The 71,664-nt window shown below is 41.4% G+C and overlaps 3 protein-coding genes across 6 annotated transcripts; 2 read left to right on the forward strand and 1 right to left on the reverse strand.

The window, feature by feature from the left end:
* Nucleotides 1–12,682: 12,682 nt before the first annotated feature.
* LOC143890126 (protein NPGR2-like) lies at nt 12,683–23,174 on the forward strand. 4 transcript variants are annotated; one of them, XR_013255127.1, is made up of 8 exons: nt 12,683–12,923; nt 13,621–14,047; nt 17,103–17,364; nt 18,158–19,374; nt 20,293–20,443; nt 20,727–21,074; nt 22,159–22,596; nt 22,676–23,174. XR_013255127.1 is itself a non-coding variant. In XM_077394685.1 (7 exons), exons 2-6 carry the CDS (start codon nt 13,787–13,789, stop codon nt 21,041–21,043), a joined length of 2,208 nt encoding a protein of 735 aa, XP_077250800.1. In that variant the 5' UTR covers nt 12,683–12,923; nt 13,621–13,786; the 3' UTR covers nt 21,044–21,074; nt 22,159–23,174. The 4 variants fall into 4 exon arrangements, 3 of the variants coding, with proteins under 3 accessions (XP_077250800.1, XP_077250801.1, XP_077250802.1); XM_077394685.1 differs by having other exon boundaries at nt 22,159–23,174; XM_077394686.1 differs by having other exon boundaries at nt 12,917–13,034; nt 22,159–23,174.
* Nucleotides 23,175–28,463: 5,289 nt separating this feature from the next.
* On the forward strand, nt 28,464–47,093 carry LOC143889179 (rho GDP-dissociation inhibitor 1-like). Its single transcript, XM_077393379.1, has 5 exons — nt 28,464–28,791; nt 29,815–29,878; nt 29,961–30,179; nt 46,417–46,541; nt 46,894–47,093. Exons 1-5 carry the CDS (start codon nt 28,630–28,632, stop codon nt 46,960–46,962), a joined length of 639 nt encoding a protein of 212 aa, XP_077249494.1. The 5' UTR covers nt 28,464–28,629; the 3' UTR covers nt 46,963–47,093.
* Nucleotides 47,094–48,242: 1,149 nt separating this feature from the next.
* Nucleotides 48,243–56,571, reverse strand: CYN (cyanase). Its single transcript, XM_077394688.1, has 4 exons — nt 56,230–56,571; nt 56,059–56,130; nt 49,425–49,533; nt 48,243–48,522 (listed from the first exon to the last, which is right to left on the reverse strand). Exons 1-4 carry the CDS (start codon nt 56,502–56,504, stop codon nt 48,478–48,480), a joined length of 501 nt encoding a protein of 166 aa, XP_077250803.1. The 5' UTR covers nt 56,505–56,571; the 3' UTR covers nt 48,243–48,477.
* Between the last annotated feature and the right edge of the window lie 15,093 nt (nt 56,572–71,664).

Below are 71,664 nucleotides of genomic sequence, written 5' to 3' on the forward strand. Positions count from 1 at the left end.
TTACCAAATCTTGTTTTGTTGGCACCCGCATGTGTGATGAGTAAAACGTTTCCTACATCCATCTCAACTCAACAAAGCCTTTGTCCCAAACTAGTTGCGGTCGGCTAAATGAATCTGTTAGCCCAAGGGTTCAACAAGTACTCCTATTGAATTGTTTTGATGATTAACAAACTAAATTTGTTTTAAAGGTTTTATACACTAATGATTTCCATTGACAAAGTTATAATGTTCACAGTGTACCATCCTCAAGAGTGCATGACAAGGTTGAACTCAAGGTTGAACTCGAGGTTGAACTCAAGCACAAGAATGGCAAATCAACTCAAGCATCAATGGAGTTGAGTGAAGACATGTCAAAGCCTCTACAAGGTGCCAACAAGATTGAAGACCAAGTAAATTTAGAATGTAAATGGTCCTCAATGTTTAGTCTAGGTCTATGGCACAAAGGAGAGTTAAAATCAACCTAGATAGAATTTAATGGGTTTGTGAATGTTCATAGTGGTGTCTCAACATTGTTGGACCCTCATGACACTCCATTTATCTTGAAAAATCAAAGTTCCAAAAGCCCAAACAAAATCAGCAAAAGATAAGGAAAATCTGCTGGCCGTAGGCTTCTCGGAACTCAGAGAATATTCTCGGAGCTCCGAGAAAATTCTCGGAGCTCCGAGAATTGTTCCAGGTTCAAAAAATAGCCGCTCGGAGCTCCGAGCCCGGAGTCCGAGACGACCGTTGGGGTGCGAATATTTTGTGTTTTTTTATCCCCTCTATTTATATGAACCTAGGGACTCTTGGATTTTTTACCTAAGGACATTACAAAGATTTCAAGAGCACAAAAAGCCATTTGTTCTCCTTCTCTTGAAGATCTTCACTCTCCATCTCTCACTTGTGCCATTTACCTTAGATTATTCTTGAGAGACCTTAGGACCTTCACTTGTTCAATCTTGTTCTTGTGAGAGTGAGTGAGCTTTACCTTAAATTAGCCTATCTAGAGGCAAGCAAGCCTTTTCATTTCATCTACTTTGTATTTGGCACAAAGGGCGCCGTAGAAGACCCTTGGAGCGTGGAGCTCGATTTGTACAAGGCGGAAGGAACGCCGTATTTAAGTTCCTTGGAGAAGATAGTGGAATCCTCAAGGAAAATAACTTGAGAAGAGTGGAGTAGGTCTTGAGCTAAGATCGAACCACTATAAAAATCTTTGTGTCAAAGCTTCTTTGCCTCTTCTCCTCTTCTTGTGTGGTAAGTTTTCACTATTGCTTTGAATACTATTTTGGATTTCCTATTCAATCTAAAACTAGTGCAATCTAAGTTTTCAAAAATCTTAAAATTAGAAAAGAAACCCAATTCACCCCCTCTTGGGTTGCTAAGTGGAATTTCACTTGGTATCAGAGCATAGGCTCTTACATAGGAATTCTCTTTGAAAACCTACAAGGGAAAGATTCAAATGGCAACCTTTTCTCATAGCAATGAGGGGCAATCCACCACTAGACCTCCCTTCTTCAATGGCTCAAACTATCCATATTGGAAAGCTAGAATGAGAGTGTTTTTAAAATCTTTGGATTTTGATGTTTAGAGAAGTATCCAAAATGGATATAATGAACCTAGTGTTGATATGGAACTATGGGATGAAAATGAAAGAAGAGAATCCACTATCAATGCAAAAGCAATGAATGCCTTGATTTGTGCCTTATCTCCCGAGAAGTTCAATCGAGTTTCTACTCTTGAAACCGCTAAGGAGATTTGGGATATGCTAGAGGTAGCTCATGAAGGGACAAATCAAGTGAAAGAGTCCAAGATGAATCTTCTCTTTAGAGATTATGAGCTATTCATGATGGACCCAAATGAAACCATTGCCGAAATGCATACTAGGTTCACAAACATAACAAATGGGTTGAGATCCTTAGGTAAACAATTGTCTAGCAAGGACTTAGTTACCAAAATACTTAGGTCTTTACCTAAAGATTGGGATCCCAAGGTCACCGCCATTGAAGAAGCAAAAGACGTATCAAAAATGGGCTTAGAAGACTTAATAGGTTCCTTAATAACTTATGAAATGATTTTAAAAGGAAGAGAAACCTTAAACAAACAAAAGGAAGATACAAAAAGGAAATGAATAGCTTTCAAAGCAAGAGTTGAGAGTGAAGAGGAAGAGAGTGAAGAAGACACACAAGATGATCTTGCTCTCTTCACCAAGAGATTCAAGAAATTTCTCAAATTCAAGAAAGGAGGCAACTCTAGCCAAGGAAGAAATAGACCCTCAAACAAAGAGGAGATGAGATGCTATAAGTGCAACAAGGTTGGTCATATACGGCCAAATTGCCCACTCATCAACAACAATGACAAGGATAGGAAGAATAGAAGACATGGCAAAAAGGCTTTGTGTGCGGCGGCTTGGGATGAAGGGAGTGCTTCATCCGGAAATGAATCCAACGGAAAGGATGAAGATGACCTTTGCTTCATGGGACTCGCCGATGTAACACAAGACATCTCCTTATCCGAGGTAAATGATGTTGATGATATATCTCATGAATTCTCTAATGATGAACTAATTTTTGCTTGTGAAAAACTTCATGAAAATTTGGATTTACAACTCGCCAAAAACAAAACAATGAAAAAGTCCTTACAAAATGTCACTAGGGATTTTGGGTTCATGAAAAAGGAATTCGATTTGCAAACCAATACAAGTGAAAAATTGTTTTTGGAAAACAAAGCTTTGAATGAAGAAGTAGACAAATTAATCTTTGAAAACAAAAGCTTAAAAGAAGAAAATGAGAAACTTATTTTGAAATGCAAAGAACTTGATTTGACATTTAAAAAATTCTCATGTGGCCAAAATAAACTAGATGAAATTCTTGAAAATAAGCTTGTCTCTCTAGAAAAAAATGGTCTTGGTTACCAACCCTTTTCTAAAGGAAAAGCCTCATTCAAAAATAAAGCTATAGGAAATTTCTCCTACATCCATGCTAACACTAGTGCCTTTATTCCCACTTGTCACTATTGTGGTAGAATAGGACACTTAAGGTTTGCATGCAATGTTAAGAAATCAAAAGCAACAAAATTTATGTGGGTTAAAAAGAATGAGCTTTATGATGTTGCTAACCTTGAAGGACCCAAGAAAAAGTGGGTACCTAAAACTTCAACATGAGCTTTGATTCTTGTAGGTGTGCTTGAAAGGAAAACCCTCAAAGGACAAATGGTTTTTGGATAGCGGTTGCTCAAGGCACATGACGGGAGATGTAAGCAAGTTCGCCTTTGTCACCATGAGTCATCAAGGAAATGTCACCTTTGGGGATGATACAAGAAGCAAAATCCTCGGTGAAGGTACCATTAAAATTAAGGACATTAAGGTTGAACATGTTTTGCTCGTTGACGGTCTTTCATTTAATTTGATAAGCATTAGTCAACTATGTGATCTTGGTCACAAAGTTCTTTTTGAAAAAGATAGATGTAAAATTTTGAATTCCAAGAATAATGAAGTTGAATTTGTTGCATATAGAGATGACAATATGTATTCATTAGCATTAGAAGACCTTGAAAATCAAAACATCCAATGTCTCTCCGCCATGGATGATAACCCTTGGTTATGGCATAGGAGACTTGGTCATGCTCATATGGATTTAATTTCAAGATTATCTTCTAAGAATCTTGTGAGAGAGTTACCTAAACTCAAATACATTAGAGATAAAGTTTGTAGTGCTTGCATTCATGGAAAACATGCTAAAAACTCTTTTAAACCCATAAGTGTATTATCTACCTCTTGTCCACTCCAACTCCTTCATATGGACCTATTTGGTCCCATGAAGACTAGTAGTAGAGGAGGAAGTAGATATGTATATGTGATTGTTGATGACTACTCTCGATTCACTTGGGTGTTATTCTTAACTAGTAAAGATGAAACCTTCAAGAAATTTGTCAACTTGTGCAAGCGAATTCAAAATGAACAAGGGGTTTTCATAAATGAAATTAGAAGTGATCATGGAACCGAGTTTGAGAACTTTGAGTTTGATACCTTTTGCAATGAAAATGGAATCAAGCACAATTTCTCGGCTCCAAGAACTCCCCAACAAAATGGGGTAGTTGAAAGGAAAAATAGATCTATTATTGAAATGGCTAGAACCATGTTAAATGAGCACAATGTTCCAAGAAACTTTTGGGCGGAAGCCGTTCACTCGGCTTGCTATATTTTAAATAGAGTGCTCATTAGACCTCACCTTAACAAAACACCTTATGAACTATGGAGTGGAACACCCCCCAAAGTTAGCTATTTCAAAGTCTTTGGTTGTAAATGTTTTATATTAAACATGAAAGACACCTTGCATAAGTTTGATTCAAAATCCGATGAAGGTATCTTCTTAGGCTATTCAACCCATAGTAAAGCTTATATAGTCTATAACAAAAGAACTCAAATTGTGGAAGAATCCGTGCATGTCAAATTTGACGAGTCATTTGAACCTCCTAATGTCATTAATGAAGATGATGATGGTGTCAATCTTCTAGAGCCTCTTAGTCAAGTAGAGTCCATTGTCCAACCCTTAGAAAATCTTAATTTAGAAGGTCAACCTATAGAAGAACTTGAAGTAGAAAGTCTTCCTAAACATAGTAGAATCATGTCTAGTCACCCCTCTACTCAAATCATAGGTGAGACCTCACAAGGAGTTAAGACAAGATCTCACTATAAGAATGTTTGTGCCAACATGGCCTTTATCTCCCAAATAGAACCCAAGTCCATAAAAGAAGCTGAAAAGGATGAATTTTGGATGATTGCTATGAATGAGGAACTAAACCAATTTGAGAGAAACCAAGTATGGAGGTTAGTTCCTAGGCCTAGTGATCACCCGGTTATTGGGACTAAATGGGTGTTTAGAAACAAACTCGATGAGCATGGAGATATTCAAAGGAATAAAGCTAGATTGGTAGCCCAAGGTTACAACCAAGAGGAAGGTATCGATTATGATGAGACCTTTGCTCCGGTTGCTAGATTGGAAGCCATAAGGATGCTACTTGCATTTGCATCCCATAAAAACTTTAAGTTGTATCAAATGGATGTGAAGAGTGCATTCCTAAATGGGTATATTATGGAGGAAGTTTATGTTGAACAACCTCCCGGTTTTGAGGATTTCAAATACCCTAATCACGTATATAGGTTGGACAAAGCCTTGTATGGTCTAAAGCAAGCTCCTAGAGCTTGGTATGAGAGGCTTAGCTCCTTCCTATTAGAGAGTGGCTTTCAAATGGGCACGGTTGACAAAACCTTGTTTATTAAAAGAAAAGGAAAAGATATGCTTATTGTTCAAGTCTATGTAGATGATACAATATTTGGTGCTACCAATGATAAGATGTGTGAAGAATTCGCACAATCCATGCAAAAAGAGTTTGAGATGAGTATGATGGGAGAGCTTACCTATTTCCTAGGACTTCAAATCAAACAATGTAAAAATGGAATTTTCATCAACCAAGAGAAGTATACTAAGGAACTCCTTAAGAAATTTGGCATGGATAGCTCTCAAATCAAGCTAACTCCTATGAGCACTTCTACCAAATTAGAAAAGGATGAAAGTGGGAAACCGGTTGATGAGAAAAAGTTTAGAGGAATGATAGGAAGTCTATTATATTTGACCGCTAGTCGGCCGGATATAATGTTTAGCGTGTGCATTTGTGCTAGGTTTCAATCGGATCCTAAAGAGTCTCATTTGAGTGCCATTAAGAGGATATTCAAATATCTCAAAGGAACTCCTTCTTTAGGATTATGGTATGAACGATCGAATGAATTCAATCTAGTAGGATTTTCGGATGCCGACTTTGCCGGTTGTATAATTGATAGAAAAAGCACAAGTGGCACTTGTCAATTTCTAGGAAGGTCTCTAGTGTCCTGGTTTAGCAAAAAACAAAACTCGGTAGCCTTGTCTACAACCGAAGCAGAATACATTGCGGCCGGCGCTTGTTGTGCACAAATCCTATGGATGAAGAACACTCTCATGGACTATAATCTTGCATTTAGTAATGTTCCAATCCATTGTGATAATACAAGCGCCATCAACTTGACAAAAAATCCAATTCAACATTCTAGGACTAAGCACATAGAGGTAAGACATCATTTCTTAAGAGATCATTCTCAAAAAGGGGATATTGAAATTAAGTACATCCACACCAATGAACAATTGGCGGATATCTTCACAAAACCCCTTAATGAGGATCGATTTTGTGACCTTAGGAGTGGACTCAACATTTGGAGTCTAGATCAAATGAAAGAGTTTGCACATGAAGCATGAATAGAAGACATAATTATCTTTGTATATATATATATATCTCATATTTTGATTGTGACTACATGGTTTTTGATGATCCAACCCTAACTCTAAAAATCACTCAATTGGTACCCATAGCCCACTTCATTTCAAGGGGGAGTCGGTACCATCACCCTAAATTAAGATACTTAAAACTTTGGCCTTGCGCCATCATCAAAACCCTCGGAAAGTCATCTATGTTCATGCATTGGATCATGGTTGGTTAAGTTGCAATTCAAAATATCACATGTAACTCTGTTCTCCTCCCATTCAAAAATAAAAAAATAAAAAATAAATCTCGGAACTCCGAGGAAATGAACACAGGGCTCTAGAGTGTTTCTCGGAACTCCGAGAAAATTTCTTGGAACTCCGAGATTTCTTCCAGGCTTCTCGGAACTCCGAGAAAATTTCTCGGAACTCCGAGAATCGGACAGTAGAAAAATAAAAAAATTGCGTGTGTTCTCGGAACTCCGAGAATCGGACAGTAGAAAAATCAAAAAACACGTGTGTTCTCGGAACTCCGAGACTATTTCTCGGAGCTCCGAGAATCGGTCCAGGAGCGTTAAAACCCCTGGATCCGGTTCATTTTTTCATTTTCTCATCTCCCCTTTCCCTCTTCCTTCCCTTTCTTCTAAAATACTACCTCCATTTTCGTTCTTTTTCTTCCTTTTTCTCCTTCCACAACCCCTTTTCCTCCTTCAAACCATTTCCTTTAACTCTCTTCTTCCTACCAACCCATTTTTCTTCTTCAAACCCTAAAATTTCTCCCTTTTTTTTCGTTTTTTTCTGCTTCCTTTCTCACCTTCTTCTATTTTCTTCCATTCTAGGGCTATTTCCTTGTTTTTAAACCATTATCCTTCTCTATTTCTCTATTTTTCACTATTTCTCTCTATTTCTCTTATTCTCCTTCATTTTAGGGCTATCTCTCCACTCACATTTCTTCTCACAATGCCTCCCAAAACTAAAAATCTCAACATTGGAGGCTCCTCCCAAGCTGCAGACCCTGAATACTTTCCTGAAGAAGTTCCCGAGGAAGAAGGGCCTTCTCGGAAGAAGGCAAAGGCAAAGGCTGTAGCGGCTGAGGTTGTGCCTAACTCATTTTTTACTGGGGATAAAGCCAAGAAACTCTGGGCCGACATCGGCACTAGGGGCATCCTCACCGGCAGGTACATTGATCCTCCTGTCCTTCAAAATTTCGACTTACAGGCCAAATTTAATGCCCTTCACTGGACATCCATCCTACACCTCAATGAACCAGTATACCCTCGATTGGTGCGTCTCTTCTACGCCAATCTCACAATTTCTCCTTCCTTCTTCAAAATTGAATCCAAAATCAAGAAAACAGTGATCAAACTCAACTATCACACCTTTGCCACTCTTCTTGGAATCAGCTTTGATGGCCTCACCCACTATTTCTGGCCGGAAGATGGGACCCATTCACTTGATGATATCGATCATGACACGGTCTATGGTAGGATTACGCGGCACTACCACTCTGGTATGCCCGTCCAATCTGCCGACCTCATTCCGGTAGCGCGTATGCTTCACAACTTTATGTACCACATCTTCATCCCTCGTGGTGGGATGCGTGAAGCCCTCAGACCATTAGAGGCCTATCTTATCTACAGCATTCTCGAGGGCCGCCAGCTTTGTCTGCCGTACATCATGTTTCGCTACATGTTTCAGACCCCTGGCCGCTACCGCTCTTCGTTGCCCTATGGCATGGTCCTCACCCGTGTCTTCCGTCACTTTGGCATCACTTTGGATGGTGAACTGACCATGACTCCGACTGCCCCGTTTGATGAGCAGACCTTTAACCGCATGGCTTTGAATCAAGTAGCGGTTGAAGATGCTCCTGCCGCTGGAGGCGGCTACGAAGCCGATGCTCAGGCTGCACCGGCCCCGCAGCCATCACAGGATACATCTTCATACTGCACTCGCCAGGATTTGGCTCAGATGCAGGAGGCTCTTGAACGATCCATGGCCTCACAATTTGCGCAGCTATCTACCCATGTTGACTCTGAGATCTCTGCTCGCTTCCAGACCATGACTACCCACGTTGATGAGCAGTGGGCCGCTTATTATCGCTACCTCTCCGGTGACCAGTGGGGCCAGGCGCCGGGCAGCTCTTCTCATCAGCCACCGCCTCCTCCGCCTCAGTAGATGGCTCGAGTTCTCTGATGCTCAGATTTCTATTTCTATTCGGTGTATCTATCTGTTTCTGTTTTGTATCGATAGTCTTTGGACTATACGCTGGTTGTATGGATCTTTTTTTTGGGATGTATTAGGTTTATCTACATCTGTCGCCATTATGCTGTGTCATGAATGCTATGTACACTGACTGATTGTATGCACTTTTCTGTATGCCATTTCACATCCTCTATATATATCTCTATGTTTCATTCTTTTTGCTTGCATACCATGTATTATGCCTACTCTCTTTATCGCATTTCACGTTACTTGTTCATTTGCTCTCACCTACCCTCACTCCTTTTGTTCCACCTTTTTGGTGATGACAAAAGGGGGAGAATATTTGAGCTCCCAATGCATATATTAAGGGGGAGCAAAGCTCTATGCTTAAAATGTTGCAATCAAATTTTCATCCTTAAAGTAATGCCTTAAATGTTCAATTAAATCAAACTCTTAGGGGGAGCCCAAAGTGTTTTATTCATCCCTAAAGGGGGAGCTCCTACCCTAAAACAAATTATGTTTGTCATCATAAAAAATGGGGAGATTGTTAGCCCAAGGGTTCAACAAGTACTCCTATTGAATTGTTTTGATGATTAACAAACTAAATTTGTTTTAAAGGTTTTATACACTAATGATTTCCATTGGCAAAGTTATAATGTTCACAGTGTACCATCCTCAAGAGTGCATGACAAGGTTGAACTCAAGGTTGAACTCAAGCACAAGAATGGCAAATCAACTCAAGCATCAATGGAGTTGAGTGAAGACATGTCAAAGCCTCTACAAGGTGCCAACAAGATTGAAGACCAAGTAAATTTAGAATGTAAATGGTCCTCAATGTTTAGTCTAGGTCTATGGCACAAAGGAGAGTTAAAATCAACCTAGATAGAATTTAATGGGTTTGTGAATGTTCATAGTGGTGTCTCAACATTGTTGGACCCTCATGACACTCCATTTATCTTGAAAAATCAAAGTTCCAAAAGCCCAAACAAAATCAGCAAAAGATAAGGAAAATCTGCTGGCCGTAGGCTTCTCGGAACTCAGAGAATATTCTCGGAGCTCCGAGCTCGGAACTCCGAGAATTGTTCCAGGTTCAAAAAATAGCCGCTCGGAGCTCCGAGCCCGGAGTCCGAGACGACCGTTGGGGTGCGAATATTTTGTGTTTTTTTATCCCCTCTATTTATATGAACCTAGGGACTCTTGGATTTTTTACCTAAGGACATTACAAAGATTTCAAGAGCACAAAAAGCCATTTGTTCTCCTTCTCTTGAAGATCTTCACTCTCCATCTCTCACTTGTGCCATTTACCTTAGATTATTCTTGAGAGACCTTAGGACCTTCACTTGTTCAATCTTGTTCTTGTGAGAGTGAGTGAGCTTTACCTTAAATTAGCCTATCTAGAGGCAAGCAAGCCTTTTCATTTCATCTACTTTGTATTTGGCACAAAGGGCGCCGTAGAAGACCCTTGGAGCGTGGAGCTCGATTTGTATAAGGCGGAAGGAACGCCGTATTTAAGTTCCTTGGAGAAGATAGTGGAATCCTCAAGGAAAGTAACTTGAGAAGAGTGGAGTAGGTCTTCAGCTAAGACCGAACCACTATAAAAATCTTTGTGTCAAAGCTTCTTTGCCTCTTCTCCTCTTCTTGTGTGGTAAGTTTTCACTATTGTTTTGAATACTATTTTGGATTTCCTATTCAATCTAAAACTAGTGCAATCTAAGTTTTCAAAAATCTTAAAATTAGAAAAGAAACCCAATTCACCCCCTCTTGGGTTGCTAAGTGGAATTTCAGAATCCTTTAGAAAAATTTCATGAAGAAGGTGAAAAATTTCATGAAGAAGGTGAAAGGAATATACTGGCTCTAATCCTGCTCTAGTTCAGTTCTTCTACGTTTCCTACATCTATGAAAACCAAAAATCACAGGCCACCTTGAGCTAAATGGAGAGCAGATCAAATCATAAGCATTAAAATAGAATTCTACAACGTTGAGAATCTGCTACTTTGATATGTCTAACAACGAGTAATGGTTTTAGTTAAGCTGTTCACAAACAGAAGTAACCGGTTGAACTTAGTCAAATACTTATGTTGTTCACAAATGAGTCATGATATTACTTTCTTCCATTAGTAAGGGAAATGATGTATTCGCCCTTTTCTTTTACTTGGGACGACTCCCTCTAGTGTAAAAGAGGAGTCGTAAATACATTGAAGGGTAGGGGATGGCAAAATCAACCAAACCGAACCGATACCGAACCGAAAATTCGCTTTTGGTTTGGTTCTATCGGTTCGGTTTGGACAATGATAAATGCGCCCCTTTTTATAGGAAAATGATAAATGTGCCCCTTTTGCATCGATTCGGCTCGGTTTGGAGTGTTTCGGTTTCGGTTTGGACATAAGCATGTTCGGTTCGGTTTCGGTTTGGGGGTCAAACCGAACCGAAACCGAACCATTGCCACCCCTATTAAAGGGGGCTTTCCCAAATAAAAAATGGATGAATATATCACTTCAACGAGGTAAAGCCAGCATGTATGGTACTGGCAAATAGCAAGTGACATGATATAATTTCCTATATTTTTAATTTTGAATTTTGGGTAACCCAATTTGTCTAACATTAACTACTAATAATTGTGGGTTCAAAACAAAGATAATTCAGTAAATCACTTTACTGCAACTATGAAAGTAAATCACTTTACTGCAACTATGAAGTCATGCCATTCAAGGCCATTTATGTATTTTAATTCTCATAAGAGTACCATGAGCAGAGTAGCCTACTAAGGTCTAGGTGTGTCAATGGATCCAGATGGTCTAATGGATACTCCGAGTCCGAACTTTAATGGACGGGATAAGGGCATTCTAGAAAGATCCGTGGATGTGTTTTGGATCCTCATCATAGGATCCGAAATTTTTAGGATCGGAACCATACATGCAAGGGAAGTCAGATGCTACAAAAATACCCTTATAAAGTATGTAATAACTTATGTAATGTGTAGGGCATTTATGAAAAAAGCGAATAAATTTCACATTTCTGCGATTCTGTGGTTCACTTTTCTATTCCTCCATTTTCGTCAATCGATACATCTCTTCGTCTTCCTCCATCGTTTTCTTTCTGTGACCTTAATCCACTCGGCCAATCCATTCACGCCATCGCTAGTCGCTCACCAATACCCTAATCCACTAGGCCACTCCATCCCATCGATATTCACAATCTTGCTTGCATGTGCTCCATCTGCAATAACTAAAAAAAACGACCTGTCTAGATCACATTTGTTAGCTCACTCTCACTTTGCAATCTTTAAGTTTTAGTCAAGATAAAAAAGAATCACATTTTTATTCAACATATGCAAAAGACTTGTTTGGATTTCATTTGGTGAACAGCTCTATTCATTGATTTTCGTCATTGTGCAAATACTATGCCTCTAAGTCATATGGGATATATTACATATCTTATGATCCAATAAAGGACAGCTGTTTACTCACAGTCGACTAAGCATTCTAAGTTCTTTTTAGCATTTTAGGTTGTGTACAAAGTAAGTAGGACATACTAGGACCCTCTGATGGACGGCCCAATTTGAAATGGATTGTGAGCGAGACACAGGAAGTATGATCTTAAGAACACTCTGAATATTATTCATAAGGGATTTGAATGGATCGTGACTGGGACATAGGTGGATCCTATCTGGATCCATTGACACCCCGACTAAGCTCACTTCCATGTTCCAACAACAATAGGTCTGTAAAGGGGGCGTTTGGATATAGGGCAAATAAATGATGGGAAACATTTTTCCATGGAAAAAGAAATTCAATATAGTATGGTTGCAATTTTCCAACAAAAAATATGGACAATTTTTTATGAGAAATTAGGAAATATTATTTCACGAAGAATGATTTGTCCAAATGCTGAAAAACTCATTTCCATGGAAAAACAAATTGGAATTTTTTTTCCCAATATCAAAAGTCCAAACAGCCCATAAGGATATACAAATACAATAAAATGGGCATTACAAAGAGAAAGGGTATTTCGGGCACACACGCTATGTTTTCTTGTTGGCGGGCTAAGAAAGCCGTTCAAGACTTCCATCAAGCATTTAAAGCACTAAAAGAGAAAGCGTGTCATCAGGCGCCACGTGGCAGTTGGTTAACCATAGCCCAGTTTCTAATTTTCAAACTGGGGCCCACAACCCTTCCCCATTTTCCCCTCTAAGTCAAGATTTTCACCCCCAAAACTATCTATCCTAAAATTTCAAATCATTACAAATTTATCTTCCTTGCTCACTTTATGTTCTTAGGACTCTGATCTTTGCTTTGGATTCCCATTGTTTCTTGCTGGGTGGGCAATCAAAGAAACCACAGAAGAGATAACTTTATCTTTCTTTAAAAAGATTGGACAATTTTGAAAGATGGGTGGTGATATTAACATTCTGAGGGCCCAGTTTCTGCTTCTTTTGGTAGAGGACAAGATGAAAAGGTACTTTCTTTAATGGTGGTTTTAGGCCTTTTGGTCTTTACTGCAATGACATGATGACACTGTTTTCCTTCAATCTAGGGTTTGAAATAGCATTAATGGTGCTGGTTGGAGGTAAATTTTCATGTGGGTGGTGATGAATTTATTTGGGTGGGATAAATTGGGTGTCTTTTCTTTACTATTCTTGTTATTTCTTTCTAATTTTGTTATTAGGGTTTCTAGTTTTGGAATATGGGTGGTGTTATAAGGGGTGAGGTTGAGTGTTTTTGGTGTGATTCTCAATTGGGTCGGTGAGAAAAATTGTGGGTGTTTTTTTTGTAAAGGGAATGTTGTTTGGTGGTCTAAAGTTGAAATTTTGGGGTTTTTGAATTTGGTTTTTGGAATAGTGGGATTATTTTGTATTGAATTTGGCATCTTAGGGTTAGATATTGTATAAGATTTTGTTGGGTGTGGGGGTTGCAGTAAAAGGAGGGAGCTTTCTTTGTGTGGTGATTTTTTTTTCTTTGGTGGGTTGAAATTTAGGATTTTATGGTTGAATTGTTTGGTTTTAAATTTGGACTATTGAAAAAAAAATGGTGGCTTTCTTTTGTTTGGGGGGACATTCTGTTTCTTGTCTTGGTGGTTTGAATTTGACATTTTAGGAATTTATTATTTATTATTTTTCATACTGAACTAAGGTTTATTTGTTTTGTTTTGTAAGGATCTTGAATCACTTCTTTCAAGAATCTGGTGGTTGGAGATTTGGAATTTAGAAGAGTTTTTACTGTCAAGCATCAAGTTAGCCTAGTTTTTGACGGATGGTATTTTGATTTCTATCTTTTTGTGGGCAATGGTGGTAAGAAGGACTTGGAGTGTAATGAAACAGTATGAGGGGTAGAAAATGGATGAAGGGCCGGGGAATGAAGTTTAAACTGAGGTTTGGAAAGATAATGAAGTGCCTCTGTTCAGGAGAACAGTTAAAGGCAGACGAAATGGTTCCATCATCCGAGTCCTTGGCAACCAGAGATTATTCAGCAACGGCAAGTGGATATTCTTCTCGAACCGCAGAGGGTGAGCGGAGAGCCGACACTGGCAACATTGAAGAAGCCGAATCATCTCTCCGTGACGGTGGTTGTCTGAATTATGAGGTTCGTCTTCATAATACTTCTTGATTTGATGTGCTTCTTTTTGGGTTCTTAGTTCTTTGTTGGTCCTTGTATAAAGTTTATGGACAGCTCTATGGGGAACCATATGGTGGTATATTATTGAATTTTAACTACATAGATAAATTGAAGGGCAAAAACTGCTCTTCTTTTAATTTGCTGTTCATGCCCATGAGATTTTATTCGACTATGTTTTGCCGATTACAGAATTTAATTTTTTTGTTCTATTAGTGACCATGATTGGTGTTGTACTTCATTCCAAATTGAATATGTTTGAGATTCTAGAAAACATTTCCTTCTCAAACAAGATGAATGCCAAAGGAATTTTTTGGACGTAGTAATCCCTACTTTTTTTTTTGAATGGCAAAGAATTATATTAAGAGCCCAGGAAGCAACCTGGAGATCGAGATGATCAAGTACAAAGCAACCATGAAATAAAGCACATAATTAGTCAAGATGGAAGGAAATGAAAATTTTCCATATCCACCGTAGAAACTCCCTCCCTCTCTAGTCTATCAGCCTCATTATTCGCTGATCATCTTACGTGATGAAAAGAGATATAAGTACAAGCCACTCGATCCACGATCTCATATCCAATGAGAAAACCTCCAAGGATGGGAGAGACTACCCATTTTACAACATTTAAGGAATCACCTTTCGCTGTAACCCAATCAAGCATGCTGGGCTCAATCATCCTAATTCGTTGGTGAACCGCTCTAATCTCCGCCTCTGCAAGCCCAATCGGGACAGAGAACGCCCATATCGTTGTTCCATCATGACTTCGTTGGTGTCCACGTACTCCAGCCAGCCCAGGGTTCCCAAGGCTAGAACCATCAAATTTTTCCTCTCCAGAGCTTGGCAACTACTACTTGCTATCTTCTTCTTCACATGGTCCTTATATGAAGAAGCCTGTGGGTGTCGTTTTGCAAGATTGAAGGTCTCTATTGCTGGATTTTCTTGATCTGAAATTTCACTTGGAAATGTTGCAACCTTAAGACAACCTTTTGTGCTAATTGTATATAATTCAGATTAGATCTGTGATTCTGTGTTTCTCCAAGGGCTTGAGTTATTTGTATGCTTATGGTGTTCTGAGGTCTGAACCTTTGTGGTATTGGTATCTACTTAGGTGACTGAGTTCTTTTATCGCTTATGATCTCTGAATTTACCCTTTGTGAAATAGTGCTCTTTTCCTGCTTGAGTGTTTTGCCTTTTCCTTAGACTTCCTATTTACAAGGTTATCTCGTGCAATCTTTGCGTTTTCTGCAATAGTTCCTTGTGTTCTAAAGTTTTAGAGATTTGCGATTTATTGTGCATACCCTGATTTTAGGGGAGGCTCTTCAAATCTACATCTAGATTAATAGATTCAGGTGTTGAAGTTGTTGAATCAAAATCTATAGGAAAGCCTTGGTTATCGATTTCTGATATTTATAGTTTTAGTGAAAAATATTAATCTGAAATAAACTAAAGGCCAGATATTTCCATCAAATTAATGTAATTAATCCCGGGGTTAGTCGCAATCACCGTTTTAAATTTCAACCGAAATCCGATTTCGGATTTCGGTGAGGACCGAAACCGAAATTCTCAAAATTTGGTCGAAATTTCGGGAATTGCGTCGAAATTTGTATTAAAATAATTATATTTTATTTCGTTACAGAATTTCAAACTAAATTACCAAAATTAGGCGAAATTTCGGTAATTTCGGTCGAAATTTCATCCCAAAAAAGGCGTTTCGAGAGCTAACACCAAATTTCACCCGAAATTTCGGGATTTCGGCTGAAATTTTGGTTTCGGATAAGTCCGAAATTTTAGCCGAAACTGAAATTTAAAACCATGGTCGCAATTTTGTAGCTTTAATTTAGTTTCCAGCCCCTTGTATCATTGTCCCATTCTAATCCCTTTTTATGCAATCATATATTCGTACCTTTTCTTCATTTATTTGTTATCACCCAAAAAAGGAAAATTCTTTAATGATGATTACTAGAAACACCGATTGAGTTCCTTAGATTGCATTTTCTCTTCATGTTTTATATTTTTATGTGAAAATTTTCTTATGTTATTTGGTACCATTTTTTGTTGTTTCCTTAATCTAGTGAATATTACAGAAGCCTTGAATTTATAACTGTTTACTTTTCTCTTGTACAACACATATGACGACAATGTGATGCTTAATATATTAGCCTGTATTTTATTAACATTTATCCTACTTTGATATATTTTGATTTCTCATCTGCAATCTTAATTTACGCTTATGACAACATGTATGTATGTATGCATCCAACATTCTGTTTTTGTTTTGCATCTGCAATCTTCCATCATGCACTATTCACATTGGTTTTCATCGTAAAGTTTCTTGAATACTGAAATTTAAATTCCAGTCTTGGATATGAACATGAGTTTCACAAGTGGCACGCATATGCCATACTGGACGTACTTCTCCATGTGTGTATTCATGTAAGGGAAATCTCATTTTTGCCACCCACAGTTACTAAATTTTCATTTTTTCCATTTTTTTTTTTGAATGGTAAAACAAGGTTTTACATTTATTTTTATTTTTTCCATTAGTTGTCAAAATTCACATTTGCCACATTAAAATGCTCCTTTTTTTTCATAATTGACACCATCCTCATTAAATCATTCTTCCTAAACTGCTCATATTCTTATTCTGTCCAGTACTTTTGTAGAAACTTCAGAACAGCCAATAGCTATTTTTCTTTTTCTTTTTTTCTTTCGGGATGACCATTGACCTAGATGTCCCATTCCACTTACCGGTGTGCCACCTCTCTCTTCCACTGTCCTACACTTTATTCTTCATTTTATATTTTTCTTCTCGTATTTTCCCCTTCATTCTCTGTAAAATGTATTCTTTAAAGTCGTGCTGCAATTTTGAAAACTGTGGGGCAGAAAAAAATGATTAATTGTGTAAACTTAGGTGGCAAAAATGAGGTTTTACCTTCATTTAAAAGGGTGTTTGCTTGAAATTTCCAAGTTTATCTTCTATATATCCTCACTATGGCTCAAGAACCATTTTTTCTATTTATAGGAAGCTAGAGCATTGTTGGGACGGCTTGAATATCAAAGAGGAAATGTAGAGGCTGCACTTCGTGTATTTGATGGAATAGACATTGCCGCCATAACTCCCAAGATGAAACTCTCCATCGCCAAAATCGGTGAACATGGTGAACGTCGCAGGCGCCGTTCTAATAGCTATGCCGCACCACCCATGTCTATACATGCTGTTAGTTTACTCCTTGAAGCTATTTATCTCAAAGCAAAATCACTGCAAGACCTTGGGAGGTTTAATGGTATCTTCTGATACTTATTCTGTTTGCTTTTTATATTGTGACTAGTTGTTGTTTTGTAATTTTTTCTTCTCTTTTTTTTACTAGGCACAAGTCCCATGGACTTTTTATCATTCTATATGTTACTGATCATCATGCTTTATCCAATATTGGACATCCCTGAAACCATGTGAAAGAAACCACTCCTGGCTTGGAAGCACATTTTCATTCTCTTGTTTGCCACTTGTTTATTGGGTCTAAGGTGCTTCACAAAGTAAAAGGGATGATACTCTACTAGGTATTCCCTTAAAAAAAAAATCTCCACTAGGTATTTCTAATGCCTTAAATAATTTAGAATATTTTTTCATGAGGAAGAAGTGTTTATTGTTCCCTGTTAGCTTTGAACGGCAGCAAAAAGTTGTGTTTCCTTTCACTGAATGATCTTTAAGGCTGACTTTCTACCGTTTTTATTTCACTATAAATAAGTGTATAAAATTATCGAGCAAATGCAGTGGCTGGGGCATTTTAGTCATATAAGGAAGATACAGGTTCTGAAAACTTGCACTTTGTTTTCACATTTCTATGCCAATAATGGTGACTTAATGTTTCCTTCTCTTATGAATTAAAAAGCACATTTGATTCACGAGCTTTGCCATTTTATTGACTTTAAACAAATAATTGATGATATCAGTAGCTTAATATTATTTGGTTTTGGATTTATTAAAAAAATATTATTTGGTTCTGGTCATTTCAAAAAAGCATTAGATTTACTGCATGGATAATTTTTCTTAACAATCATTTTTTTGTGTGTGTGCAGAAGCTGCTCAATCATGCAAAGTTATTCTGGACACTGTTGAGTCCGCATTACCAGATGGTTTGCCTGAGAACTTTCATACTGAATCTAAATTGAAGGAGACACTAAACAAGGCCATTGAGCTGCTCCCGGAGTTATGGAAACAAACGGGTTTTTTTCACGAAGCAATCTTGTCATACAGGCGGGCCCTCCTCAGTCAGTGGAACATTGACTCACAGACCACCGCAGAAATACAAAAAAAATTTGCTATTTTGCTTCTCTATGGTGGTTGTGATGCAAGTCCTCCAAATCTCCGCTCACAGACGGAAGGCTCCTTTATACCTAAAAACAATATAGAAGAGGCTGTTCTTTTGTTATTGATATTGTTAAGGAAATTTGCTCTCAAGAGGATCGAGTGGGACCCGTCAATCATCGACCACCTTATCTTTGCGTTATCTGTGTCAGGGGAACTAAAAGCATTAGCCAATCAGGTTGAAGGATTACTTCCCGGGAATTTGGATAGACGTGAAAGATATTATACTCTTGCGTTGTGTTACTTTGGGGAAGGTGATGACTTGGTCGCTTTGAATCTTTTGAGAAAGTTGTTGAGTAGCCGAGAGAATCCGAACTGCATTGATGCTTTAATACTAGCTTCTAAGATTTGTGGGGACCACACTAACTATGCAGAAGAGGGTGTATGTTTTTCACGCAGAGCGCTTGCTAATTTGCACGGTGGGTGTGATCAAATGAAAAGTGTCGCCAATTGCTTATTGGGTATTTCTCTTTCGGCCGAGGCTAGATCTGCTCTCTCTGATTCTGAAAGAATTAATAGACAATCTGAGGCACTTGGGGCGTTGGAAACAGCTGAGAAGTTAATGAGAGAAAGAGATTCAAAGGTAATATTCCATCTCAGCCTAGAAAATGCTGAGCAGAGAAAGTTGGATGTAGCACTTGATTATGCAAAGCATTTGCTAAAACTAGAAGGTGGGTCGAATATTAGAGGGTGGATTTTGTTGGCTCGAATACTATCAGCTCAAAAACAGTTTTCTGATGCGGAGATAATCATTAATGCTGCTCTGGATCAGACTGGGAAGTGGGACCATGGTGCTTTGCTACGAACTAAAGCTAAACTTCAAATTGCACAGGGTCAATTAAAGAATGCTGTTGAAACATATACTCAACTTCTTGCTGTTCTTCAAGTTCGGAGTAAAAGCTTTGCGGTTGGAAAGAAGCTTTTAAAGGTTCAATTACCAAGCCTTTTGGTTTCTAAGTTTCTAGCAATAAAATTCCCCGTCATTTGAAAAAAATTGTGAGTCTCTTAGGGATTATGAATTGAAAACGGGGAACGGGCATAACAATAGTACAACAATTTCTAGGCAGTACTTCAAGCAAGATTACTTTCACTGCTGTTCCCGTATAACATGAAGTTATCTGACATATGAGAATTTATATGGTGGATGGCTGTGCATTAACGTGCAGCCCAAAAAAGAAAGAAAGTGGGGCCCACATTATTTGGGTGATCCAAACCATTCATTTGTTGGGCCCTGACGTAGATAGGGTGTGCCCAGAAAATCATAAGATGGTCCCAACTCCTCGATCCTTTGAGGTTTCTATACTGTGCCGTCCATTTTAAACCTCCACAAATCAGAGGGTTAGGCTATGATTTTCTGGGCACACCCTATCTACGTCAGGGTCCAACAAATGAATGGTTTGGATCGTCTAAATAATGTGGGTCCCACAGTTTTTTTGGGCTGCACGTTCATGTAGGGCCATGCACCATATAACTTCTCCAGACATTACTTCTTTTTGAAGCTGACCAGAACTAAAGTTTCTCTTGTAGTTGTCAATAAAATGGGAAACTAATGCGAAGTAATATCTTTAAGAACTCGCGCATATGTTTTAGGTTGGAAATATGGCCATTGCTTCCGCTTTCGAAGGCTGGCAAGCTCTAATCTTTTTTCTTTGAATAGCAAGCTCTTATCTTTTTCATTCCTTGAAATTTGGTTATTTTGTCGATTATGGTAGTTCAATGGCATTTTCATTCTGTGTAGAGATTCAGGTGTAGCTTTATAAATTACATTCGATTATTTTATAGAGTTGGACATTTGCAGCAAGTAAGTTCTTATGCCCTTTCCTTTTTCATGAATGAATTTTGACAGGGTGGAAATGATGATAAGAATTTGGAAATAGAAACATGGCATGATTTGGCTTATGTCTACACAAGCATGTCACAATGGCGTGATGCTGAGATCTGTCTGTCGAAATCAAAGGCCATTAGTCCTCATTCGGCTTCACGGTGGCACGCCACTGGTACTCTCCTATTTTAGTTTCTCTTTCCTCTTCCTTCCAATATCATGTAAAAAATTGGACTAGTGTTTATTTTATGATGATGAAGGAATTATCTCCTAGCATTTCCTAAAGTTCCATCTTAAAATTCTATCATTCGTATATATTTCTATATGTTTCCGTGATTTTACAAGATTTCCACTGAAATTTCCAGTCGAAACCAAAATGTTTCTATCATTCGTATATGTGTCATGATCTGTCATGATCGTGAGATCACAGATTCAAAATTTTCGGTTGATATTCTCAGGGGTAATGTATGAAGCAAAGGGACTGTACAAGGAAGCTTTGGGGGCATTTAAAAATGCATTAGAAGTAGACCCCACGCATGTCCCTAGCTTGGTCTCTACAGCCACAGTTCTCATACAGCTTGGCGACCGAACATCAGCAGTTGTGAGGAGTTTTCTGACTGATGCGCTGCGGCTAGACAGAACAAACCATTGTGCTTGGTTCAATCTCGGACTCGTTTTTAAAGCTGGAGGTGGTAGATCAGCTCTTGAAGCTTCTGAGTGCTTTCAGGCTGCTGCTCTTCTTGAAGAATCTGCACCAGTTGAACCCTTCAGATGATGCTCAATCCTTGCATGCATACTTCATCACTGTAAGCCATCAAAATACATATAAATGATCATTTTTATCCCTTTGAAATGTAGCTTTTATGTGTTTCACTATCTATAGCCTTCAGGAAATAAAAAGAGCATTTTTTTTGTTCAGATTCAGTATAATATTCATATTGGCTTGTGTGCTATACTTGGTTATGAATTTCGTTTCGGTCGCTGTTTCGTTTTGGCTACTTGAATAGAATGCTTAGGCTTTTTTTTTTGGCGCACTACAATGATCAGAATTTTTTTTAATAGTTAAAAAATGAAAAAAATCCAAAAAATAAAAAATTACTAAAAATTGGAATAACAGGGTCATCCTCTACAACTCAATCTATCATAACATCAAGGTTGTAAAGATCCAACATTTACTTAAAGGAAAATCACTATCAGCTAAAATGCCTGTGTTGACCAGTGCCTGAGTAGATGAAAAAATTTTAGAGTCCAAATTATGAGATTTGTTCTACTGGACTTATGGGATTTAATAATGTTTGGACATGATAGAATTTATGAATTCTTAAAATTGGAAAAATGCCCCATCATTTGGAAGTTAAGAATTTGACTAGGCCCGAAATGTACTAAAACCGGAAAGTTGACTTTTTATCCTTTTAGAATCAGGTCTTGAAACTATTTGTAATAGATCCAAATGGGGGTATTCCCTTATTTACATGTAAGTGTTAAGGATTTTCTTAAATAACTTTACATTTAAATACTAAGAAGAAGAAAGAAGTGAAGGGAACTAGGAAGAGGCAAAAAAAAAAAAAGAGAGGCGAGAAAAATAAAATAAAATGGGGTATTTCATCCGAAACAGGGCACTTCACTCTGTTTCGGACGAAACGGAACAAAACGACAAAACTTCTGCCGAAACGAACGAAGCGGAATCCCGAACGAAAAGAAATATATAGCATTTCTATTCCGGATTTCGGAAGGAAACGAAATGTTTCAGCCATTTTGGCCTAACCGAAACGAAATTCATATCTAAGGTGCTATACGACATTCTAAATTTGGTCTTCTTCCCAAGGTTTAGGAAAGCACAATATGTTGTTGTATTTGCTGTTGAGTTATCAATTCAAGTTTGATTTGCAGGAATTGACTGAACTCACCGGTGGTTCTTGGAGCTTTGTAGTAATATTGACATGAGATATTAGTAAAAACTGTAAAATTGCCTACAGTAGAGCCCAGAAGGATGTTAATATCGGGAGCTGGTGTGAATATCTGAACAAGGTCAGAGAGATAATTTGGTATAATATGCTGATGGAAAAATTGTATTTAATGCAATTTTGGAACTTCTCTGGCACAAATGTCGGGTTATCAACAGAACAAATTCAACAACTTGTAGAAAGCGGTTCCATTTTCAACTGGCTTTTATCTCAAATGAATTTTGGTTCAGTGGTGCAGTTGCTTGAGAGACAGTGGCTTCTAAAGAGTTTATAGTGGGCTTCTAAAAGAGTGTATATTGGTCCCTCATGTTCTTGTGGAATCACCTTACATCTTTGGACGTACAAAAGATTGAGTTTATCGTAGGTATAAAGAATTATTTGGAAATTGCTTTGGACACAAGTCATCTGCTTATAACGTAAGTCACACCGACTAGTTGTTTCAGGTGGAGGTGCCATTAATGACAGATTTTCTTGTCAGTGTTTCCTCGAATGCTAGTGAAAGTCCATGCTGGCCTCCATCCATCCTAGCACCAACTCCTAACTTCTAAAGACCAGGGGTAAGTTACAACCTTGTTCCCTTGCTGAACGCTGTTATATAGATGCCTTGAAGATCCAAGGACGTTATTGCCATTATAATGTATGTTTTGTAATTGATTTTTTATATTTATCTTCGAGCTTCTTGGTCTATAATAGTTATAATTCACTTATCATTGTTCTATATAGATAAAGGAGACCAAATGAGCCATACCATACTTACGACTGAATCTCATTAATTCACTTACATGCTTAATATTTACTTGGTTTTCCATTTTTCGAACTGTTCTAGAGATCGAGGCTTATGAATGCATTATTTGTCTATCAGCATTTCTGTATTTTGGGTCTGCTTCTTGTAAGAGACTATGATTTTTATTTAATTCAAATCGAACCTGAGATTTATCATTATCCCATGCACTGGCAAAGTAGAGCAAGCTCAGACTACGAAAGTTCAAAGTTCAGTTCTAGGCACAATTGCAACTTAGTTCTGATCATGGTTTAAAATTTCAGTTCCGGTACCGGTTTCGGACCCCTGAAATTCTGAAATTTCGGTCGAAATTTGGTAATAATTAAAAAAGCTTATTTAATTCATTTCAAAATTTCAGCCGAAATTTTGTAACATTTCTTCTTTTAAAAAATAAAATAAAATTGCATTTTCTTGAAATTTCAGACCGAAATTTCAAAATTTTGGCCGAAATTTGTTAATTTTGCCAAATTTCGGTTTCGGTCAATTTAGGATCTCAGTCGAAATTTAAAACCATGGTCCTTATATCTCTATGCAGATTTTGACAGAATAGTCAGATTAACTCAGATGTAGTCCAGAACTTCTATCAGCATTCATCCCCTTCTGGATCTAGCGCAAAACCTATGTCAACAAGGTAAAAGAAACAAACAGAAAATTTATAGAATGTTGGGGTGAATGTTGGTCTTTTTATAAATTCCGAGTTTTTCTTCAAACTGGAAATTTGTCTGTAATGTCATTTCATGACCTTTCCTGTATATTATGTTTCCAAAGATCTTATGTGGGGGAGCAAGTCTCTCTCTGCCCTCTCAAATTGATCCTAAGTCTCACATTATCTCTCACCCCTCTGAAGAGCAGCTGCTCCTTTACCACCTTCACTTATCAATCCTCTTGAATATCCATACACAGACCTTGGCTGATATTTCTGTGTTTAGCCCTTACCAATAACCCCAATGACTATTATCTTCATAACCAATTGTTCTCTATTTTCTGTATCGATTCTAACCAATTTCGCTCTCGCGTGCACTGGTCGTCTAACCTCGATTCAACCCTCCACTGCCTCTATCCCATACTTTGGACATTTTGCGCGCTCGCTGCCACCACCATTAGAAGGAAGCTACCCTAGTAAAAAAAATGGATGTCTGTGACATACTAATAAGAGCATTTAACAGTACCTTACAGTCTATACCAACAAAGTAACTGTATAATAGGGGCGTGATACAGGCTAGTCTATGGCGTGCAATGGCTTTTCAACCAGCCGTTGCGTCCATGGAAGATGGCATTTCATCGCGAAGGATTCAATCCAGCCATGGATTACCCTGTTACAACCTAACCGTTGCATGGCACCAGAGGCCTTTGTGGCACTAGTGGTATCATCATATGATGCGTAGGGCAAAAATAAGTTCCTTAGGCTCTGTTCACTTGTGTTCCCTGGAAAGCAAATCCCTGGAAAACAGCTTCTTTTTTCCTTGATAAGACAGAAGTCTGGTGTTCAATTGCTTTCCAGTGAAAATAGAATTACAAATGTGGAATTTTTGCAATAAGTAAAAAAATGACATGGAAAAGCCCATTTTCCCCCTTTAGGGATTTCATTTCCGACCAAAAACACGGAATTCATTTCCCTGAGAAACTAGAGCAAAAAGAAGGGCAAGCAGTTTCCCTGAAAACCTTTTCCTGCGCAAGTGAACAGTCCAGGGAAACCTTTTCCTGCACAAATTCTCTGGATTTCTTTTCCTAATGCCACGTCAGATTCTCGGGAAACATTTTCATTTCCTTTCCCGGGAAAACAAGTGAACAGAGCCTTAAGGTGTCTGTACAAGGCTCTGGTACATATTCACTCACCGCGTGGGGCCCTCTTCATAGGATGCCAAGCCGTTCATTTGTTCTGCTACACAAAGTAAATAGGCATTGCCCCATGAATCATTTGGGCCAGGGGAGGATCATCATATGGAGATGATTTATGGGGTACAAACTATTTACTTGATCCTAACCCTCGTGATGATTCAAGGGGAATGCGTAATTACTTTGCTGCGAACATCTCTCCCTTGACTGCCGGGCTTTAGAAATGCCGTTTGACTTCTAGTCTTCTCCCATCACACCCAAGCTCCTGCAACCAAACAGGAACAAGTGAACGGTTTGGATCATCCTATGAAGTAGGCCCTAATAGAATTTTTGAAAAATGCGCGCACACAAAATCTCGAACGTCATGTGTGTGAGAGAGAGATGACAACATTTAAAAAAGCCTGCGAAGGTGCGTGACAGAGGGTCGTGACTCGTGACTCCATTTTCAAACTTGTACATACGACAGGTGCTGACTCGTGTACATACAAATCAACACCCATATTGTTTGATAAAGGCACTTTTCACCTTTTTAAACACCTTTTCTAGGACGGGGGAATTAGTGTACAGATCAAGGGCTTAGAATCATCCAATTAACTCAAAGTCTCTATTGTATATAAGGGTGCAATTTTGGCCCTGTCAGCCCTGACCCGCCCTGAGCCCGAACAGGGTTAGGGCTGGATTTTCCAACCCTGAGGGTGGGTCAGGGTTCATTTTTTTAGACCATGACTCAGGTCGGGCGGGTTTTGGGTTAATGCCTCGGGTACCCTAACCCGGCCCGACCCTGAGTTTTCTATTATAGAATTGAATCATCTGTGCATGTTTCTTTTGCTAATGTTTTCTATTATCTTGGATTGATGTTTCTTTAGATTATTATTATTATTAATTGTCTCTGTTGCCCGTCATGTTGTTGAATTCATATTGTCTTATTTCATTCACTTTCTCTGTTTATTGATCATTTTGTTCCATATGATAAGTGGTTGCTTTATTTTTGGCACTCTTAACAGGAATTTGCACTAGGGTCAATCAGGGCTGGCCTTGCCCAATCAGGGCCAATTAGGGCGGGCCAGGGCCAGCACAATACCCTGTAGGGCGGGTAATGGGTTGAGGTTTTGCGTCCCTGACTCAGGGTCAAGGCGGGTCAGGGCTGAGATAATGGGATCCAGGATTGGGCTAGGGTTTGGAAAAACCTGACCCAACCCGACCCCGTGTTTTAATATCAGCTCTCATGGGCTTTGAATTATTATAAGATGGCTTCTTATACTAAGAGATGAGCAATGGACGGGCAAAAGTACCATCTGGGCCCACTTGCTCAATGATCGGAATAGTTCATCTTCAAGGTGGGCCATACCCCAAAATTATTTCCCATCACATGATCCGAATTCGCTTGCAATTCAATGGTTAAAAAGAATATAACAATACCCATAGCTAGGATCACTCGATGAGGGAGGGAGACTTTTTAGGCGTGGCGTGGGGCCACCAAATGAGTGGTTTGGATCATTGATGGCTCACCTCAATTACCATATATATGATTGTTAGAGTAATAATAAGCCCAAGACTAGTTAATCCATGCCTTCCTTGTAGTCTCTACATTCGTGTAAACAGTATGGAATTAGGAGTTTTATATAGTGTGTCCATATAAAAACTATACCTTCCTCAGTATTTTTCAAAAAGCACTGTACTGCCTGATGATGCCGAAATCTGCATTTACGATCTAGTGGTGGTAGAGGTTATTCTATAAGAATACTGAACTCACAGAAAAAGTGTTAGTGGGCCCGGAGTTGTGGCTCCGGGCGGCCACTTCAACACTCAAGTCAGAAATCGGTATCACGGGTAAAGTGAAAGGAAAGAGATGAAGCTTAGAAACGTTACCAATGAGTGTGAATGTCCTGCTATGAGTGTAAGGGGTTCTTTTTATAGAAAAAAAAAATCCAGCGTAGAAGGAAACATACTGTTTTAGGAGTCTTGCCTAATTGGTCGACTTTCCCGGGAGATAAGTTTATATTTATTTTAATAGATATCCTATTTCCCTGAACAAGCAAGTTTCTATAATGGAGATTCCTCCCAAAAGGAAGGTTGTTGCCTCACTCAAGGATTCCTCCTTGGGGGTCGTTTCCCTTTTAATAGGGGGTACCACATATTAATAGGTCGAATTGGGAGAAGCAGTAGGTATCATTGCGGGTCAATCAATTGGGGAACCAGGGACTCAACTAACATTAAGAACTTTTCATACCGGTGGAGTATTCACAGGTGGTACTGCAGAACATGTACGAGCCCCCTCTAATGGAAAAATAAAATTCAATGAGGATTTGGTTCATCCCACACGTACACGTCATGGGCATCATGCTTTTCTATGTTATATAGACCTGTATGTCACTATTGAGAGTCAGGATATTCTACATAATGTGAATATTCCACCAAAAAGTTTTCTTTTAGTTCAAAATTATTTTTAAGGTTTTGAGAAGAATCTCTTATAAACTTTCTTCTTATTAGAGAAGGGTCAATTTCTAATAATAGGGGGTACCACATGTCGATTATCAACGGGAGGTACCAATTTTACCTATAACACCGCCCACTCCATAGGATGTAGATAGAACATGACTTCCCAAGAGGAGTGATAGATGCAAGGGATAAAGAAGGGCCCTTGAATAGATCCATGTCATTAGGAGAAACATAATTTAGTTTCTCAACCGACTTTAAAAATGATGTGGATCTATTCAGGGGCCCTTCTCCTGTCCTTGCATAAAGAGTACCCTTGCATCTATCATTCCTCGACTCTCCCCAACATTTCCTCTCCAAACATTTCCCCTTCTTCACGTTTGACCCAAAGATCATTTCCATAGGATGATCCTAACCCTCCGATCTATATTGCACTATAGATTGAAGGGTTAGGATCATCCTATGAAAATGATTTTTGGGGCACAACCTACTTGCGTTGTGGCCCAACAAGTGGACAGTTTGGATCCTTATATGGAGTGGGCCGTACGTGCATTTTGAAAATTTTTGTTCCATATAAAAACTCATGGAATTAGTCATATGGTGTGTGCATGAAGTCCAATATTCCAGTGTTGCGCACTTCAATGGATGATCCAAACCGTTCATTTGTTGGACAACAAACATAAATAAGTTGTACACCGCAGATCATTTTCGTAGGATGATCCTCACCCTCCGATGAATATTATAGAAACCTCTACATATCACAAGATTAGGATCATCCAATAGAGATAATCTACAGGTAGAGAGCCTATTTATGTTGTGGCATAACATATGAACGGTTTGGATCATCCTATAAGTGGGCCCCACTGTACTCCCAAATAGTGGTCCTGCTCTATAGACTATAGAGAGCCAAAATTAGTGATCTGAATCATTCATCCAGTGGGGCCCATTTAGGGGTGAGCCATCCCCCAAAAGTGTTTATGACTGTAATGATGTGAATGTTTACCAGCAAATAAGTGTTTCAGGAAGAAAAAGAGAAGAAAACTAAAATTAGAAGCTTCTAAGAGGGATGGGTGGGACCCAGCAGTTGAACGGTTAGGATCATTTGACACTGTTCTTGTGTTCAAACACCATATAATTTATCTCAAATAAATTTGTCGACCAAAATTCAAAAGAGGGTTGTCCTTTTTTTTCTTCTTGTTTCCAAGCCGACATAAAAGTACAGACATAACAATCCTAAATTTTTTTCTTTTTTTTGGGTATAATAGAACTTTTATATTTTGTTTCTTTATAGTTTAAAGCCTCTTTCTTTTTAATCAGTGGAGGGTTTTGTGAGGGGGTTGAAAAATGGAAGCAGGGCCTTCTGCTTCTTGTGTTTGTGAAGAGATGATTTGTTCAGAGAAAAATGAAGTTTATGAGGAGGGAAAAGATGATGACGTAGAAGATGATGATGTTGGTTTTGTTCCTGGTCCTTTGGTTCCTCTCAAAGAACAGCTTGAGAAAGACAAGGTCTGTTTTATTCACCTCTTTTCCTAGAAGGGTTTTCTTAACTTTTTCTCTCTTCTGATGTTTTAGCATTCTGTCTAAAAATGTTTGAGAAGTTGATTTTGATGCCTCTTTGGGTTTTTATCCTAGTTTGATTTTGCTTTTCATTTCTGGGCTCTTGTTTGTTCTTGTGTTTTTGTTTTGCTTTGTGGGTTTTTACATTAAAATCTAATCTGTGTTTTGGATTGATTGAAATTTCGATTTTGATGCTCTGGGCTTTTGATTTTTCAGTAAGAATGACCCAATACATTTGTTTGATCTAAATACTGCTTCTAAATTCTTAAGAAGGCAAAAGAATTGGAGGATTTGCTATTGCCATCTGATAATATTAGAAAATGTTTCTGAGATTGTAATTGTGCGTAAAAGATTGCGCTCGCAACATGATACTAGTGGTCGATACCCATTTCTAATAAGTAATAAAACCCTTATGTATGTTTTTTTTTGGTTACATTAGGTCAAAGATCTGTTTTTGCTATCTACTTAGCCATGATGTTAGTCAGTTCAAGATAAAATCCTTATTGACATCATGCTAATGTGGAGTCTACTGTAAGTATTTACTGAGCTGGTTTGTGGGTGACTTATTTGTAGCTGTGCTGGCTTGTGTAAGAAATGGTTTGGGATTAAGTGCTCAATGCAATGTCTATTCTTTTTGTTTCTTCAGAAACTCTGTTAAGATTTTTACACAATTCGATTTTATGTTGACACCAAGTTTATGACTTAATAACCTTTGCACTCTACCATCTTTACTTTGGGATTTCATCGGAATAAGTCGCTGCTGTTATGGTATTATCTGTCTCATGTTAAGTCTGCTCAATCATCCGAAATGGAAATATAGCAAATAAATATGATTAATATCCATTATTTAAAAGAATTCGTATGACACAATTTTTAAGAAATAAATCTTGATGGTTGAATGATGCCAAGATAGGTTATAATTTAAGTTTCAGTCTTCCTTGCTTTACGTTTGAGTCGTGTCCTGTTCTGCAGGAAGATGAGAGTTTAAGGAGGTGGAAAGAGAAACTGCTTGGTTGTATTGATGATGACTTAAATGGTTCGTCTTAAGTTTCTCCTTCCTGATTTAGGTCTGTCTTGAGTCTTAGACTTGTTTCTGAAAATTCTTTTTCCTTTTGCAGGTCAAATGGAACCTGAGGTTTCCTTCCATTCCATAGGAATTATTACCGAGGATCGTGCAGAGATAGCTACGCCCTTACCGATTAATGAAAATCAGAGCCATGTCCTGTTTACTCTCAAGGAAGGATCTCAGTATCGTCTCAAGCTGACATTCAGTGTGCAACACAACATTGTCTCTGGGTTGTCCTACTCGAACACAGTATGGAAGGGGGGTCTCCAAGGTACACCATTTAATTTTATTTACAGTTTTATACTTTTGGTTCTAATAAACTCCAGTCTACAGAAATCTTTGGCATCACTTTACCAAAGTCTCAAGCACAAGAATTTAGCATGATAGTGTTAGGCTTGAAATTTCTTTTGAAATCTATTATGAATGTTCTTGTTTCAAAAAACCTAATATAAAAGAAACCTAATCTATTGTTATTTCAAAACTCTATAATAAATGTTCTTGTTTTATATTACTCAAAAAAAAATAATCATTATCTTTTCAAACAATATTGTTATTTTAATTATTTGCAAATAAGATTTGCTTGTCACCGATCTGATCATGCACATAAACGGAATGGTAGAAATAAACACAAACAACCACAAGATGAACACCGAGATTTTACGTGTTTTGGCCAAGATGCCTATCTCCGCGGGCGAGAACACGATCTTCCACTATGAGAAAAACAATATACAAAGATTACAATGGGATCAAACTTGAAACCCACAAATCCTCAACCCTTTCCTTGCTTCTCAACCAAGAGCTTACTCGGGAGTAACCTGAGAAAGAACCCAAGAGAAAACTTTGAGAAAAAACTCAAGAGAATAATCTGTGTGTGTGTGTCACCGCCCCGAGCTCTTCTCTAGCCGCTACACCTTAGTTGTGCAAAGAGAGGTTTTATTATACTTAGGTTTTGTAAAAAAACTTAAAAACATGTCTCTATTATAGGTTTTATAATTCTTAGGTTTTCTAAAAAACCTAAAAACGTGTCTTTATTTTTGCCTCCCACTACATGTGGGAAATAAGGCAACTTTCCCAACAATCTCCACCTTAGCTTATTTGCCAAGATGCCTATGTCCACAGGCGAGAACACGATATTCCACTATGAGAAAAACAATATACAAAGATTACAATGGGATCAAACCCGAAACCCATAAATCCTCAACCCTTTCCTTGCTTCTCAACCAAGAGCTTACTCGGGAGTAACCTGAGAAAGAACCCAAGAGAACTCGAGAAAAAACTCAAGAGAAAACTCTGTGTGTGTGTCCACACCCCGAGGTCTTCTCTAGCCGCACTCTGTGTGTGTGTGTCCACGCCCCGAGCTCTTCTCTAGCCGCTACACCTTAGTCGTGCAAAGAGAGGTTTTATTATACTTAGGTTTTCTAAAAAACCTAAAAATATGTCTCTATTTTTGCCTTTGAAATGTAGGTGTGACAACCCAAGAGGGTTGGGGGGGGGGGGGGGGGTTAATTGGTCAATTAAAAATTTTCAGCTTAATTAGTTGGATTATTTAATTTAATTTACTAATTAAGCATTAATTAGTCTATCCCATGTTCAAATAGTCATGATAATAAAACCTAGGGTTTAAATATTACTTTAAGCCTATATACTCTAACCCTTGTTCAATAAAACATAAATACAATCAAAGGGTAGAGATTACCAATCACCAAAAAAGTGCAAGGGAAGGAGAAGAGAAAGCATCCACAAGATGAGCAATTTTATAGTGGTTCGGTCTATCACAAGACCTACTCCACCCTTCCAATTTTTCCTCCTTGGGTGCTCCACTGAAAATGATGAGATTCTTTAAAGGGCGAATCTTCAAGCCTTACATCGACTCTTTCAACTTCAAAGGGGACACACCCTTTCTGCATGAAGCCTTGCCGAGGGGACACACCCTCTTACAATGATTCACCTTTGTTAACGGGCCAAATCGAAGACCTTCAAGAACTAATGAAGAAAATAAAAATAGAACTCTATCAATGCCTCTTAGATTGGCGGATTACAACTTTTAAAGCTCACAAACTCTCCAAGGAATAGATACAAATGTAAAGCCTATGGAGATCCTTTGGATAAAATGTGAAAATACAAGTTCAAAGAGGAACAACCTTTGATTCAAAAGTTTAAGCTCACAAAGATAGGATTTAATCTTGCAAAATTATTGTTTAGAAAGGTTTTTATGATGTATATATAGCCCATTTGAAAATATGACCGTTTGAAGGTAAAACTGTAATAAACTGGGTTGAAAAAGTCAACCTGCAAAAGCCCCAACGGTTCTTTTGCCAAACTAGTGCGGTCGATCGGGCCATGGCAGTCGCCCGCTGTGGACCCCGATCCCGAGAGGACGGTGAGCGAGGGACGCGTGATCCCCCTCTCAATCCTCTGAGACCTCCACGATGTGAATGAGAGCTCTACCAAGGAACTCTCGAAATTGTGCCACTCACAGCATGGGTGGCGATATAAATGAGATACCTCTCGATTGAAGGACCAGCCCGGAACCGAGGTGTACCTATAACAAAGAAGAGTCGCCATCCAAGGAAGTAGGCCCTGGATCCCATGAAATACTGTGTTGCAACGGATAACCAGAGATACAAAAGTCCGTGCCTGATGACGAATGGGGAGGTATTAAGCGCCCCCAATTCGCCCAAGTGCAAGTACCTGGTCTCTTATGTCATTTTTAATTAATTTTGAAGAATTTTGGGCTAAAATCATGTGAAATGGGAACGAGTATCCCCGAAGAAACGTCTATCTAAGCATGCATGACCCGGGGATGGGCAAAAGAAAATAAACATCCAAATCCTAACTCACCGCATCTAATCCTAACCCATCACATCTAGGAAAGCAGTAACATCCGCACGCACAGCTACAGCTAAGCAGATAATCAAGATAAGGTGAATAAATGCTACAACTAAGCAGGTGAGAGGACAGATAAGCACAGCAGTAAACTACCAAAGCAATAGAATAAACATACTAGCATGCGAGCCTATGTAAGAGATAATGCTAAGAAAATAATAATCAATCTTGTGCTAGAAAAGTAAGCAAGCCAAAGTAGCACATAAGGAGTCAAAGATAAACACACAATGAGCTAAAAGATACAGAGAAAGAAATGAATCGGAAAATCAACGGTACATGAGGACCGAGAATACCAGGGAAAAGAAAATGGAACACACGATAGGCTCAGAGGGCGATTCAAAAGGAATCAAGCCCATCGATCCTAATCTGCTGAAGATCGGACAAGTCTCGCGATCGTCATGACCTATCGTTGGGCTCAGCGAGGACAATCCCTGTGAAGGAACCACGCTACGTCATCACCAGTCCCAAAACTCGATAAAACATCGGAAAACCGATGAAAACCGGAAAACCACGATCGAAATCGGAAATGGAATGAAAAAGGGGACTCCGAGTGACCTGGCGATCATCATCCTTGCCCATTTTTGTTTTGAAAGGTTTGAAAATATTTATTAAAAAGGTTTGACTGGACTTGGGTGGACCCAAGCTATCTACGTACCCTGTGGAAAGGGATCAAGCCAACGTAGTTCGAAACAGCTTTTTCGAAAAAATATTCTTGGTGTTTTTGATGTTTTTTTGTTTTTGTTGTTTTTATCCCTTTTGATTGAAAGGGGGTTTTGGCTCAAGAGGTTGCCGTCCGTCATCGCCTAAACCCGAGAGAAGGTGTTCCCAAAATCGATGGGATCCCGAAACTCGAAAAGGATCCCGAGGAACGTGCGAAGTAAACCCGAAGAAGAAGACAAGGTTTGAACCCTTGAATCCTATAAGAAGCAAAGGCCCACAAAGGGAGAATCCCTAAACCCCATGAGAAATCCTAGTATGAGGACAAGAAGGGTAAAGGGTTAATGGACACTTAAGAATGCCATGCCAAGAATAATAAAGATTCGCAATGATTTACAAATGAGTATCTACTCAAAGGTAAAATTCCCAACAATTAACATTCATCTGAGACAATCCAACGATTGAGATTGAACACAACCATTGAAAGAATCACAAGGCCCAAGGTGATTTGGTACAATGAGGAAGCTTTGGTAATGAGCCAAGGATACAGGGGGTGAGTCATATTAAAGAGAGCTTAGGTTTAAGACCCCACAGACCCGAATCCCCTATACACCCAATAAGCATAATAAACTGACGAGGGCAGTGAGCTTGGAGGACCAATTGTGTTCTTTTCTTTTCAAATACGTACGCCAACATCCCAAAACAGTACCATTTTAACTGAATTGTCCTCATTACAAATTATCTCCAAACTGATGTGGTCATTAGAAATCAATAGTAGTGCAAAACATTAATACCAAGACGCCTAGTAATGCAAAACATTAACAATGCGAATATGTAAAACATCTCTATGCAGCCACGAGAGAAACCAATTAGTACGAAAGAGGTAATTCGGGTTAACATACTCAACAAAATATAGTAGTGTCTATCAAGAGCATAAGAGAAATACAATAGGTATAAACACCACTCTATTTTGATCATTGGATTTAAGCTAGCCTTACCTCTTGTTGTGCGAAAAATAAATGAGGGAAAGAAAATGACTGAATCAATGGTCATTACAACTCCTAATCACAACTCTAAGGAGCTGACCAAAACATGTAATATAAACTGATTTGGGATATTTGAGGAAAACGAAAGAAAGAAACTTAAGTATCCAACAGGATAGAGAAAAGCAATGATGGTAATTAAACCTGTATAATATCTCAACCCCTATTCTAGTTAAGAATTATAAAAATAGAGATGGAGGGGATTACCTGAACGCGCCTCTGAAATGAGTTGGGTTTTTTTATCTTTAGCTTTCCTTGTAGGGGTTCTCTGACGAGGATCCCACACTTGAATCTTTTCTACAATTGAATATACTGAGATTCACCATGACCGGGCCAGCAACCATGGGTAGAGCTCCAGGGAAAATGAGAGGACAGTGATAATTTGGCAAAGGGGATGGAGAGATGGGTTTCAAATAAAAAAATCTGAAGCTAGGGGCAGAACTAGGGTTAGAAAATGATTGGACTAGGAGATTATTGGCAGAATTGCAGAAATTGATGGAGCCGATTGGTGGGCGAGCACTTCTTTTGACGAGATCCAAGTGACCAACTAGCCTCTCTTCTTTTCTCAGTTGAACACAGGGAGAGTGAAATTCTGAAACGATGGAGGAGAGAGTGGCAGGTAAGGAAATAGAAGGGTTTTAGTAGCGTTGACAGAAGGAATAAAAGATGGGGAAATGGGTTTTGGAATGGGTTTGGATTGGAGCGGTTGGGGAAGGTGATGTAGAGAGGGTAGCTAGGGCAATAGGTGGGTTTGGAATGGGGTTTTGAGGTTGAGGATGGAGCAGAAACAGGGGATAGGGTGCCCGGAGTTGGGAATGGTGTAGGGGGACGGTGTCTGTGGCAAACAAGAGTGAAAAAGAAGAGGGTTTGAAGAATATGGGTTAATGGAAGTGGGATTTGTTGGTGGTAGAAATGGGTTTGGATAAAACAGGGTACGGTGGCTGGATTGGAGATGGAGATGGGAGATAGTTTTCGTGGGGAAGAAGATGGACGGCTCCGGTGGGATGGTTTTGCCGGATTCCGGTGATGGCCACCGGAGAAGACGAAGGAAATGGTGAAGGTGGCTGCTCCCTTTTCTTCTCCCTCTCTCTGCCTCCTCTCTCTCTATTTGCTCCTCTCTGATTTAATGGTGGTGATTGTAAAGGGGGAAGATGGTGGCTAGTGGATGAACTTGCCGGATTTCGGCCGGAGGAGAAGAAAGTGATGGTGGTGGCCGGCAGGAACCAAAGAGTGGATTGATGGTTTGAGAAGAGGGTTCGTAGAAGGGGGGTTTGGGTATTAGATGGAAATGGGTTTTGGGTAGGTGTTCGAAATGGGTTTTGGGTTGGAGGAGAAGGTGGATGATGGCTGCAAATAGAGGAGGCTTGCCGGATTTCGGCCGGAGAAGATGGGTTTAAAAAAAAAGAAAAAAAAAAGAAAAAAAGAAAATGTAATGGGTATGGTTGATGATGGTGAGGATGTGGGGTTTGAATGGAAAATGAGGTCGTGGAGTTGTTGGCCGAGGAAGATGGTGGTTCGGCCGGCGGCAACAAGATGGTCGGAGGTGGTGATTCGGTCTCCACCTCTCTCCCTCTCTCTCTCTGCAGAAAATCCTCCTCCTCTTTTTCTTTTCCAACGAGCCCTCATTTATATGCAAGACTAGGGTTTTTTCCCTTTGGCAAGTCAATCCTCACCCTTCATATCTCATACTCCTTTTCTCCACCATTGATCTTTTTTTGTTAGCCCTAATACTCTTTAACAAACCTTAGAAATCTAGAATGCTCCTCTTAATCTTAGCCTTACACCTCAGCTGTTTTGATCCAACCACCCATGTTCATTGCTTGCAAAGGAAGCAAGACTTATTTTATTAAAACGCCCCTAAGATAAGGTGATTTTTCCCTCCTACCCTTATGCTCTATTTGCCTTTTCTTCTCACCCATGGGCACCCTTGCTTTGCTAGCTCACCCTACATCTACAAAGAAAATATACTTGCCTCCCCTTTCTTCCTCGAACAGCCTACCTTAGCATATTTGCTGCGCTACAGGGGGGGTCTAAGGAAGGGAGGAAAAAGGGCAAATTATTTACCCCGAGCTACTTTTCCAGGGAAAATGATATTGACATATCCATATTTTGATAATTACACTCTCCTGGCTTGTCTTTTCTCACTTGTGGAGTATTATTTTATTTTATTTTATTTTTTTCAAATGTAAAGACCATTTGATATTCCTTTAAATCCCAAAACCAGCCGGGTTAGTGAAAATATAAAAATATGACTGCCAATATACATCGGAGCCCGGGGGCCAAACAGGGGGGTGCCAACACCAAAATTCCGAGACATTTTGTAAATTTCTTAAGTTTCAGAGAATTGGGGCGATTAAACAGGGGTTATCAGGAGTTCTGGGGATCATCCAGGCTTCTATGGCTTCAACAATGGTCTGCAGAGTTATATTTTTTTGGGTTCTTTTGCATTGAAGGCTCGGTTCTTCTGAAATTCTGGGGATATGCTTCAGGCACTTGGAACTTGACATTTGAGACTCGAAAATTTGGCTTCGGGACTCAGATTTTTGGGATTTATTCAATTTTTGGGAAATTTGGGTCAGGTCAAAATGGGGTGTCTACACCCGCCCCTATCGGGTAAGCTTTTTTAATTTCAAAATTCAAATCGTCGCGGTCGATCGGCCCAATGGCAGTCGCCTGACGAGGGCTACCTGTTTCTTAAAAATTTAAGCGCAAAACCTTTCCGTGGTCGACCGGCCCTTGGCGGTCGTCCGCCCCAAACCCATGATGGAATGGTTCTTCGACAGAACCATTTCCGTGGTCGCTCGGCTTCCCCCGGTCGACTGGCCCGCTCTTTTCTCGCAAGTGCTAGATTTCCAGCCTTGCTTCCGCGGTCGCCCGGGACACCTCCGGTCGCCCGGCCCTGGTTAAAATTTCATTTTAACATTAGAAACTCAGGGTCTTTTGGGCCATGGTCTTTGGGCTTTAGTCCTAAGTTTTCAAACACATTTTTGGGTGTGTTAATGGTTTCCAAAGATATAAAAAGTTAAGTATGAAAACCATTTGAAAACCTTTTGAAAGTGCATTTTACGTAAATCAAGATGACTCTAAATACAATCTAAAAACTGTATACCATGAGTCTTCTTGGATTGTATTTGCTCCTTTGCACTTCCTTGGACTTCTTCGGCTTGAGAATGAACTTCTTGAACTCGTTCTAGCTCTTGTGACTCCCTCCAATCTTCAATGCATGTTGTGAGGAACATGAGGTGTCACCATGGCATGTTCAACTCCAAGCTTCTTCTTGACATTTGCTAGGAACTTGTGGAATCCTCATGTTGAGCTTCTTGACTTGAACATCTCCAAATCTTGATGTCTCCAATGTAGGTGCAAGCTCTTGGTTCCTTTGCTTTTTGATCCACAAGCCATGTGTTGAGAAGAGTTGTGTAAGGCGATTATGACATGAAAGTCCTGTATACAACACAACACCTCATAGCAACACATTAGTCCATAAATGCTAATCAATTTGGTTTGCTAGCATCAAAACAAGAAGGTAAGGTGAATGATTAACACATGGGAACCCTTGGGCTTACAGCCTCCCACTACATGTGGGAAATAAGGCAACTTTCCTAACAATCTCCACCTTAGCTTATTTCACAGCCACCTGAAGATTTTCCATTGATGTCACTACTGGTCCATTGTCATCGCAAACTGCCACTGGCCTTCCAAAATACCAGCTACGCACCATCGAATCACCCTAGTTTTGACTCTTCATGACTCAATTAACACGGTCAATGCACATGTGTAGCTGCCACAAACCCGTTGACTCATCTCGTCAACCTTAGAGACGGATCTCTATCCATCATCTCCAATGCAGGTGCTGTCACATTCTCACCCTCATCTACAACCTGGAAACCTGTTTCTGCACCAATTGCGAAAGAGACCCTAAGCGTGCACACGCTACCACTCCGTTTCCAACTAGCCATTGAGATCTTAGGAATGCTAGTCACGCTGTCCCCGATCAGACGATATAATCAGTCACATTTCTCTCATTTCATCATAACCATACAACCACTTGTGATTTTCATGGCTCCACCAGCAGTCGAAGACCTGCAACCCTTAGAGTCCAACTGGCCAATTGCCATTAGAGTTTTCTATATCTTTGGGACATAGGCACACCAACCAAAGTACGAACCCTCTCTCGAACATCTTGATCGACATCGTTTCAATTCATGTGACGTCACAAGTAGACCCGTCAACGAAGGATACGATACCTTCTCTTGTTTTGTGGAACATATCAATATATTCCCTCCTAGAGCATCATGAGTCTAGAATCCACTCATCATGAATAGAAGTGTGATTACCTGTGGAGACTGTGTGAACGTCTTCAAACTCTTCGCTCTGCTCATCCTTTACGGCCACCACTGTATTTGTAGCACCGTTGTCCAACTGGTTAACTCGCTTCGGGTAGTTTCACTTGATGTGGCCGTAGTCCTTACAATTTGCATGCCCTTTCCGCTGCCCCTGGATCTTGACTTGCCTTTTTCCGATCCCCTGTCAGACGACCTTCCTCTATGATTCCCACTATGAACAATCAGCCCATGCTCTTGACTACCTTCAAGAATATGTTTCTTCTGCATCTTATTTGATAAGAGTGACACAGCAACTTTCTTAACTTCACCGTATCCTTACCATACAATAAAGTTGTCACTACGTTGTCATACGAATTGAGAAGCGAAGTAGGAAGCAAAAGGTCATTGTCTTCTTCCTTCAACTTTTCTTTAACCTTGTGGAGCTGATCCACAAGCCCGTGGAATATAGACATGTGCTCTAGAAAATCTTTGCCTTCCTGCATCTTTAGCCCGTACAACTGCCGCTTTAGATATAATCGGTTGGCCAAGCTTTTTGACATGTAAAGCTTTTCTAACTTCTCCCATAATGTACGTGTTGGTTCTTCTTTCGGGTGCAACTTGGGTCGGGTTGGGTTGAGCTTTTTGTAGAAAATGAATTGGAATCAACCTGAACTCGACTCGATTTTAAGGTAAAAGCTCAACCCGAATTTCGAAAAATCAACTTGAGTTGCAACCGTAGTTCTCCTTCCATAACATTAAACGTAACATTATTCGCCAAACATGGTCGAATTGTGGTAATCGCCTTCGACTCCATTTCCCACTCGGCATCCGCCATTTTCTTCGGCTTCCCACCCTCTCCCTTCAACACCTTAGCCAAGCCCTAGCCCTGTTGAGTAAGGATGCCCTTCACCCTCATATTTCATAGGGTGAAACTGCCCTTTCCGTCCTGTCTATGTTGGACTAGGTAGAACTTGACTTTACCTCCATCTTCGATCACCCTCGATGCAAAGATCCACCTATAATGAGAATTTCTCGAACAATCTTTCTACCCTCAAATATCGCTCTAGTTGCGATCCAACCACAACACCCATGATCACTCCATTCGGCCTCAATGACCGCTACAACCACAGCTCTGATACCACTTGTTGAGAAAATCTACCCTGTTTATCTGATTTGATAATGCACAAATAAACGGAAAGGTAGAAATAAACACAAACAACCACAAGTTTACGTGGTTCGGCCAAGATGCCTACGTCCACAGGCGAGAACACGATCTTCCACTATGAGAAAGAATATAATACAAGGATTACAATTGATTATAGTCCCAAACCCACAAACTGCAACCCTTACTCGTTCTTCTCAACCAAGACCGTACCCAAGAGAACCCCGAGAAAACCAAAATTGGAAATTTTTTGGGCTTTTGCTGGAATATAAAGCGCCAGACGTCGTTTGGTTGTTGTTTTTTTTCAAAACACTTTTTGACTACTCGGCTTGTCGGTAGCCGGTCGGCCCACGTGGCTTTCAACTTAGAGCTGAATTGCAAACCACCAAATAGATGAAATTTGGTTGGGATATTTGTGGAATATGAATTTTGAAACACTTTTTGGCTACTTCCAGATGTAATCATTACACTTTTTGGCTATTTCCGAATTGCAAACCACCTAAATTCCAGATGTAATCATTACAACCAAACAACACATTTGAAAGCCACTACCCAAATTCCCTTTGATTGTCATTCCGCCCAAATCCCCTTTGACTTCTTATTCCACTCCTCCCCCAGCCACCCCAGACGAACCAAACACAGCATAAGAGAATTCCCAAGAGGAACCCGAGAAAAAACCCAAGAAGAACCCTCTTTCTCCTCTCTCTCTCTCTCTCACCTCACGCTCTTCTTGTGCCACCACCCACAAGAAAAATCGAGAGCCCCTTTTTTTTACTTTTTATACTTTAATTTTTACAAAACCCAATTGAAGCGAAGAGAGGGAAGAATAGAAGAAGAGAAGAAGAAGAATAGGAGAAGAAGTGAAGACGAATAGAGGAGGAGAAGAAGTGAAGACGAATAGAGGAGGAGAAGAAGAGAATAGGAGGAGAAGAATAGAGGAAGAAGAAGAAATTAGGAGAGAAGAGAAGAGGAATAGAGGAAGGAGACGAAACCTGTAGAGGGGAGAAGCCAATTCAATCTTTATTCATCAAAAGTTAAAATCCCTAATACATGAGGCTTTTGTGTAGGCAATTGAAATAAAATTCCATGGAAAATAAAATCTTAAAACTAAAACATGGAAATATAAATCCTAGAAACTAAATAAGATGGAAATAAATCCTGATGGGCAAATATGCCACTTATTTGGCCTACTATCTGCATCACTCAGAGTAGCTTCCGACCGAAATAGGAAAAATGGGAAACAAGGAAACTTTCGCAAAAGTTTTTCTTATAAACAGTGTAGATTTGTAGCCTTACAAAATATAAAAGGAAAGTAAGAAGAAGACAAAGCAGAAAGAAGAACTCGTGGAGATTGGAGTTACTCAATTCAAATAGTCGGGTCGATCTACATAAAGTGAGGGACTCATTCCAAAAGGAGTAGGTCATCATCACGGCCACCCACCAATATGCCGAGGGAATCAGATACTGGCTATAAATTGAGCTCACAAGGTCCTCAATTCAAATAGACTTTCTTTTATTAACTTAAGAGAGATTTATATCAAATGATCATATTGCCCTTATGCATAATTACATAAAAATAGCTTATATTTCAACACGCTCCCGCAAGTTGGAGCATCGATAGCAACCATATCCAGCTTGTGAAGAATATCTCAAAATCGGTTATTGACAACTTCTTTGGTGAGAATCTCAGCCAATTGATCCTCTGATCTGACATAGGGAATGATGATCACATTACCCCACTCTTTCTCTAAAATGAAGTGACAATATTTGTCTTTGTAGTTGGTCCTTTCGTGGAATGCGGGATTTGAGGTGCTATAACTTGCTGCTTGATTGTCACAGAACAAGTTCTTAGTCCACTTTAGGTCTCATTTCTCAGAAGCTTTTTAACTTGTATAAGTTCACAAGTAGCATGTGCTATTGTTTTTTACGTAACTTCGACACTTGATTTGTTGTCAATTTTTTACGTAACTTTTGCCCATCCATGTAACCAAATATCCTCCAATAAAATTCTAATGTCTGTTTGTAGACTTATGATCAATGACAAAACCGACCAAATCTGCGCATGAGTAATCTGCATCCATATGTCTATACTTATCATACATGATGCCATTCCCAGCCCCATCTATTAAGATAGTTGAGAATCCTATAGACGACCTCAAAATTACTTGAACAAGGTGCATGCCTATCTCTATTACCAGCCAAAATTCAGTTTCGCAGCAAGAAAAAAAAATTGTTGATAGTCAATCCTGTATTACTGAGTGCACCCTTTAGCGACCAATCAAGCTTTATACCTTCTATCAAGCCATCAGAGTTGTGTTTGACTGTATAAGCCTATCTACACCCAATCACATGCTTAAGGTAACTTGTTAGTTCCGATTTCAAAAAAAAAAAAAACTTGATTAGTTACCATGTCTTGTTCTATACAAATGCTTGCTTGTCTTCAACCATAGCTTCTTACCACTATGGAAGAGCTAAAGCTTATGCAACTTTGGTGGGGATTAGAACCGAAGCAATAGAAGATAAATATGATCTACATGACGTTGAAAGGGACTCGTATTCATATGAGAAAAAATGATTGGATGAAAAGTTTATCAACGCTTACCCTTGCGCAAGGCAAGAGGTAAGAAGATGTTAAACTCGGAGAAGACAAAGATTAGGAGGGATTACTTGAATTCAAATGCTCAGATTGATGATGACCGTATGAGATGTTGGATTGGATGACTTATCTTCTTTCTTCCTTGTATTTTAGACATGTAGTTGCTTTTCAGTATTTTCAAAATCGAGTGAACTATTAGCATTGGTGAGAACAAAAAGAGAAGACAATCACCCCTGTGATTTTGTCCAAGATTTTCCTACATACGAAAAAAATAAGGAACACATTCATGAAATGTAACGATTTTGTTCAAGATTTTCCAGTGGATGAAAAATAAGAAACACATTCATGAAATGTGACACCCATTGATGCAATATCGTTTCTTTGTCTCTGAGGAATAACATTTATAGCCATTTTTTTTGAACTGGAGTATCCAAGGAAAACACATTTAATAGATTGAACTCCTAATTTATCCCTATCTTCACCAAGAACATGGATGGAAAATACACACCTAAACACTTTAGGGTTGATGGAAAACAATGGGGAATGTGGTATAAGAATCTAAATTGGAGATTTTCCAATCAAAATTCGAGATAGCATGCGATTTATCAGGTATGATGCAGTAAGAATCTCTTCATCCCAGTATACTTTAGGGACATAATTTCCCAAAAGAAGAGATGAGTTCAAGAAGATGACAATTTTTCTTTCAGCAACTCCATTATATCGAACAAGTATGGGCATGTGGTTTGAGACTCAGTACCATTCTCCAACCTATAACTTTGCAGGTCATAAGAAATATACTCACCATTATTGTCATATTAGATTATTTTGATATTGGTCTGAAATTTGTTTTGAATTATCTTATAGAAGATCTTAAAGATGTCAAGTACTTCATCTTTATACTTCATAAGATATATCTAAGTAACTCGGGAGAAATCACCAGTAAAAGACACAAGGTATCAATACTCATATATTCTTTTAAAAGGTATCGATATTCAAACACAGAAACTACAAAGGGGCGTCACCACACATCAGAATGTACGATCGAGAATCGAACTTTTATTAATACTTGGGGAAACGTAGTTTTAAAATATTTTGACAGTTGGCATGTCTCAAACTGCAACTCCCTTACATTATTCGTAGACAAATTTTAGAAATAACTGACGAAGACTAGACAAAGGAACATGGCCAAGTCTAGACTATGCCATAACATCACCCGATCATTATTTAAAACTGGCTCTAAGTGGAATGCAACTAAAGTTGAAGGTTCCAAACTATCCAGAAAATATAAGCCTTTAGTCTCACAACCATCACCAATCACCCTCTTGGTTTTTAGGTTTTGAAAAACATATTGGGAAGGAAATAAAGTTTTTTTTTTTTGAAATATTAATATATTGATGGAAGGAACCGAGAAGGTTCACAAAATACAGAGAAAAGGAAAAAGAAAATACAATTTACGGAGGGAGATAATCAAACCACTCTAAACTAGCCCTGCTAACTCCAGATTTGGCAAGGGAATCAGATTCTCCATTTGCCGATCTCGGAATATGAGTGAAAACTGCAGCCGAATCAGAATGGGAAGGAAATAAAGTTATGCTACAATTTAGCTCTTTGGTAAGAGTACTCACAAATAAGAGAGTAGAAGAGAGAGTGAAAAACACACTAGGAAGGAGAAAATGTTACGTTACAGTTCAGCTCTTTGGTAAGACTACTCACTAATAAGAGATTAGAAGGGAAAGACGGGACATGAAGAATTGAAGATAGAGTCAAAGAATTCACCTTGAGGGGGCCCATCCCCGAGGATAACACTTCCCACTTACACCTAAGTATACCATAGTATTCTTCCACAAACATCTCTCTGAGTAAACCCTAGCAATATCATGCACGAGAGAATTATGTTTTGGATGCAATGTCTCAAACATCTTTTACTATCCGTAGAAATAATAGCCCTATACCAATGCGAGGTTGCATCGAATGTAGTAACCACAACATGAAAAAAACCCACATGTTTTTGAGAGTTTTACATTCCCATTTTCATAATGGGCATCCTCTACCTCTGGTTCTTTGAACCTGACATTTAATACAACCCACCTCGGATCTGCTTCCAATGAACATCTTTGCATATTGTGACTAATCAATATAATTGTTTCCATCTAGTTTGAAGGTTGTAGTCTGGACTCCAGGGCTGTCCATGACAAAGGTGGAGTGTTGGAGTATTTCTATGGATCGGTCATATAGGCCCTAGTTGGACATCAGCTTGCTTCAATTTGAATTATTCAGAGGATACCTTTATATATGTTGTTTTTTGAATGGTAAATACAATAAAAAAAGGCTATTGATGTTGACACTACCATGTTTTGATCATTGCATTAACTCATCTTGTCTTTTATTATTTAAACAGCTATCAAAGGTTATTACAGTTCCCAGAAAGCTCTCATAAGCCAATTAAAAAAGAAAAGAGAAGCTGAGTTTGTGCAATTTTTTTTTTTTTTTTGAAAATTGACAATTTTATTGAATATTGGTTGCGACAAGTTGTCCCCTCCATATTACAAAAAAGGATCCAAGATCCAAAAGCTTTCCTGTTAAGGATTTACAAAGGTCTCACTACTAGCATTTCCTCCCTCAAAACTCCCATTTTAGCTAATTGATCCACTTCCTCATTTGCCGATCTCCTCCGGTGCTCAATTTTAGGGTTCACTAATCTTATCAGGTCAAGAGTTTCCACTATTGCATCCTGGAGGCGCCAGGGCCCCTTTGAGATCCCCGAAGCCCAGCCCACTGCGTTAGTGGAGTCCCCTTCTACTATAATAGGTCCCAATTTATTCTCATATGCCCATCGTAGCCCAAAAAGAAGAGCCTTGATTTCTGCTTCATTCGCGTCACATATCCCTGCCGGGCCCGAGAAAGACATAATAGTGGTTCGTTGATCATCCCTGATTAAGCCCCCAATTCCTGCCTTACCCGGGTTCCCTATCGAACTCCCATCAAAATTGAGTTTAAACCACCCACTTGGTGGAGCCATCCATTTTGGTTTAGGTTTGGTTCGAATCGCTCTATCCCAAATGATAGCCCACCAATTCCTTATCAGATCTCCCACCCCGTAGGGTAGTTTCTTTTTACTCTTGGCCCAAGAAATTATTAAAACATAGTAGTGCAAATATCAGTAGCCTAAATAAAAACCAAATCAATCAGAACACGGGAGGTCTGTTAGTAAAGGTAAAAGTGAAACAAAGAAACACAAAATCTGAACACAAAAACTACAAAAGTGCTTGAGATCCGCATGGAGGAAGAAAGTCACAAGCTGAAACAACATCTCTAGGAACAACGGAGTGAGCAAGCTTATCAAGGCTCACAGTTACCGGATCGCCAAATATGTCTAACCCAATATCATATTCATTGATAAAATCTCGAATCTACTTGGTCGCATCTACCAAACATGCATAGTTCAAGGCACATTGGTTAACAACACATTTTTGTTTTAACAATTATATGTTATACATTGGGTGGTTGCTTAAGGACCTCTATGAATGCCACCAAAATTAGTTCCAATCTGTAAATATGGTTATTTTAATTTAACTTATTTGCAAATGGAGCATTAAGGCCTCTTTGGAAGTCATAAACTGTATCATTTCTAGTTTTCTACCTCTATTTATAACTATTATTTGTAAATGTTTATATTTAACTTAAGAACGATCTAGATATAAGCAAATAATCCTAGGAGGTATCAAAAGAGGCTCTAAGTGTGCTTTGATGCCTTTTCTTTTGCATGCTTGGCCATTAAGACTATCTGTAACTTCAAATCCTTCAACTCGCTGTTCTTTTGTTGTATTGTTGGATGCCAGTTGATCAAAGCAAAGGCATGCTGGGTACCTTTGCTCCACAGCGGGATTCCTATGTACATACCCTGGAGGAGGAGACGACCCCCTCTGGTGTGCTTGCACGAGGAATTTACTCAGCCAAGCTTAAGGTATGAGGAATTTTATAGCGGTATTTGCACTATTATAAAAACAACTGCATATTTGCACTCCAGAAAACTTCATTCAAACCCCACTAGTGTCCTTGGATACCTTGCTGAGATAATTTTATCATGAATAAATCCGTGTGACAAACGGAGAACCCTATACAAGAAGGGTAGCCAAGGATTTCTACCCCTGTGGAGAACAGATCAATATAGTTTTAATCACTCATATGAGTTCTGGTGATTGTTCAAGCATTTAGATGTCCTTTTCTGAATGTGGTATATATTTTTACTTTTTTTTTGTCAGTCATAGAAACGCTTTATTTGATGATGATGTTCTATTATACTGTGGTTCATGCAGTTTGTAGACGACGATAGAAGATGTCATCTGGAACTTGATTATTCCTTTGAAATCAAGAAGCACTGGTAATGAAGCCTTCTATGGCAGGGATTCCCTTGTCTTTTGAGTTTCTATTCCACAGACTATGAATTGGTTCATGAAACTACAATGTAGATTGTAATTTCATATTTTTAAAACTAGTTACCGTTGGCTTCGCTGCAGATTATAACCCTGTTCCACCCTCTCTGAGAGGAACTGTACTATTAATTCATATATCTGACACACATTGAATCTCAAGTTCCTGGAAAGGAATTAGAGAACCAGACCCTCAAATTCATAGAACCAAAGGATCTGGATACAGTGATTGTAGGATAAACCTTTTCTTTCAACAGAAATATTCATGATTGAAAGAACAGAATTCTGGAACAGACAGGCTTCTCAAAAAATGTTGCTATATGGTATTTGCTAGGGACCATCATAGAAAGGCATCTCACTGCCGGCTGTTGCATGTGAGAACAGCCACCTAGATGAATGAATAAGACAAAATCTGCTGAAAAGTGTGCCTGTATGGCTGCTCTCACATGCAACAGCTGGTTGCGAAATGCCTTTCTGTGATGGTCCCTAGCAAATCCCTTTTTATATTGTGTGAGCCTCCATATTTTTTCAAGAAGTACGATACGGGCCACATCATTGGATGATCCAAGCCGTCCATTTGATGGGCGACAACGTAAATAGGTTGTGCCCCAAAAATCATTTCCATAGAATGATTCTGGCCCTATGATCTATGGAGGAACTGCGTATTATGGAAACATCCATAGATTTGAGATCATCCTATGGGAATGGTTTTTGGGGCACAAGCTATCTACAAACAGATTATACTCAATCGTAAATTTGTGGGCCCAAATCTCTCATACTGAAGCTGACAGTAAATCAAATTTTTTCTCAAATGAATTAGAAATTAGAATCTAAGACTACTTTGGCAAAATAAACAACAGTAATAAAAAAACATCAAACCAGAACACACATGTTTAAGGCATGTTTAGCAACAGTGAAAAATTATTCCATGGACTATCGTTGTTCCAATTGTGAAACAGGAGCTCAGGAGAGGAGGAGAGATTTGATAAGACACTAGTGGAGAGATAATGAGAAATTACTATAAACTGGTGAAAAAAAACGCTCTATTTCAAATTGGGCTTTCTTTTCCATTATTGTTCAAGGGCTTTCCATGCTTCCCTCGCTCCCATCCTCTCAAAACCCAACAAGCCATTCTCTCTTTTTTCTTGAAGGAAAGGCTCGTTTGTATTCTTGTAAATAAAACTTCAATGCATGTACAAACTACCCATCAAGCAAGATTTTGTAACATGTTAGCATTCTTTAAAAAAAAACTTCAATACGGTAGTAGGCCAATAATATACTGGTAGTTTGTTCTTTATTTAATATACAGGTAAGGGTCTGCCTAACCCCAGCTTACCCATAAAAAAAAAAGGTAGTAGACCAATAATGGCCTTCATCAAACAAGAAGTACTAGCTCTAGCTACAAGTACAAGGAAATAATGTATATTCCTCCCTGGACATATACAAGTGGCATACTAGCTCTGAGAATGCTTAAGCTTTCTTACTTCCCATCCTTGAGACCATGTGCTCAGATTTCTGGAAAAAAAATAATTTCAACAATTAGATATAGCAACCCTTTGTTAGAACAAGAAATATAAGGTGAACAAATAGCCAGAGTAAAACAGAAAAGACACCGAGATGGGAGCTTTAGCCACAAGTTGACAAATACAATGCAGATTGAGCCAAATACAATGCAGATTGAGCCAGGTTGGATTTTACATTTTCCAGCAAAAAAGTTAAAAATGGGCCTAGAAATGAATTTTTCAATATTTGTCCACATCCGAAGTGCTAATGACATGGCATATTTGCTTTTGCTAGTTAAACATAAACTAATTATTACTTACAGTAGTTTGGCACTCAACTAGCCATCTAATGCTTTTCTTCATTTCTTTTTTAAAAGAATACTATGGCAAAAAACTCAACTCTATTGGCTCACCTGCGTAGTCGATTTGGACATAGACCCTCTTGGAACCTTGAATCGAATTTTGGGTTTTGAAGCCTTGGGCAAAAACGACAATTTGGGAGTGATTATATATAAAACAAAGACTGATCCAGTGCAAATTAATGGATTTTTCAAAGTGAAACTTCAAAAAGATTGATGTAAACCAACTCAACTCAACTAAGCTTTTGTCCCAAACTAGTTGGGGGGAAAAGACTGATGTAAACCACCAAACAATATTCCTTAAAATTAATTAGCTAGAAAAAAAACAAGTTGTTATTTCAATGCTAAAACATGTCTTTCCAATTGACTGTCAATTTCTACTGGAGAAAAGCAACAAACTCGCTACACTTTAGCACCACCATTGTATTGCATCCAGCACAACTAATTTATATGGAGAAAAACCTTTTCTATGTGCCAGTGTTGCTAGCAAGTCAAGTGAAGGGGGGATAAGTTGGTATCCATTTTCAAGTTGTATACTGAAAGTAAAACTACTGACCTGCTCAGTGTGAGGAAGATACTTCCCATCAAGCGTCAGAACTACACGATCCTTTCCATCGACACCTTTAATTTTATCAACAGAGCAATAGAAGTCTATAGCTGACATGCTAACAAGTGAAGCAACAAAGTCATCAGGCAAATTAAACCAGCAAGTGAAATTCATTTTCTATCTTCCAAACTTATAATTTAATGGAACGAAAAAAAAAAATCATACATCTCCATCTGGGAATACGACTTTATCTGTACAGCATGTATGAGAAACCGGAAAATGTTACTTTAATATTAATGAATGGGTTTTGGCAGTAAAATGGAGAAGCTATTGTACAAAGCAAAACAACAAGAAAGAGGAACTGCCTTTTATGGACATTATGATGTTTTGACGTAGTCTTCTTTACCAGAGATCCAGGAAAGATGACAGGATGCTCAAAACTCTACTAAATGGTGACTATTCATGCAAATCAAAGGAATAGAAAGGTTAATATCCAGCCTAAACTCCAAAGCCATGTGAAATATTCTATCTGGATTTATTCTGAAAACTCAAACTTGACTTCTATGTTGAACTGTTGAAGTGTTACAGTAACAAACATGAAATCTCTCACATAGCGTTCTAAGGAAAATTTATGCAGAGGACCTTGTTACACCTTCTAAACAATGAAAAATGACTAGCCCAAAGCTCAAGTGTTGGGAAGTGGAGAATAAAGGAAAAACCTAAACACAAGAAATAAGAAAAAGAAAGCTGAGGGAATTTTGGTGATGAAATAGAAAAAGGAAAAAAAAGAGGTAAGAGAATGATTGCCAATACAATTTATCGACTCTCTCTAATCTCTATTCCCTTACAACCACCAATCTCATAAAAGAATTGTAGAAGCCCACAAAATCCCATTAGTAAGCTCCAAAAACTGACAGTACAGAGAAGCTGAATACATAAACAATTTTTGCAGCTATTTTACAAAATATATAGCAGAAAAACAATTATGAAATAACAAATATTCTTTCAACCATCTAATCTCTAAAACTCTACCATGTCCACACACTGCAGAGTGAAGACTCCTCCAAATAAAATTGAACTCTAAACTTATAAAGACCATATAGAGTTTCCTTTCAGGACCACTTTTAAGTTACAATTAAAAAATGATAAAATTAAGGGCTTATCGGCTAGTAAGAATTCTTCACCCATTACTCATCTGCAGTTTGCGGACGACACCTTAATTTTTCTTAAAGATGGGTTGACTAGTGTGGCAAACTTGAAGAGATTATTTCACTGTTTTGAAATGGCATCTGGACTTAAAATCAATTTCTCTAAAAGTACTATAGCGGGCATCAATTTGGACGAGGAAACTGTTGGGGGTCATGCGTACATTCTTGGCTGTGGGGTGAATCAATTCCCCATCACTTACCTTGGTTTGCCACTCGGCTTTGGCATTCCTAAAATCGGGCTGTGGGATGTGGTTATTAAAAGAATCGAAAGGAAACTTGCTACATGGAAAAGGAAGTTTCTATCTCTTGGTGGTCGGATCACTCTTATAAAAGCTGCCCTCGCCAATATGCCGGTGTATTATATGTCATTATTCAAAATATTAGCTAAAGTGGCTAATCGCATTGAAAAAATTCAAAGAAACTTTCGATGGGAAGGAAGAGAAGGGGAATCAAAGAAGTTCAAACACTTACTATCTTGGAAAAATGTTTGTATGCCTAAGAAATGTGGTGGTCTCGGTATTGGACGAAATCGATTGCGCAATAAATCTTTATTGGGGAAATGGCTATGGAGGTTTGGGGTTGAGAAGGATGCCCTATGGCATAATATCATAGCAAGTAAATACGGGCGGGGATGGGGGGATTGGGAAGGTGGTGTGCCGTTGAGTAGAAAGGAATCCGGGGTGTGGCGCTCTATTCACACCTCCCGGGATGCCTTCAAACCTCTAGTAAGATTCAGGCCGGGTAAGGGCAATGAAGTTCGCTTCTAGATTGACTTGTGGACAAGAGACTCTCCCCTATCTGTTGCCTTCCCGAATATTTTTAGGGTGGCTTCTAAAAGGAAGCAACAATCGCGGAATATCCTATCCGTGGTGAAGGTGGAGGGGTCTCTTTCTAGGATATCCGATTTTGTCGCAATCTAAAGGATGAAGAGATTGAATCCTTCGCCGCTCTCCCCAACATCTTATCTAACTCTTATCTATCCCCGTATCAATCGGATAAGTGGATATGGACACCCGACTCTGAAGGGAGTTTTACGGTAAAAAGTTTTTTTCCTGAAATTAGCGGCGGCGGATAGTTGGTACGGTAACTGGAAGCGTTTATGGCAGCCCTACATTCCCCCGAGGATTGTAGCTTTCGCTTGGTCGGTTGCACATCGATGTATTAATACTTGTGATAGGCTTCACAAGAGGAGTGTTCAGCTGGTGAGCAGGTGCGCACTATGCTGCAACAGTACCGAATCAATTGATCACTTGCTGCTGGTATGCCCTTACTCCGATGCTGTGTGGATGGGGGTTATCAGATTTTTCGGAATGAATTGGGTCTTCATGAATAACATTTCAGAGACGCTTATGAACTGGACGGGAATTTTCCAGGGTTGCATTGGACACAAAATGTGGAATGCTATCCCGTTTGCAGTAGTATGGTTTATATGGAAAGAACGGAATAATAGAATTTTCAATGACCGGTGTAAGCCAGCCAGATCTCTATGCCTCTCTATCATCATTGCAGTACTCACATGGGTAACCTGTAAAGGGGGAGTACCTTATTCTATTTCACAGATATTGCGGAATGGGTACACAATTTTGAGGGAGAAGAGGGCTGTGAAGACTGTCAAACCGAATTGGGTGGCACCGCTAGAGGGCACTCTTAAATTCAATTTTGATGGGAAACCCAGGCCCGGCGGGAGTCGGGGGTGTAACTTGAGATTTCACCGGAAATACCATCATGACATTCTCAGGGCCGGCGGGGGTTTGCGATGCGAACGAGGCGGAGGCTAGAGCAATATTATTCGGGCTTCGTTGGTTCCTTAATCATAATTTGGGGCCCCTTATTGTGGAAGGCGATTCAACCAACGTCATTGCCTGGGCGGCAAATAAATGTACTGGCCCTTGGCGGCTAGCAAATGTGACTGATGAGATACGGGATCTCATGGGTATCTTACATCCGTCGGTGACACATCGAAGGCGTACAGCTAATACGATAGCTGATCTTTTGGCGAAGGAAGGAGTGGGCTTATCAGTTGTGAATGTTGTATTTAATGCTCCTGCAGCAGGATTCCAGTGACCCAATGTATTACACGGGGACTTCTTGTCCCCCTATATGTAATCATCTTATATGGGAATAAATAAACTGTTATCTTTAAAAAAAAAAATTAAAAAATGATAAAACCTATGTAACATTTTCAATGTTAGCAAAGACATATTCATATGAACTCCCAAATAATAGAACTCCGCTGCAGCAAATTCTAGTTAATATTTGAACACTAATGAGCTCATTTAAGCATGGACTTTTAAGGACATAATAACTGTCTTGTTTCAGCTCAGCATATTATTCATCTTTGCTTTAATCTTCCGAAGACCCTTAGCTTTGAAAGAGCTTATTTTTTTTGAATTGACAATGGTATTTTATTAAAAGAAAGCTTTGAAAGAGTTTTTATTTCTTTTCCAATCTATGCAGTGCCCTCTTCTCCATAAACATGAATCGATTGGAGTTCTGAAATTATTCCAAAAATTCTCATGGTTTCAACATTTACGAAAATCAACCATTTTGCACTTGATTTCAAGACCAAGAATCACAAACATTGTCTGGTGAATTCAAAAATATTTTGGCATCAAATAGAACAATTAGTACACCTAGAGATTTTGTTCAAATCAAAAGAATCATCAGTGCCAAAAAAAAAAAAAAAACCCTTTTACAAAGGTTTAATATGAAACATATTCAATGTAACCTCCATCTTCAACAAGGATCAGTTTTTCTTCCGAACTACTAAAAATCGCTAACCCTAATTTTACTACTGGTAAATTTAAACTCAATTAACCTAATAAAACAGCGTTTCATACTCTCAACGGCTTTGTCACACATGGAGTTAGAAAGGCTTCTTAAACATTAGATAGGCCCTTTATACCTTTAGCACTTACCAACTAACCACAATACATTAAATTTTTAATTCCATATGACTAATAAATCCCACAATCAAGATTCCATAATAGATTTTTGGTACAACAATCTAGTCATTACAAACAAAAGATGAAGCAAAATCACAAAGAATGAAAGAAATAATGCCAGAACACAAAATTTGTAATGCTTGAGATCAATTTTAGTGATTAGAGAAGAGCATTTCTACATTTGATTATGAACTAGATCCTGATGGATTTCTTTCTATTTACTTTATAATGTAGCTATGATATACCAAAGGGACAATGCTAAGGATCAAAGATCCAAAACAACTTTGGTCCATGTAAATAATTGACTAAACCTACTAAGTTTACTAGTGGAGAAAAGAACATACTGGCACTGAGCTATCAAAATTCAAATTGTAGACGATTTTCTAACAACAAATTCAACCCTCATTGATCTCCGACCACAGAGCAAACTTAGAAACACAAATTACTTATAATTCCGTAAACAACCTGATCCACAAGAGGTATCCATCATGAAAGTATCATTTCAATAACCAAATTCACACAAGGAATCCAAAAAACTGCCTCCTTGAATACATGTTGCATGACTCAGATTGGATGACATTCACACCGGTTTTCTATCAAAGTGCATTTATGGTCTTCATAAACCAATGACACGAGAGACCATGATGCTACCTGGCTAATATATTCCTTAATTTCAAAATTGGTGAATAAACAGAAAACCAAAAAACCAAGCAAGAGAAGATGTAGAAGAAAAATAATCTTCGAAACAAAACTCTTTCAACTATCTACTCTCTAATATCTACTATGTTAATCTGCACAAACCCTGACTCCTACAAATAAAAGTGAACTCTAAACTTCTAAAGACCGTATAGAGGTTCCTTCCTGGACCACTTTCCAGTTACAAATAAAAAATGATAAAATCCCATACTCTCAAGGCTCTGCCATACATGGAGTCACAACGGCTTCTTAAACACATGGTGATTCCTTTCTAGCTTAGCAGTTACCAACTAACGACAATATATTAAATTTTTAAGAAAGTCTATATGACTATATAAATCCCACTATCAGGATTCTATGATAGATTTTTGGTCCAACAAGTTAGTCTTTACAAACAAAAGATGAAGCAAAACCACAGAGAAATAATGTTAGAACACAAAGTATGAGTAGCAACAAAAAAAATGTGTCCTAACAACAACAAAACTACCAAAAATAATGTCCACAAATATTTGAGCTGAACTATCTAATAAAAAATGAGACCATAATTCCAAATTCCTACCTCGAAGAATTCATAATGCTTGAGATCAATTTTAGTGATTGGTGAATAACACTTCTACGTTTGATCACGAACTAGATCCTGGTGGATTTCTATTTCTAAAGTAGTCCTAAAGAACTATTATATACCAGAGGGACTATGCTCAGGATCAAACATTCATAACAACTCTGGTCCATATAAATAATTGACTAAACCTACTTAGTTTACTTGTGGAGAAAAGAACATGCTAGGACTAAGCTATCAAAATCCAAAATGTAGACAATCATACAACAATGAATTCATGAGGGAAGCGGTAGATAAGGATGGTGTGGAGACGAGCCCTTGATTCTTAGGTTCTCTTACATCATGAGGGTAGCGATAGATAAGGATGCCTTTGTCAAAGACTGCTTTCAGTTGGAGGAAGGCCGCCCATCATGGACGATTCAGCTTAGATGTAATTGTTTTGATAGGGAAATAGATTGGCCAGCAAGTCCGCTGGAGTTGTTGAGCTCTTGCTACATCAAAAAGAAGAGGAAGGACAAGAGGTTTTGCATCTAGGACTGCTGAGGTGTTTTCTCTATTAAGTCATTCTACCAACACATCTCTCTGTGTCCTCTATGCTCGAACCTTGATAGAATTTGGCATTCTCCAGCCCCTCCTCACAGTAGACCACCCAAGGAACCGTCATATGCTGATTATAGATCTTGTGCTTACTTTTATTTGTCAGTTTAATTCATGCACGATCGGATTGCTTTGCTTGGCGGATTTTCTCAACACCTGTCGAGTTTTCTTTTGGCATGTTAGATGGGCACCCGATTCAGCCAATTCAGCCAATTCAGAGGCAGATGTTAGATGGCCTTGCCCCAACATTTTCGAATTCCTCCCTCCATGAGCCATGGTGGCTAAATTTCATGAATTTGTCCTTTTTCTTTTTCCTGTTAACACTATCTCGATCCTCGATATAATAGCAGTTTTAAAATCATCTTACCATTCAAAAATTCAAAAAATTCAAAAAAAAAAAAACCAAAACAATAACAACAACAAATTCAACCCTCATTGATCTCCGAACACAGAACAAACTGAGAAACACAAACTATTTATAAAATTCTGTAAACAACCCTATTCACAAGAGGTCCCCATCTTGAAAGCATTATTACAACAACCAATTTCAAACATAGAATCCAATTAGAAAATATAGGGGGAAAAAAAAAAAACCAAGAGTGCATAGACAAAAAAACATAAGTTGAAAGATAACATACATTCCATCACCAAATTCCTCATTGATAATCTCCTTGATGCTCTCCCCAAAATGCATAACAGCTTCATTCAATCTACACAACCCAAAAAAAAAAAAAAAAAACCCATGAATCAACACTAGAAAATAAATAATAAAAAAAGAAAATTAAACTAGAGAGAAAAAAAAACACTACCTATAGATAGCAGGTTCCTGTATGATTTTGGGATCATAAGACCTCATGGGAGGTTTCATCATCTCATGTATAAGCTCATCGGTCAGCCCGGGCAGTGCTGCCTGTAAAGATTTGGCAGTTTCTGGCTTGAGCTGAGCCTGCCTTCTCAAGAGCTGGCCCACATAGACGTTGGTCAGACCCGTCTCTCCAGCAATCTCATTGTACGACTTGCCAGAATCCTGCTTAACGGCAAGAAGACGGCCGACGAAAATCGCTTTGCTATCGATATGTTCCATTCCCAACACTCTCTCACCTTCAAGCGCAATAATACAATACACCCACCGAGGCGCCTTATAAGCTAAAATTCTATGTGTTCGCTAAAATGCGCCCCTGGCCGGCTTTGTACAGCTGCATGATTTGGATTAGTGCAAATTATATTGTGTAATCCGCTGTCGTATAGTGGCTCCCACCTCTGATTGATCTAGGCCGTTCATTTTACTTTTTTTGGATAAGTGCAATTTTTTTTTATGGTTGCTAAACATATCCTTATCACCAACCACCTCTGATTGATCTAACTAATGGCGTACTTCATGCGCGTATTTTTTTTGGGTCTGTTGGTGCTCGATCCTTGTAAATGCCCCCCTTGCACCACGGGTTCTTTATGTTCTCCAATGGTTTTGTCAGGGACCCGGATAGAACCGTTAAAAGCTAGCTGTTAAGAGGAGAGTGCCCAAATGCTTAAAAGCCCATCCACATCCCCTCATGTCTCCAATGTGGGATTATTTGCTTTCACGTTGAACCCCTAACAAGTTGTTGTCCCCATTGTGGACATAAAAAATTGTCCTTATTTAATTACAAAACTGCCCTCATTTTCTTAAGTGGGCCCTACACCTCTTAAAAAGAGGTTAAAAGTAAATGGTCCCGCTTAGGCCCAAATGGGATGCCCACTAAGTGGCAAGCTCAAGGGCCACCATTTCAAGTACAACTCGCCACCAGCAAAAGAAAAACAAAGAGGTAGTGGGTCCCATAACCACTTACACCACTATGCAAGTGGGGTGGGTAGTTAGTGCTTTGAAATGCAATATATAAACACATTTCCTCTCTTTTTCAAGGGAGAGAAAACAAAAGGCAACCAAGAAGAGAAAACAAATCAAGAGAAGAAAAACTCTCCTCCCAACTAAGCAATCAAGTACTCGAAGAAATTCTCCGCGAAGATCAAGCTACCAAACAAAGGCCCTTCATTGGAGTAAATCAAAACATCTTTATAACCGATAAAGCGCGAAGCCCGGAGTGAAGTCAAGTCCAAGTATCTTCAAACACCGACGAAAGCGAGAATCACGCCACAAAGGCCCTCGTTTTCATCAAACTCAACTTTGTATTCAGGATTTTAGAAAGTTGTACAAATTTCATTTTTATTGCAATTTCTTTGTAATTTGTCCCCAAATTTTATGTTAGTGAATTACGGGAAATTTGCTGTCGACACCCATTTTTTTTCATGATTATGGAAACACCCATGAGCCGAATGATGGACTGACAAGGTTAAGATAGATGGCCACATTGAGGGTTTAGGCTAGAATCATCAAGGTGGAGATTTCTTATGCAATATTCTGATGACACTGTTGTTTAGTAGTGCAGAGGATGCGAGGATCAAGTATCAAAAGGTAGTCATCCATTGCTACGAGGTGGTTTCGGCACAAAGGACAAATTTCAGTATATTTATTATGATGTGAATTCACCTTAGTAAGGAGGAAATGATTTGTTTTGCCAGATTGCTTGGATCTAGGGAGGTCTTGATTTAAATACTTAATTAACTTGGGCTACGATTGTGAAGTGGGAGGCCTAATAGGAAGTTGTGGGACCCAAGCATTAAAAAAAGTGTAGAAAGGATCTCTTCTTGGACGTCCTTTCTCTTGGAGATGTGATAACTCTAATTAAGTCGGTGCTCACCACCAAAATGTCCTTGTCCTAGTGGTCTTTGTTTATATGTCCGATGGGTGTGATTAGGCTGATTGACCAATTTACAAAGGAATTTCTTATGTAACAATAAAGATGGGTATAGGAAATTTCATTTTGTCATTTCAGAGAAGGTTTGTAGTTTGAGAAACATCTTGGACCTTGGTTTTAGAAATCTCAGGGCTATGAATGGAGCATTGTCGGGAAAGTGACTATTAAGGTTGGGAAGGATAGGTCCCAACTCTTGAGCTTGGCCACCGATGAGAAGTACGGTGAGATTTTTGGTGGTTGGAAGTTACCTGATTATTTAAGGATTCAAGGTAAATTCTTTGAAAATGTATGGGGCCGGGCTCAGAGTTGGTTGGGTGTAAAATATTGAAGATTTTCACTAATCTTTGCTTATCTTACAATCAAGCCTAATGAGTATTTATATAGAACACTCAAGAGGATAAACATAGAAACTAGTATCACAAGAAAGAGATTTGACAAGATATGGGAAGATAATCTCAATACCTAATCTAGACTGCCTACATAATCTTCCCCAATTAATCCAAATCCAATCTTGGAAGATGTGATTTTATTCTACCTAATCAAACCATAGTTGCCTAATCTAACTTATTGGTGAGATCTCACATATTCTAAGAATATGTATGGGGGCCGAGCTCAGAGTTGGTTGGGGAAATGAATTCAGTACTGGGTTGACCCTTGGTGTGGTGAATTGCTTCTCAAAGATGATTTTCCTAGTTCATGGTGACATCTAAGTGTGACTGTGGGAGGTAATTCTCGTCCATGATCACGATAGATCTTCGTAAGGCTCCATTAGTTGGCTTGTGAAATTGGAGACATGCTAGCCCGCTATACAGCTTGAGCGATATCGTTTAGTCTCATATATTTATGAACCTACACGTATGTGGAGAGTGTCACACTGCAACTATGTACACTTTGATGACTGCTGGTCAATCATAATTTTGAATTTTTGAGAGACTCAAATAGCGCTTCCAACATATTGAGGACAATGTGTGCTTCTGATGTGAATAATATTGATATATGGGACAATTTGGAGATTTCTTCCTCAAAGTACGTGTAAATTCAAGATCCCAAGGGTAATTAAATGATGCTTAATGAGTGCCCTTAGGGCACTCGTTAGCAAAACCCTTCATTTTTCAGTGATTTATTTTACAAGCAGACTCCACTACATACGAGTGAACAATTTAGAGTAAGCACCACAATGACAAGGCGAAAAGGTCCAATGTATGGTGCCTAATGAGCCAGTTAAAAGAAGCACCATAATGAGTTAAAAAAGGATTAAGGCTGTGAACTCAGAGGCCAAGCTAATTTCTGCGGTGCCTAATGAGCCAGAGGTGAAGATTGACTGGACGGGTACCTCCGACTTAGACCACAGTTTCAATTGATGAGTTCCAAGTGATCAAGACACCTATGGGCTATGGCCTTTTTGGTTGTACATTTTGGAAGACTTTACTAGTGAAGTTGGATCAGACTACGCTTGGTTGCAAAAGAGAGCTAAAAACTCAATAGACTACTTGCCCACTATTCTAACTGTCAAGTCTCTTGTCATGAAGAGGTGGCACTCTTTTACTGTATTACTAAATAACCTTTTAAAGCTGTAGTTTTTTCATTAGAGTTGTGAGATTTATCTCTTTTTCTCTCTCCCCTCGTCTCACTCTCTCTTTCTCTCTATTCTACAGGATACTAATCTCTCCTACTAATCCACCCTTGACAACCAAACACACCATATATGGGATTCACCACTACTCTACCAGGAGACTACTACCCCACAACTCTATTAGCTGACTACTTGCCCACTACTCTACTAGGACATGGTGGTACATCCTGTTAGGCCTAAAATCGGTAACAGGTTATGGTAGGGCTGGATGGTCCGAGCTAACAAGCCACGACTGAGGGGCTGGTTGAGTCCTGCGCTGCACAAGGGTACAGACAAGAAAGAAAAGGGTCAGAGGACCAACCCGGAGTGATACTCCGGACGGGCGCTTCGACACTCAAGTCAGTATGAGCAGGAGTGCAGAACAATGTCCCGGAGTGATACTCCGGACGGGCGCTTCGACACTCAAGTCAGTATGAGCAGGAGTGCAGAGCAATGTCAGAGCAAAAGCTTAGAGTTTTGGTTCTCAGATTTTTCAGGACCCTCACCTTAGTACAAGTGAAGGCTATTTATAGTGATTCTGAGCCACCTGTCTAGGACAGGTGGTAATTCTGAGCCACCTATCCAAGACAGGTGGTGGGCTCTGTATGGACCAGGTCTCATACCTAAGAAGGGCAGGTGGAGGTCCCTCATTGGTCCAGGTGCCACACCTAGTGGAGACAGGTGTTGGCCTTCCAACGGTCCTTGTGAGGGCCACGTGCCAGTAGCTAATTGGATGCTGAGTTCGGACCCCTCAGTGCTGAGTCCGGATTCCCTCAGTGCTGAGTCCGGACCCCATCAGTTGCCCCCTGGTTCTTCAAGCCATGAGAGTGGCTAGAAGAAGCAAAGAGAAGGTAAAGACAGTGTCGGGCCGGCCTTAAGGCCTCCGGGCAGCTTAGGCCGGACTCAGATTCAGCTAGGAGAAATCGTCGCCGGACAGGAGCCTCCGGGCGCCCTGGCCTGGCCTTGGAGTTTGGCCTGAAGGAGCAAGGCCGGGCAGAAGGCTTTCGACTATCCAGTACGGCTAAATTTTTGACCAGAGGTCTGGGCGGCCAGGCTTCCTGGACGTCCTTGGTTCAGGGGGTTATGCGGTCCTGTTCGGCTAAGGCTGTGAACGGCCAGCCGGGCAGGTCTTTGCTTGTAGCGCTTTTCGTCGTCTAGCACTTTTGTCTTCTAGCGCTTTTGTCGTCTAGCGAACGCGCCATATCCTGTCCGGACAGCCGGACAGGTCTTTTGTCTTCTAGCGCTTTTGTCGTCTAACGAACGCGCCATATCCTGTCCGGACAGCCGGACAGGTCTTTTGTCTTCACGCGCTTTTGTCGTCTAGCGAACGCGCCATATCCTGTCCGGACAGCCGGACAGGTCTTTTGTCTTCGTCTAGCGAATGCGCCATATCCTGTCCGGACAACCGGACAGGTCTTTTGTCTTCACGCGCTTTTGTCGTCTAGCGAACGCGCCATATCCTGTCCGGACAGCCGGACAGGTCTTTTGTCTTCTAGCGCTTTTGTCGTCTAGCGAACGCGCCATATCCTGTCCGGACAGCCGGACAGGTCTTTTGTCTTCGTCTGGCGAATGCGCCATATCCTGTCCGGACAACCGGTCAGGTCTTTTGTCTTCACGCGCTTTTGTCGTCTAGCGAACGCGCCATATCCTGTCCGGACAGCCGGACAGGTCTTTTGTCTTCTAGCGCTTTTGTCGTCTAGCGAACGCGCCATATCCTGTCCGGACAGCCGGACAGGTCTTTTGTCTTCTAGCGCTTTTGTCGTCTAGCGAACGCGCCATATCCTGTCCGGACAGCCGGACAGGTCTTTTGTCTGGTAGCGCTTTTGTCGTCTGGCGAACGCGCCATATCCTGTCCGGACAGCCGGACAGGTCTTTTGTCTTCTTTAGCGAATGCGCCATATCCTGTCCGGACAGCCGGACAGGTCTTTTGTCTTCTAGCGCTTTTGTCGTCTAGCGAACGCGCCATATCCTGTCCGGACAGCCGGACAGGTCTTTTGTCTTCACGCGCTTTTGTCGTCTAGCGAACGCGCCATATCCTGTCCGGACAGCCGGACAGGTCTTTTGTCTTCGTCTAGCGAATGCGCCATATCCTGTCCGGACAACCGGACAGGTCTTTTGTCTTCACGCGCTTTTGTCGTCTAGCGAACGCGCCATATCCTGTCCGGACAGCCGGACAGGTCTTTTGTCTTCTAGCGCTTTTGTCGTCTAGCGAACGCGCCATATCCTGTCCGGACAGCCGGACAGGTCTTTTGTCTTCGTCTGGCGAATGCGCCATATCCTGTCCGGACAACCGGTCAGGTCTTTTGTCTTCACGCGCTTTTGTCGTCTAGCGAACGCGCCATATCCTGTCCGGACAGCCGGACAGGTCTTTTGTCTTCTAGCGCTTTTGTCGTCTAGCGAACGCGCCATATCCTGTCCGGACAGCCGGACAGGTCTTTTGTCTTCTAGCGCTTTTGTCGTCTAGCGAACGCGCCATATCCTGTCCGGACAGCCGGACAGGTCTTTTGTCTGGTAGCGCTTTTGTCGTCTAGCGAACGCGCCATATCCTGTCCGGACAGCCGGACAGGTCTTTTGTCTTCTTTAGCGAATGCGCCATATCCTGTCCGGACAGCCGGACAGGTCTTTTGTCTTCTAGCGCTTTTGTCGTCTAGCGAACGCGCCATATCCTGTCCGGACAGCCGGACAGGTCTTTTGTCTTCACGCGCTTTTGTCGTCTAGCGAACGCGCCATATCCTGTCCGGACAGCCGGACAGGTCTTTTGTCTTCTAGCGCTTTTGTCGTCTAGCGAAGGCGCCATATCCTGTCCGGACAGCCGGACAGGTCTTTTGTCTTCGTCTAGCGAATGCGCCATATCCTGTCCGGACAACCGGACAGGTCTTTTGTCTTCACGCGCTTTTGTCGTCTAGCGAACGCGCCATATCCTGTCCGGACAGCCGGACAGGTCTTTTGTCTTCTAGCGCTTTTGTTGTCTAGCGAACGCGCCATATCCTGTCCGGACAGCCGGACAGGTCTTTTGTCTTCTAGCGCTTTTGTCGTCTAGCGAACGCGCCATATCCTGTCCGGACAGCCGGACAGGTCTTTTGTCTGGTAGCGCTTTTGTCGTCTAGCGAACGTGCCATATCCTGTCCGGACAGCCGGACAGGTCTTTTGTCTTCTTTAGCGAATGCGCCATATCCTGTCCGGACAGCCGGACAGGTCTTTTGTCTTCTAGCGCTTTTGTCGTCTAGCGAACGCGCCATATCCTGTCCGGACAGCCGGACAGGTCTTTTGTCTTCACGCGCTTTGGGACCTGTGCCTTGTATTAAATGCAAACGGCGCATTTAATGCGGACGGCGCATTTAATGCGAACGGCGCATTTAATGCGGCAGGCGACGTGGCGCACTCCGGTTGGCGGGAAAGGGGCGGGATTTTTCCCGCTCTTCCCAGCCTCTCTATAAATACTGAAGTTTACTCTTCATTTCTTACTTTTCATCTTTTACTCTCCTCCTCTTCTGCTCGGCTATTCAAGTTTTCTGCCCGCTTCGGATCAGTGAGCCCGGAGATCCTCGTCCAACACTTCAGTTCGGTAATCTCTTTTAGCTTTTCTTTTCTTCCCTTTTTTATGTCTAGCACTAGTTCGGAGACGGACTCCAGCTCAAAGGAGTCCGGTTCGACCAGTACCACCACGGGGTCCGGGGCGTCGGAGAGGGCGGTGCCGGCCTCACCTATAGTGGAGGCCGGTATTGAGGGCGAAGAGCTAGTAATCGTAATAGACGAGGAGAGCGGTGAGGAAATGAGTGTGGATTTAAACACAATCCCGGCCTGTGGGGACGGACCGGACCGGGTAGAAACCAGCGACGATGAAGAGGAGGTCGAAGCGGCAGTTCCTCGATCGTCGCGCATGCCAGTCGAGGTGATAGCGGAGGCACAGATGGAAGCCAACCCACAGTATAACATCGGGGCCTTATACGAGGTGAACCATCTGTGGCCGAGCAGGCTTCAGACCGTCAGGGACAAATACTGTATTCCTAGCCGGTACATTCTGAGGGCGGCTGTTGAAGGGGATCGGGCCAGCAATGATAGTGCAGACCTCTGCGTATATGAAGAGGCCTTGCGGGCCGGGCTTAGGCTCCCCTTCCACCCCTTTTTTGCGGACGTACTGAATTATTACGGGCTGGCAGTTACACAGGTCGTCCCAAACTCTTGGAGAACGCTGGTCGGCTTCTTGTACCTTCTTGAAGTCCGGCTCCGTAGGAACCCCACCGTGCCCGTCTTCAGGATGTGTGCGCACCTGAAGAGGCATAAGGACGGCGGCTGGATCTACATTAGCCAGAGGCCTGAAGTGAGGATGATCACGGGGATACCTTCTTCCATTCACACATGGAAGAACAGGTTCTTCTATGTAAAGGACACCGTGCCGGGCTCGCACTGGCCGTTCTCATTACAATGGAGAACGCCGGACACTCGCCGCCTTAGTAAGAAACCAGCCCTCGAGGACTATGACCATATGACCTTCGCTCTGATCAAAGAAGAGCTCAAGCGAGGTCAAATACACTGCTCAGAGTTCGAAGAGGAGGTCGAGCTGGTCGCACTCGGGGTCAGTCGTGCGACACCGGCACGTACGTAGATTTTTTAGGCCAACATTTTGTTTTTCTGAAGTGTTCTTCAATTTTCATAGTTCTGACTGCATTCCGTTCTCTCTTGCAGAAATGGTGAAGCAGATGTCCCTTTTGGACAGAATCAAGCAGACCTCTGGTGCGTCCCCAGCGCAGGAGCAGCCCCAAACAAAGGGCAAGAAGAGGAAGGTGCCGGAGTCGACTCCGCCGATGGTCGCACTGGCTAAGCCTCTGAATAGTAGCCGGGCGACGCATAAGCTTGCCCTATCGAGCCGGGCAGATACCCCGGGTCAGAGCTCCAAGTCCGGAGCGACGACAGGGCCAAAACACGGCGGGGCAGTACTGGGTATTGCGGCCGCCGCATCGGTTGGAGGCAACAACGTCTTCCGCCCGAACTGGGCCGTGCAGAAAAGGGACACCGGTCTGGGGGATACTCGGGTGGCCACAGAGTTGACGTACAAGGGCGTCCTCCCACGCGACCGGTTAGAAGTCGAAAAAGAGGTGCCGGAGACCTGCGAAGCGGCAATCAGCTCCGGCCTCTATCAACTCCAGGTCTACTCAAGAGATATGGCCAAGAAGCGATATCTCTTCTCTGAGACGATCACAAGGATCGAGTCTGAGAAGGCCCAACTCCAGAAGGAGAACGGCGAGCTCACCGAAGCCGTCCAGATCAAAGAAGCCGAACTTAACAGCTTACAGGACGAACTGCAGAGGGTAAAAAACCAGGCCATGCAGGATCTCCTAAGTTCGTCGGAGAGGGCCAGAAAGAAGGAGAAGGCGGCCGTGGAGAAGGCCGTGAAGGAAACCGAGGAGAGGAAGGAGGCTCAGCACTTCGACTTAGGCCTCCAGGCTTACAGGGCGGGTTTCCTTCTCTGCTCCGAGCAGGTGAAGAGGCTTCACCCCGGCATCTCCTTGGACGGGCTAACCGTTCCGTATGCACCTCCGGAGGAGGAGGGAGATGAGGAGGAAGACGAACCGGACTCCTCCCGGCCTATTGAGGTAGATGCGGAGGTGACTGTGGCCGCCGTCTCCTCTGCGGAGGGCGGCGAGCTTGCAGCCCTCACTCCCACAGAGGTCGTCACCGAGGGGGTGGCCGACGAGGAGGCCTGAGTAGCAGCCTTCTTTTTTTTTGGTGATATGTTTTTTTGCACAGTTTGTAATGCCCATTCTTTGTAAGCCAGCTCGGCGAAGAGAGCAATTTTGTAATATGAATACTGAATACAAATACACTTTTGTTCAACTGTCTGTATGACATTCTTATTTTTTGTACGCATTATTTCCGCGCTGCGTCGTTGATCGAGCTGGGAACGAAGTATGCAAACACTTAGATCTCCAAGCCACTAGGATGAGCCGGAGTGCACTACTACTGCTCGTCCTAAGTCTGTGAGAACCGAGCTGGAAGCTTGGTACTCAAACACTTAGAAAATATTTAAAGGTGGTTTCCACTGCGGGCGTCCTAGCTGGAACTGATCTCCAAGCCACTAGGATGAACCGGAGTGCACCACTACTGCTCGTCCTAAGCCTGCGAGAACCGAGCTGGAAGCTTGGTACTCAAACACTTAGGAAATATTTGAAGGTGGTTTCCACTGCGGGTGTCCTCGGCTGGAACTGATCTCCAAACCACTAGGATGAGCCGGAGTGCACCACTACTGCTCGTCCTAAGCCTGCGAGAACCGAGCTGGAAGCTTGGTACTCAAACACTTAGGAAATATTTGAAGGTGGTTTCCACTGCGGGCGTCCTCGGCTGGAACTGATCTCCAAACCACTAGGATGAGCCGGAGTGCACCACTACTGCTCGTCCTAAGCCCGCGAGAACCGAGCTGGAAGCTTGGTACTCAAACACTTAGGAAATATTTGAAGGTGGTTTCCACTGCGGGCGTCCTCGGCTGGAACTGATCTCCAAACCACTAGGATGAGCCGGAGTGCACCACTACTGCTCGTCCTAAGCTTGCGAGAACCGAGCTGGAAGCTTGGTACTCAAACACTTAGGAAATATTTGAAGGTGGTTTCCACTGCGGGCGTCCTCGGCTGGAACTGATCTCCAAACCACTAGGATGAGCCGGAGTGCACCACTACTGCTCGTCCTAAGCCCGCGAGAACCGAGCTGGAAGCTTGGTACTCAAACACTTAGGAAATATTTGAAGGTGGTTTCCACTGCGGGTGTCCTCGGCTGGAACTGATCTCCAAACCACTAGGATGAGCCGGAGTGCACCACTACTGCTCGTCCTAAGCCTGCGAGAACCGAGCTGGAAGCTTGGTACTCAAACACTTAGGAAATATTTGAAGGTGGTTTCCACTGCGGGCGTCCTCGGCTGGAACTGATCTCCAAACCACTAGGATGAGCCGGAGTGCACCACTACTGCTCGTCCTAAGCCCGCGAGAACCGAGCTGGAAGCTTGGTACTCAAACACTTAGGAAATATTTGAAGGTGGTTTCCACTGCGGGCGTCCTCGGCTGGAACTGATCTCCAAACCACTAGGATGAGCCGGAGTGCACCACTACTGCTCGTCCTAAGCCCGCGAGAACCGAGCTGGAAGCTTGGTACTCAAACACTTAGGAAATATTTGAAGGTGGTTTCCACTGCGGGCGTCCTCGGCTGGAACTGATCTCCAAACCACTAGGATGAGCCGGAGTGCACCACTACTATATGCTGATGTTTATATAAGTGACTCAAAGAGGGACACTTGTTCGGGAAACTTATTTTATTCATTCCAGAACTTGGATGATTACAGCAGTTCTTTACAAGCCTATGAAGGCAAACAAAATTACTGATAGTAGATCCGAAGATTTCTAGAATTCTAGGCGTGTGGTAGCATCTGTTCGTCAAGGGACTCTAACCGATAGCTTCCTGGGCGGATGACTTCTTTGATTCGGTACGGCCCTTCCCAGGTCGGAGAGAGCTTGCCCACGCTTCTTGGCTGGGAAACGGAGGCCTTCCTCAGGACTAGGTGGCCGGCACGGAATTCTCTTGGTTGGATCTTGACGTCATGATATCTGGATACTTTCTGCTTATAGGCCGCAGCCCTGATCTGAGATTCCTCACGGACTTCTTCAAGCAAGTCAAGGTTGGCACGGAGTCCGTCCCCGTTGAGCTGCTCACTAAAATGGACAATCCTTGGGGAGGGGGCGCCGATGTCAACCGGGATCACTGCTTCTGTTCCGAAGGAGAGATTGAAGGGCGACTCGCCTGTGGCCGTACGCGGAGTAGTCTGATACGCCCAGAGCACATGATACAGTTCGTCTGCCCAACGCCCGGCCTTGCCATCCAGTCTCTTCTTTATCCCCTGCAAGAGGGTCCTGTTCGTCACCTCTGTTTGCCCATTCGTCTGAGGATGTGCCACAGATGTGAATCTCTGCTCTATCTGCAGGTCAGAACAAAACTTTCGGAAGTTCCTCGAGTCGAACTGCTTGCCATTGTCCGTTATGAGGACCCGGGGGATTCCGAACCTGCACACCACTGATTTCCAGAAGAAGTTCTGTACATTATGCTCTGTGATCTTGGCCAGAGGCTCTGCTTCTACCCATTTGGTGAAATAATCAATGGTGACAACGACGAACTCACGGCCTCCCGAGGCCGGCGGAAAGGGGCCCAGAATATCCATTCCCCATACTGCGAAGGGAAGAGGACTGATGATCGGGGCCATCGGAACGGGTGGCTGGTGGACGGTCGGAGAGAACTTCTGGCACTTCTCACACTTTTTCACAAGGCTCAGCGCGTCCTTCCTCAATGTAGGCCAGTACAGACCTCTCAGGAGGACTTTAATGGCGAGGGCCTTGCCCCCGAGGTGCTCTCCGCAGATTCCTTCATGGGTTTCCTGCAGGGCTAACAAGGCATCACTGGGGCGAAGACACTTTAGATATGGGAGGGTATACGACCTCTTGTATAGAGTCCCGCCATCCAGTGAAAACCTCGCTGCCCGCTGCGTGACCTTGCGGGCCTCCTTTCTCTCTACCGGGAGCTCTCCGTTGCGCAGATACCTGATTATCTCATCCATCCAGCACGGCTCATCGTCAATCTGCATCACCACGACGGACTGGGCATCGATACTGGACCTCTTCAGAAACTCCATGCGAATTTCTCTGAGGGCGGTGTAACCTGATGCTGCAAGCTTTGATAGCACATCTGCCTTTACATTCTCTGCTCAGGGGATTCTGACGACCTCAAAGCTCTTGAAATGAACGGCCAGACTGCGAACCCTTCCCAAGTACTTGATCATCCGCTCTTCACGGGCTTCATATACTCCCTGGATCTGACAGACGACCAGCTGTGAATCGCAGTACGCCCTTAACCTCTGAGCAAGGGTCTGCACAGCGAGATTCATCCCGGCTATGAGCGCTTCATATTCTGCTTCATTGTTGGACGCACGAAAACCAAACCTCAGGGCATAGTTCAGGACGAAGTCCTCTGGTCCAGTGAGAACTAGTCCTGCACCACACCCTGTCTTGTTCGATGACCCGTCCACATAAACTTCCCAGAGCGGCTCTTCGTCAAAAACTGGGTGCGCGATGACGGACTCAGTCCCGGGGGGCGGTGATGCTCTGGAAACGACTCGTGGCTCCGGTACAGCCAACTCTGCTTCTGGAGACGGAACTGCTACCAGCCCGGGGTCTGGGTCCGGAACTGTGCACTCGGCTATGAAGTCAGCGAGAATCTGAGCTTTGATCGCCGGCCTGGGTAGATACTTGATATCAAACTCACTGAGCTCCACAGCCCACTTGACAAGTCGGCCCGAAGTGTCTGGTCGGTGGAGGATCTGTCTGAGAGGCTGCCCTGTCAAGACCTTGATCGTGTACGCCTGGAAGTACGGCCTTAGCTTCCGGGCCGCCATAATGAGGGCGCACACGAGCTTCTCTACTCGCTGATATCTGGTCTCTGCATCGTGGAGGACCTTGCTGACATAGTAGATCGGCTTTTGCTGGTTAGACTCTTCTTTGATCAGTACTGCTGCAACTGCCAAGGGTCCCGCTGAGAGGTACAGAATCAGCTCTTCTCCTGGCTCCGGCGTGGACAACAAGGGGGGGAGGATAAGTACTGCTTCAGCTCCTCGAACGCTGCTTGACATTCCGGAGTCCAGGGCGCGGTTTTTATACCTTTGATCGCATTGAAGAACGGGAGGCATCTCTCGGCGGATTTAGAAATAAACCGCCCCAGAGCTGCCACCAGCCCGGTCAGCCGCTGCACTTCTCTGATAGTGTTGGGAGGAGTCAGCTCCATTACTGCCTTGATCTTCTCCGGATTCGCCTCTATTCCTCTCTGGCTTACCATGAAGCCCAGGAATTTGCCTGCTCCGACGCCAAACGTACATTTGGTCGGATTAAGCTTCATGTTGTGTTCCCTCAAGACTTGGAAGGCCTCTTCGAGGTCGGAGACGTGGTTGGAAGCATTTCTGCTCTTCACTAGCATATCATCAACGTAGACCTCCATGTTCCGACCAATCTGATTTCTGAACAGCTTGTTGACGAGACGCTGGTAAGTGGCTCCTGCATTCTTCAGTCCGAAAGGCATCACCCGATAGCAATAAGTCCCCTGGTCGGTAACGAATGATGTCTTCGGGATGTCTGACTCGTACATTCTGATTTGATTGTATCCTGAGAAAGCATCCATGAAACTGAGCAGCTCGTGACCTGCTGTAGCGTCAATGAGCTGGTCTATTTTTGGGAGTGGGTAGCTGTCCTTTGGGCAGGCCTTGTTCAGGTCTGTGAAGTCTATACAGGTCCTCCACTTCCCGTTGGACTTTTTCACCATCACCACATTCGCGAGCCAGTCCGGATACTGGATCTCACGGATGAAATCGGCCTTTAAAAGCCTCTCCACCTCTTCTCTGATGGCTCTCCGCCTTTCTGGTGCAAAGTGTCTCCGCTTCTGCTTCACGGGCTTGCAGGTCTGATCGACACCGAGCTCGTGGGTGCTAATCGACGGGTCAATGCCGGGCATGTCTGAAGGAGTCCAGGCAAAGACATCTGCATTGGCTCTGAGGAACTGAGCGAGATCCTGCTGCGCGGCCTCTGGCAGGGCAGAGCCGATCTGGACAACCCTCTGTTCGTCATCGCTGTTCAATTGAATAGAGATGAGGTCCTCTGCGGGCTCGTTGACTGTGACCTGCGCTTCGTCTCTCAGATCGTACAGCTCGATTGGAAGAGACTCAGACGCATTCTTCCCTCTCAGCGCTGCCGCATAGCATTGTCTTGATTGAGGCTGATCCCCTCTGACTTCACCTACGCCTCCTGGCGTAATGAACTTCATCTTCTGATGATAAGCGGAGGGAATAGCTCGGAGGAGGTTCTGGCCAGGGCGTCCTAGAATGGCATTATAGGCTGACTTGGCCTTAACCATCAGGAAGGTCACCATAGCGAAGGACTGGCGAGGCGGCTCCCCGATGAGAACTGGAAGCTCAATCTGCCCTTCGACCTTGACAACTTCTCCTGAGAACCCGAACAGATCTGAGTTGGCCGGCTTCAGACGGTCAGCTCCGATCATCATCTGTTCGAAGGCGTGATAGTAGAGGATGTCGGCGGAGCTCCCGTTGTCGACCAGGATCTTCTTCATTTCCTAGTTCGCCACTAGCATTGTGACGACCAGGGCATCATCGTGCGGGAGGATCAGACCGTCAAGATCTGCCTCCGAAAATGATATCTCATTTTCTGGCTCGGCCTTCTTGCTGCAGGCATGGACGGCGTTGACCTGCCGGGCATAGGTCCTGCGGGCCGATGAAGAGGTCCCTCCCGCGGTCGGCCCTCCTGAAATGGTACCAATAACACCATGAGGTTGAGGTTGAGGTTGAGGTACCTGAGGAGGGAGAACGGCCGGGGCAAGAGCTTGGATGCGGTCGCCCAGGGGTTAGGCGTCTCGAGGGCTTCTGTCTCGGGGCCTCGGGTTGTCTTGGCGCTCCCTTCTGTTGTCATTATTTTTTAAGTACCTCCCAAGGTACCCTCTGCTTATCAGCTGCTCGATCTCCTCCTTGAGATGAATGCAGGCATTGGTGTCGTGGCCGTGGCTCTTATGGAACCGGCAATACCTGGACATATCTTGCGTGCCCGCCTCTGGTGTCTGCTTCTTCGGCCATCGGATGAAGTCTTCTTTCCGAATGGCTGCCAAAATTTGAGCCCTGGATGCGGTGAGCGGCGTGTAGCGCTCCCTCGTCGGGGGGCTCCTCTCCTTTTGAGGCCGGGGGGAGATCCTTTCCTTCCGGGACGGGCTGCTCTCCTTCCTCTGAGGTCTATCGTCCCTACGTTGCTTGGTGGGGT

Source organism: Tasmannia lanceolata, unplaced genomic scaffold (genome assembly GCF_043159265.1).
Source record: "Tasmannia lanceolata isolate RefF3 unplaced genomic scaffold, GAP_Taslan_0.1 ptg000013l, whole genome shotgun sequence".
NCBI lineage: Eukaryota > Viridiplantae > Streptophyta > Magnoliopsida > Canellales > Winteraceae > Tasmannia > Tasmannia lanceolata.

Excerpts from the sequence above, each read along its gene's own strand:
- LOC143890126 (XM_077394685.1), top strand. The coding sequence starts at position 13,787 with ATGAGGGGTAGAAAATGGATGAAGGGCCGGGGAATGAAGTTTAAACTG. Across the intron at positions 19,375-20,292 it reads TTGGAAAGAAGCTTTTAAAG|GGTGGAAATGATGATAAGAA; the intron begins GTTCAATTACCA and ends GAATTTTGACAG. Across the intron at positions 20,444-20,726 it reads TTCACGGTGGCACGCCACTG|GGGTAATGTATGAAGCAAAG; the intron begins GTACTCTCCTAT and ends TGATATTCTCAG.
- LOC143889179 (XM_077393379.1), top strand. The coding sequence starts at position 28,630 with ATGGAAGCAGGGCCTTCTGCTTCTTGTGTTTGTGAAGAGATGATTTGT. Across the intron at positions 28,792-29,814 it reads AACAGCTTGAGAAAGACAAG|GAAGATGAGAGTTTAAGGAG; the intron begins GTCTGTTTTATT and ends CCTGTTCTGCAG. Across the intron at positions 46,542-46,893 it reads TTTACTCAGCCAAGCTTAAG|TTTGTAGACGACGATAGAAG; the intron begins GTATGAGGAATT and ends TGGTTCATGCAG.
- CYN (XM_077394688.1), bottom strand. The coding sequence starts at position 56,504 with ATGGAACATATCGATAGCAAAGCGATTTTCGTCGGCCGTCTTCTTGCC. Across the intron at positions 49,534-56,058 it reads GAGGAATTTGGTGATGGAAT|CATGTCAGCTATAGACTTCT; the intron begins GTATGTTATCTT and ends TTCACTTGTTAG. Across the intron at positions 48,523-49,424 it reads ATCTTCCTCACACTGAGCAG|AAATCTGAGCACATGGTCTC; the intron begins GTCAGTAGTTTT and ends TTTTTTTTCCAG.